The following is a 72,089-nucleotide window of genomic DNA, read 5'->3' as shown; positions in this document are numbered from 1 at the left end:
GTTGCGTGTTGCGGAGAATGGTGTGTTGCCGGTGCGTCGGTGTAGCGCATACTTCTTTTCGGGGTCGGGTGAGAGCTTTAGGTAATTAATTGATGCAATTAAACTCTCACTGGACCCCTTAGTCTTTTGGCCAATAGGGACGAGGCAAGCCATCGGGCTGCTAAATGCTTAGAACAAAGTTTTTTTTCAATCGAAAGATGTATTGATAAAAAAAAAAGTACATATACCGCGGCAACGCGCCTTGTTGAGACTATTGTTCCTCACAAAAGGTACTCCATGTCAATAGGAGACCAAAAAATTGAATTTTGTTTATAATTTAAGAATTAAAATTCAAAAATTCTTGAATTTTTTATTAAATTTAATTTTATGCTTTGTTAAAATTCTATTAATTATTTGTTTTAAAATCAAATTATGTAAACTTTCTATGTTGTGTAGAGCTCAAACTGTCACTCACACAAGGTGTTTATTTTTTAGGAATCACTTGCTACGTGCTCAGTTTACTGACACATGGAAGTGAATTAGTGATATAATTTAGAGATTGCCATTGTGTGGAGAGTGTACTCTTACATGAGGTTATCGGTTAGAAAAATATAGAATAGAGGTCAATTTTATTTAGGTCAGTTCAATTTTGACGTGTAGATACTTTCTCACCTCAAAGTGAACATACAGAGAAATTTTGTTGTCTTGTGTAGAGCGATCACACTATGCTCTCATTGGAATCAAATTTTAGGAATCCCATGTCCAAATACATTGATATTACATTATCTTTATTTGGATTATTGTTATGTCTTTCATATTGTGTGATTGTACACATGCATCAAATGTAGATAAATAAGATTTCAAATATCTACCATGGAGTGCGCGAACTTCATGTTTTCATTTTAGATAGACATGACAATCGTCAAAGATTGCAATTAATCCTCATTTCCAATGAGAACCAGTTGCAAGATTTGATCAATATTATCGATTGTCGTAGTGTGTGAAAGCTTTAAGCTTGCACTTTAGATAAATTGATATAGTGCAATGGATTAAAATTATCAAATATCGTAATGTTTGAAAGCCAAAAGCTTACACTTTAGATGAATCGATATAGTGCAATGTGATTGAAACGTTTTGTTTGAAATGGTGAAGTTATTTAGTGCATCAAAATATGATTTGATTGACATGAGTTTATTAAAGAATGAAAAGACTATTATTGTCTATTGTTAATTGATAATGTGGACAGATTTTGATCACTATATTGAGCAATAGATTGCTTGTGTAGTTTCTTGGCTTTGAAGTAATTTTGACCTTGAATTTAACAAGTGGATTTGTTGATTTGGCAGCTTAAATTTACTTGTCAGCATGGTGAAAGGACATGAGTGGAGTAACGTCCATGAGGTGTGTGCTAGAAAGAATACATCTCGATGGAAATGCAAGACATGCGGTCATGAGTTCAATGGTAATGTGACCAGAATCAAAGAGCATTTGTTTAAAGTCCCTGGTAATGTGTCCAAGTGTACGGCACCACCAAGAGATATTCATGCTAGATTGCCAAAGTACACTTGCATTGCAGAGAAAATTATTGCAGCTAAAAAGAAAGGTGTTAATGCCAAACAAGCTGCAATGGATATTGGAATGTCTTTTGTCAATCAGAGGACAGAGCATGTGTCTACAGAAGCAAATGATCACACTCCCCAATCAAGTCCTTTTCACGGACATGCTTCAATGTCAACAACAAAAAATCCTAGCTCAACTAAAGTTAGTAAAGCATCATCCAATGGCCAAACGCTATATGAAGCGATAGATAATCAATGGTTGCTTGAGTTGCACTTGAAATGGACACAAGATTTTGTGGCATGTGGTATACTATTCAATGCTATGCGCAAGCCCATATTTCAAGATTCTTTGATGAGCACGACCAAAAAAGTGTTTTTTCTTTCATATGATAATAAGATGTGCACAGAGTATTGTTGAGATGTCGAGCTCTACATCTTGAGCTGGCATCCACTACGGGTCTTGGCCGCTTACGGCATTTACTCACTGGCGCGTTAGGTGACGGACACAGAGGATCTCTGCCAGTGATTCTACAGCTGGACTACACTTATAGTGCCAGCCTAGTACGCTTCTAGCGAGTTCACACTTAGTGACCGCATGTACATACGTGCTACTTTTCAGCTTTAGCACTTAGTCATTTTGTACTCTATTTTCTTAGCGAAGAAGATGAAGAAGCTTTCCATCTCTGTGTGTTTTGTGCTTGTCTTGTGTATCTCTCTTGCATCCTTATTCTTTACATGGTATCAGAGCTTGGTACAGCCAAGAGAGGATAAGAGAGCAAGAGCATCACAATCTCTTGGTTCACAATCCACGTACCAGATGTCTAGTTTCTGAACAAGTTTAGGGGTTTCTCGTACAAGTTTCTGAACAGGTCTCCAAAGTTCAGTATACAGAGATTTATTGTACACGTATAGTGGTCGTATGTACGCTTGATTGTGGACACTCGTTGAGTGTAGAAAGTGCTATAAGTACCACGATAGAAGGTTCAACAGATTTGCAGGTTTTTGCAGATTGCAGCTATTTTGCCTTAGTGCTTCAAGATGTCTGACGGTTTCAGTCAGATTGTCACTAAGAAGCTTGAGAGAAATAACTACCCTGCATGGAAGTTCAAAATAACTAATTTCCTAAAATGAAAAGGTTATTGGGACTATATAGAAGGAGAGAATGAAAAGGAACCAGAGATTCTTGAGGCAAATGCTACGGCAGAGCAAAGAAAAGCTTTGAGGGACTGGCAACAAGGCCAGAGAAAAGTGATGTATTGGCTTTCTATAAGCATCACAAATGGCATGATGGGCTATCTACAGGATGCTGAAAGCCCCGCCATTGCATGGAAAAACTTAGGCAGAGTGTTTGAGGTGAGCACCAAGGCCAGGAAGCTTCAACTAATGTCGGAGCTAAATCAGGTTAAGAGGAACAACCTCTCCATCAATGATTATGCCTTGAAAATCAAGAGTATCATTGAGGCTCTTGGATCTATTAAAGTCTCAATGGAAGACGATGACATTGTCCGTGCATGCTTGGATGGTCTAGGAGATGAGTATATACATTTCAGGTCTTCCATGAATACAACAGATGACATCCCCGTGTTCCAAGATTTGATTTCTATGCTTATTCTTGAGGAGAAGTACCTTGGTCTTGACACATCTTCTGCCCATGGTAGAAATAAGTCTGAACAGGCCCTCTATTCTAACTCCAACAGAGGTAGAGGTCGTGGTCGAGGCCCAAGTGGTTGCAAGGGCCAATCTCGAGAAGGTCAATCAAATCAAAACAATACAGGTGGTAGGGGAAACCAGTCTCAAGGCAAGGGGAGTCAAAGAGGTCGTGCTGCAAGATCAAGCAAGCAGCAACATACTGCAGATAGCAGAGAATGTTGGACTTGTGGTGAAAAAGGTCACATGTCACGTGACTGTCCAAAGGGAAAATCAAGTGGAAAGAGAGAACAGGGCAACTATGCATCTACTAGCAGAGATGCAGATGACAGCAGAAGCAAGCACATGTTTGTTATGCAGCATGTAATGAATACAATGACTGCAGAGAACTCCACCCAAGATGATGTTTGGTATGTGGATTCAGGTACCTCTAATCACATGACGTCTTGTGGAGAGTGGTTTAGAGATATGCGCAAACCAGATGTGTCAGGCTATGTGTAGATAGGAGATGACACAGCTCACCCCATTGCTCATGTAGGGTACATACCTCTAAATACAAAGAGTGGGAAATCAAAGTACTTAGCAGATGTACTTCATGTCCCAAACATTATAAAGAATCTTGTTTCTGCTGGGAAAAATGGTTGAGCAGGGTTTGCAGGTTTGCTTCAATCCGAATGGTTGTTATGTAGAAGATTTGCAAAATGGCTGTAAGCTCACCACAGAGGAAAATGTGTGGGCAAAATGGTTACGATGAATGTAGACATGCCTGAGGTAAAAGCTGCATTATTTGCACAGGGCACAGGTGTTGTGGCTGATGTTGACATTTGGCACAAACACATTGGCCATGTCAATGAGCAGAGATTGTGCAGCATGAAATCAAAAAAGATTGTAAAAGGTTTGTCCAAATTCAAGGTGGATGGTATGCATAAAGTGTGTGCACACAGATGTTTGGGGTCCAGCCGATACTGCAAGTATACATGGTTGAAGGTATTATGTCTCTTTCATTGATGACCATACAAGGAAAGTATGGGTCTACTTCATGCGTAGCAAAAGTGAAGTGTTTTGTCACTGTCAGGACTTCAAAGTCATGATTGAGAAGGAGACAGATATGCAAATCAAGATATTGAGGTCAAATGGAGAGGGAGAGTACTTCTCCAATGATTTTTTAGATTTTTTGTGAATGCATGGTATATGCAGGCACTTTACATGCAGATATACTCCACAGAAGAATGGGGTCGCAGAAAGGAAAAACAGGCACATTGCAGAAGTTGCACGTGCATTGATGAATGAGAAGAACATGCCTCATCATTTGTGGGATGAAGCTATAAATACAGCTGTGTACATTATGAACAGGACACCTACAGCTGTGGTGCATGATGTAACACCTGTGGAAAAGTTTACAGGCACAAAGCCTGATTTGGCACACTTGAAAGTGTTTGGCTGCATAGCTTACGTGCATTTGCCAGATGAGTTGCGTAGGAAATTGGATCCTAAAGCAGAGAAATGTATTCTTGTGGGATATTTCCTTGAACAAAAGGGGTACAGGTGCTACAATCCTACTACACGAGAATTATGAGTGAGCAGAGATGTAGTCTTTGATGAGATGAGCAGCTGGTACAGTAATGCACATGACACTATTAGGGCTGATGTAAAAGATGATGTGGTTGTACAAAATGTGAGGCCACTGTCCCAGGTTTCGAGTGGACCATAAGATTCCTCTTCTTGTGGCTGTGTTGAGAAGCCATGGAATGGTAGACTACGTACGCAAGTCACTCCACCAGCAGGTACAGGGAATGTATCACGAAAAGGAAAGGAAAAGGTTGATGAACCTCCCTTTATGGTTGATGTATCATCAGGTTTTTCACATATAGACATGGATTCATATGGTTCTGAACAAAGTCTTGATGAGGAATTAGGAATTCCGGCTGTCAGGACACCTGGTGTAAGGAAAGTACAAGAAGATGCTAGAGGGCAAAGGAGTGACCCAGGACCGCACAAATCTAACAGAGTCAAAAATCCAGTTCAGAAATTGACTTATGAAGGGTATCTAGAGCATCACCAAGCTTACATGGCTACGGTGATACAGGATGTGGAGCCCACATGTTTTGAGGATGCAATTGGAAATTTGCATTGGGATGATGCAATGAATGAAGAGATGTCTACATTGGAAGCAAATGACACATGGGAGTTGGTGCCATTTCCAAATGGCAAGAAAGCTATTGGTTGTAAATGGGTGTATAAAACCAAGCATAAGGCTGATGGTAACATTGAGCGTCACAAGGAAAGGTTGGTCGCAAAGGGTTATGCACAGACGTATGGCATAGACTATGAGGAGACCTTTGCTCCAGTGGCAAAGATGACAACTGTGAGAGCTGTCATAGTAGTGGCTGCATCTAGAGGATGGATTATGCATCAAATGGATGTAATGAATGTATTCTTGAATGGTGAGTTGCAAGAGGAAGTGTATATGGATCAGCCACCTGGTTATGTCGATCCACGTTACCCAGATTATGTATGCAGGCTTCTCAAAGATTTGTATGGTTTGAAGCAGGGCTCTAGAGCATGGTATTGAAGCGGTCCGGGGCGGGCAACAAGAAGAGCAACCTCTAGACACCCTTCAAGTCTCCCGTGCTGCTCAATGGGGCTAGGGCACAACACAACACAAACCTAAACAACAAACCCCCAGCCAAATCCCAACTACACAAGGGGCACCACCTAGTTTAAGAGTGAACTAGGACGCAAAAGAGGAGAATCGTTAAAGCAACCCACAAACAAGCAAGGAATTTACACTAACCCTAACACCAATGGAACACTCTCATACACTAAAACAGGAGAGAGAGAAAGAGAGGAAGAGAGAGAGAGAGAGAGAGAGAGAGAGAGAGAGACAGAGAGAGAGATGGTGCTCGGGCTGCTTTGAAGTGTATCGTTAATGATCAAGCAAACATAAATATATATATGTAAGAAAGAGAGAGAAAGGGGGAGGGGGTGCTTGTTGCATTAATACCTTCTTACAAATCTGTCATGACAAATCAAAGTGAGATTAGTATTTGTTCAACATAGCTTGCGTAAATTTCACCACAACACATCACAAGAAAAGCCACCCCAATCACTGTCTTAAAGCCAGGGGAGTCCTCTCCACCCTGTCGCCATCTTACAGTATGTGGGATTTATGGCTAGATTGATGACAACACCAGAGACAAGCTATCAAGAACTTAACAAAAAACACCAAGACACTTACGCATCATTGTTGTCCATTACTTCACGTTGGAAAGGAGACAAAGTATCCAAGCTTAGACCAAATCCACCCTCCTTGATTCAGCAAATGTTGGGCTTACACTAGTAGGAGAAATGATAGATTTCCTACTCTCAATTGAATGATCACTCTCTCTCTTACAATGGCATAGAGTTCCCTTGCTAATCCCCTATTACAACACATACACATGCATAAGACAATGAGCTTCCACTCAAGAGCTCCTTCTAGAGAGGTTGAGCTTGGCTTCTCAAGCTATAGCATAGTGCTCTTGTTGATGGCTCACCTTTTTGTGCTAGCTACACCCTCCTTTTATAGCAATTTTGAAGGCTAGGGTTACTCCTCTAACCATGGTTGGGTTAGATTTTCAGCAATTTATCTAATTTCTTTTGCTTGGAATTATCAAGAAGTTGGTGGGGAAAGAGAGAGGAGAGAAATGGAGGTGATAGGACTTTTCATAGTGGGTTAGTGTTAGTAGAGTTAGTATTAATTTACAAATGGAATTGGATATTTACAATGGGAGTATCCATGTAGGATACAAATAAGAAAGAAAAACTCTTAAGAAGTAAGAAAAGGTGGATTTCTTACAAGGTTGATGCTCCAAGTGTCTTGAGTAGGGCCAATTTTGACGCTTGTTGACGGTCCACTAGCTTTGACGGTACATTTTTTCTCCACATCTTGACCTTTCTTGAGAGACAAGGTAATTGAAGCTGAGTAATCAACCACCATGATGCTGTCTTTTAAGAGAAGAGGCTGAATTTTGTGGTTTTTTTGATAGATATGGGTAATTTGGAGGAGGAAAAATGAAACTAGGTGGTCAATTTTAGAATGAAATTGTGTGTGGGAGGTATGAGTTCACCATGGTTTCTCTTATTCTTCAAGGTTGAGGAGAAGGTGAGTAGGGTGCAGAGAGGAGTGGTGAGAGAGGTGGGGATGATGAGTGGAGAAGTGTGTGTGAAAGAGGAAAATGATAAAGTGGAAGAGAGAGTGTGGCTGCATAGCATGGGAAAACTGGGGTCCACTAATAAAATCATAGCTCACAGCTCGTAGCTCAAAAAAATATGAAAAACTTTTAGGCAAAAGTTCAGCCCACGAGCTACAACGTTTGTTTGTATCACCTTTTCAAATTCGGAGAGCAAGTGAACTTTAAAAATTCAGCAAAACCGACCGTTTTTTTCCACTGCACAAGGTCTTTGTGGGGTTCTTCTTTGGATGATTCTTTTGAATACCTCCAAGAGTGAGCCCTCCATAGTGCATGTATGCATGCCACCTACCCTTGACCTTATTTGGTAGATCTATAATTGAAGATATTGTTGAGATCATGATATAAGTGAATAGTACAACTAAGAAAATCAAATATTGAGGGGTCTAAAAAATATGTACATGTCAAATATAAATAATATAAGTGGAAAAAATATAAAGGGGTCAAAAGAAATCTCTCTCATTATGAGGCTACCATAAAAAGATAAATATTTTTGGTGTTCCAATTTTTTAGAAAAAAACAAACAAAATGGATGTAGGAAGGGAAAAATCACAATAGTGAAAAAATATACACATAAATAAAACTAGTTTTTTTGGATTTTTGTTGGGGTGGAGTTACACCAAATATAAGAGAAGATTACATGAAAAAATTTCTATATGGAATAAAGAGTATGAAAAATGGTAAGAAAAATTATGGTAATGGTGAGACAATGTACAGAGCATAAATAACACACACCTAGGTAAAAATATTTAAATAAATACCAAAATAATTATGAAAAAATCTTTTATTTAGGCCCTATATACAAAGAAATATTTACATACGCATGGGCCATAATATACTTATATTTTTTATTTTTTTGGCTCAACTAGCCCAATGCCTAGCTAATTGAGGGTTTTTTATTTTAGTAAGGAGATATGGGAGAAGTCCCCTAACTCACACGTACCTATATACAGTGAAAGGGTGAGGGTAACCACAGTGTTTGAGTGATTTGATAGGGGGGGATAACTCACTATGGCAATCATAGAGAGCCAAAAAACGGCTATCATTAGCCCTCCCCCAGGATGATGGTATATTCATGTACCATGATAAAGAATCTTTTCCAAAGAGAGTGCTTCAGAGTCCTTGACAAGATTTTCATTGTTTGGCCCCTTGGAATTTTGGTTTGTGTTACACTCATGCTTCATGTAACAATACTTACATGAGACAGCGGCCTTTGGACAGATCTTTGGTAGATCCTTTGGTAGAAGGCGACTCAAATAGGGCTTCAAGCAATACCCGTTTACCTTCCTGGAGTGCTCTTTACCGTTCATGTCCATAAGCTGATAGTAACTAGAATTGAAAGCCTTCTTGACTATGTATGGCCCTTGCCATCTAGTTTCAAATTTGGCATCAAAACGATTATCGAGTCGATTGTCATACCTTAGAACAAGATCTCCTTCATTGATGCCTTTGTCCTTCAGTTTCTTGTCAAGCTTCTCCTTTGTCTGTGTGGCTTTCCTCTTATAGCACTCGTATGCTGCTTCTCTTTTCCACTCAAGCTCGGCTAAGGTAAGAAGTCGATCCATCCATGCTTCTTGATCATCTTGTGCTGATTTGCCATGAAGTCGCATTGTTGGAATGTTTAGCTCAATTGGCTATAAAGCCTCTTGACCATAGACCAAGTGAAATGGTATGAACTCCGTGGCTTCCCTATATGTGGTTCGATATGCCCACAAGGCACCATCCAAGAAGTCATCCCATAATTTTGTGTTGTTTTGCACCATCTTTCTAATGATTCCTGCAATGACACCATTAGCCTTCTCCACCAAACCATTTGACTGTGGGTAGTATGGTGTGCTATGACGATGTAGAATGTGAAGCTCTTCACAAACTTCTGTGAGCAAGCCCTTCCTAAACCCTGGACCATTATCAGAAACAATCTCCAAAGGTGTGCCAAATCTGCAACAAATGTGATTGTACACAAACTTGCTAACTGTCCTCTCATTCCCTCTTGCCACACTTTGAGCCTCCACCCACCTAGTCATATAGTTTACAACCACTAGAATGTAGAGTTTACCATTTTTTGTCCTAGGCAGAGGACCCATAGCATCAATGCCCCACTTTTCAAAGGGTCCATTTGCAAGCACTATTTGCCTCGGGCCATGCACCAACCTTCTATTTCCATTTATCTGACAATTGTGACAGCTTTTACACCAATGTTGAACATCCACATGCAAGCTTGGCCAAACATACCCCGCAAGCAAAATCTTCTTCACAGTTAATTCTTGGGCAAAATGACCACCACATGCCTCTTCATGCAAACCTTTTAGAATGGCTGGAATTTCCTTGATAGTTGGTACTCTTCTGCACACTTGATCCTTCCCTCTTTGATAGAGGGAGCCTTCTAGGAAGAGATATGCGCTTGCCTTCTTCATGAGTCTCCTCTTCTGAGCTTTTGTGAAGTCTGGTGGAAACTCACCCTCCAAAATGTAGCCAATGATGGGAGCCAATGACTCCAATCCCTGGTACCTCGGTTGCTTCACAGCAGCCGCCACCATGATGACCTGCAATTCTTTCTTTACACATGCAACGGCTTTTTGTGCAAGTAAATCAGCATCTTCATTTTGTTTCCTAGGAATATGATATAATTGCACCTCCTCAAATTGATTAAATAGCCTACGGATGGTATGAACTTTGGCCCTTAGTCTTTCATTTTTGCATGCCCAGATGCCTAAAATCTGCTTCACAATGAGAAGTGCATCCCCTTTTACCATGAGACGTTGTATACCATGGCCAATACATATTTTTAAACCATGAAGTAGTGTGTCATATTCTGCTTCATTGTTGCTAGTTGAACCTGGTAGATTGACCTTCTCTTTCATGACCACCTCTCCACTTGGGTTGAGCAATAGTAGCCCTCCCCCTGCTTTCCCTGTGGCTCGACGAAAAGCTCCATCAAAGAACAAGGTAAAAGCATTAGGAATACTTTTTGGTGGTGGCAATGGTAGGGTCTTTACTTGAGGCACCTTAATTTCCTTCTCATGTACCCTATAAGTGAGAATCCCTGCCAATTGTGCACGCACACTATCTTCTACCTTGAAAGAGTATTGAAACTCTTGCAACTCCATAATCCACTTTGAGATCCTAGTACTAAGATTCATTTGAGATGACACCCAAGGGAACAAATTTTCTGCAGTGAGAATTACAAAAGGTTTTGGTAGCAGGTAGGATCTAAACTTTCTCACCACAAACATGAGAGAAAGCATCATGAGTTCTGCTTCTGTGTAGTCTCTCTCCAAAGCATTCATGACCCTACTAGCAAAGTAGATGGGTCGCATCCTTTTACTGTGGGGATCTTGTTGTAGCAACACAACACCAATTGTTTCCCTTCCAACACTAGAGCTAACAAAGAATGTGTACTCCCAACAAGGAGGCATGAGTGTTGGTAGCTCTGACAAAATGACTTTAATGTTACAAAAATACTCTTCAAGCTCATCAGACCATGCAAATTCTACTTTTTGTGTCAACTTTTGCAAAGGATGAAGCAACTCCGAGGCTAAGTGAATGAAGCGTGACATATACTTCACCTTCTGAATGAAAGAGATGACCTCCTTAAGACTCTTCGGTGATGGGAGCTCAATAAGAGCCTTTGCCTTTGAAGGATCCACCTCAATGTATTTATAGGAAACCTTGTGACCGAGCAAGATCACTTCATCCTCACCTATGTGGCACTTGTCGGGGTTGAGTTGACCTCCCATGTCGTAGAGCTTCTTTAAACCTTCTTCTACCCTTTGTAGATGCAATGATTTTGAGCTATAAATACAAAAATCATCAATGAACACCCTAATTGACTTTCCAAAGAATGCTTGAAACACCATGTTCATGAAACGTTGGAATGTTGCAGGAGCATTTGTCAGACCAAATGGCATGACTCTAAAAGCATAACAACCCCAAGGAGTGATAAAGGTTGTTTTCAATTGATCCTCCAATGCAATCCCTATTTGAAAGTAACCTGAGTAACCATCGCACACAATGTACTTCTCATGACCAACTACCTCTTTAGTATCTCATCCTGGAATGGGAGGGGAAAGTGATCTCTTTTTGTTGCCTCATTGAGGGGACGGTAATCCACACACACCCTTCACTTGCCATTTTTCTTAGGAGTGACAACAATAGGAGAGACCCACTCTGAATTCTCCACTGGATAAATGAAACGTGCTACTAGAAGCTTTCTTACCTCCTTGAGTAGAGCCTATTCCTTTATAACTCCTAGCCTTCGTAGCTTCTGAGCTTTAGGTGTGGCCTCAGGCTTTAACTCAATCTTGTGTTGAACAACATCTACCCCACGCACGTCGGTGTAGTCTTTAGCAAAAAGCCTAGGAAACTTCCTTAGCACACATTTGAACTCCTCTCTTTCATCCTTTGTAAGTGTTGTTGATAGCATACCTTCCAGCATCCCTTCATCTTGAACACCTTCGTTCTTTTGAGGACCTACCTCCTCCAAGCCTTGACAAGAGGTCTCTTGGTTGCTTGGCTTCAAACTTACCCCCATGACATCGATGGAAGACTCCTCTTCAGTAATGCTACCGCTACTTTCTTCTTCTGAAGTGCTATCGGTCCAACCTTCTTCCGTCTCACTTTGAGATGATTCTTCATGGAGCTCCTCTTGGCGTTTCTCCTTCATGTCAAAGACAACCTTCTTATGATTGTCATTCCTACAAATTAATTTCCCACTCTCCCAATCCTGCAAAGCTCGCATTTTCATTAGCCATGGTCTTCCTAGGATAAATGGATAACCACTTCCCTTGGTCGACATAACATAAAAATCCACTGCCTTCTTAATGCCAAAGGCCTCTACAAAGACATTTTTACAAATGCTACACACCTAGCTGTCAACCCTCACGGCACACGGACACCCTATCGCCTACAATGGACGCGTATTATGTATTATTTAGAGTCAGGTACTGGGCTTGTCGGACCAATAGGGAAAGGTAGAGTGATCGCCGATGAGAGGCGCACTTTAACTTGGACATTCAAGGGATTAGTAGGTTAAGCATGGGCGCCCAAGTGTGAATGGGGTGAGCTCCTATAAAAGCCAACTAAACCTAATTTTTACTCATTCTCTCATTTGTGCAATAGAAGAGTGCTCTTGCTCCATCTCCATCTTCTTCTTCTTCACCTCCTTGTGTGTGTGAGTGTGAGAGAGAGAGAGAGGGAGAGTGTGTGTGCGATCGAGCATTACGAAGGCACGACAGCGGCGAAGCGGTTGAGCGCGGCACGACTGCAGCTTCTTCTTCATTGCGGCGAGGAATCCACCACGAAGGCGAGCGTAGAGTGGTGAGTGACACACCCTTTGTTCTCTTGAGCTTGCTAGTTTAGGCTTGTTGTGTGCTTGGAGCCGTTTGTGGCTCACATACGGTGTATTGGCAAGTCCCTTGCTTCGACAGTGCGGCAAGGAGCGCACATTTTTGGCGCCGCTGCCGGGGATATGCCCTACACTAATCTTGGTTAGCACTTTACGCTTCCTTGTGGTGCAATTTCTATCATAGGAAAGGCAGGGAAGGAGTGTGTGGAGATTTCTGTTTTTTGCGTTTTCTGCATTTTCTGTCAAGTTTCAATTTTTGCTGTTGTCTGCGTTTTTTCAATTTCTGCAATTTCTGCATTTTCAATTTCTGCGTTTTCAATTTCTGCAATTTTCTGCATTTCTACATTTCTGCATTTTCAATTTCTGCGTTTTCAATTTCTGTATTTTCTGCATTTAAAAAAAAAATAAAAATAATATTTATTTTTTTTGGAAAAAAAAAATCTGAAAAAAAAAAATCGGAAAATAAAAATGCGAGTGAGCGGGCGGCGATTTTTTTCGAAAATAAAAAACGTGTCTCTTAAAACGGACGGGTTGGTTTGTATAAAAGGTAGATCGGGATCGGGATCATTTCCCCAAGCCCAAGCCCAAGCCCAAGCCCAAGCCCAAGCCCAGGCCTCAGTCCTCAGTCCTATGATATATACTAGACTCACTCTTATATATATACCCTACTCCCTCAAGAGAGAATGAGAGCATGTGGGACAAGTCCTCCACTCTCCTGCTTTCTCTTCCCACTTGCACCCTTAGACTTTCTAGTTTGGGCCTAGTTCCCTACTGGAAATTGATAGTTTTAGGGATTCCGAGGGCATAGAGTGACCAAACGGAGGGCTGTAAAGCACGGCACGACCTTCTGACCGATACGCTCGTTTCGAGCTATCACACGGCCCATTCCACGACACGCTCTAAAAAATCTAGCAAAAAAACAAACAAAAAACACGCTAAAAACTAGTCACAAGGCCTCCTAGAGCAGCTTTTTGACACCTTAGGGTATCAAAAGCACATGCACTTATGCTCTGGGCGGGTGCTAGAACACGAGCATATTGAGGGAGCCTCTGTTCATACGGACACCCATTACCCATCCACGATAAGCTCTAGACCCTCAGCGGGGACACAAGGTAGCACCACCCAAGCCCCTAAAATAGCCGCTAGTGATTCCTCCTCCGACTCAGAAATCATGGAATCATACCCTACCCAAAACACTGAGAGAGAAGGCCATGCACCTCCCGAAGCTCCACAGCCTAGTACTAGTATGTTTAGCCGTTTCATGGAAACATTAGGTAGAGCTACTCGCTCGGAACCTGATGCAAATGAAGCACACGAAGGGGGTGGGGAAGTGGACTCTCCTTTCACATCGCACGTGGACCCCACACCCCCAAAGAGTGTCCATGTGGATATCCTACCAACTTCTTATCAAGAAGGCCCTGTTGAGCTGCCTCCTTCAGAGGTTCCCTCTAGAGTACCGTGGTGACAAGTAAAACCACATAGACGTGTGGCAGTTAGGGGGCTTTTTCCATATCTTCTTAAAAACCCTCAGCTAGCTAGTCACTGGGCTAGTTGAGCCAAAAAAAAAAAGTATATTATGGCCTCTTTGTGTGTAAATATTTCTTTGTATATAGGGCCTAAATAAAAGATTTTTTCATAATTATTTTGATATTTATTTAAATATTTCTACCTAGGTGTGTGTGTTATTTTTTCATAATTATTTTGGTATTTATTTAAATATTTTTACCTAGGTGTGTGTTATTTATGCTCTGTACATTGTCTCACCATTACCATAATTTTTCTTACCATTTTTCATACTCTTTATTCCATATAGAAATTTTTTCATGTAATCTTCTCTTATATTTGGTGTAACTCCACCCCAACAAAAATCCAAAAAAACTAGTTTTATTTATGTGTATATTTTTTCACTATTGTGATTTTTCCCTTCCTACATCCATTTTGTTTGTTTTTTTCTAAAAAATTGGAACACCAAAAATATTTATCTTTTTATGGTAGCCTCATAATGAGAGAGATTTCTTTTGACCCCTTTATATTTTTTCCACTTATATTATTTATATTTGACATGTACATATTTTTTAGACCCCTCAATATTTGATTTTCTTAGTTGTACTATTCACTTATATCATGATCTCAACAATATCTTCAATTATAGATCTACCAAATAAGGTCAAGGGTAGGTGGCATGCATACATGCACTATGGAGGGCTCACTCTTGGAGGTATTCAAAAGAATCATCCAAAGAAGGACCCCACAAAGACCTTGTGCAGTGGAAAAAAACGGTCGGTTTTGCTGAATTTTTAAAGTTCACTTGCTCTCCGAATTTGAAAAGGTGATACAAACAAAAGTTGTAGTTCGTGGGCTGAACTTTGGCCTCAAATGTTTTCATATTTTTTTGAGCTACGAGCTGTGAGCTATGATTTTTTTAGTGGACCCCAGTTTTCCCATGCTATGCAGCCACACTCTCTCTTCCACTTTATCCTTTTCCTCTTTCACACACACTTCTCCACTCATCATCCCCATCTCTCTCACCACTCCTCTCTGCACACTACTCACCTTCTCCTCAACCTTGAAGAATAAGAGAAACCATGGTGAACTCATACCTCCCACACACAATTCCATTCCAAAATTGACCACCTAGTCTCATTTTTCCTCCTCCAAATTACCCATATCTATAAAAAAACCACAAAATTCAGCCTCTTCTCTTAAAAGACAGCATCATGGTGGTTGATTACTCAGCTTCAATTACCTTGTCTCTCAAGGAAGGTCAAGAGTGGAGAAAAAATGTACCGTCAAAGCTAGTGGACCGTCAACAAGCGTCAAACTTGGCCCTACTCAAGACACTTGGAGCATCAACCTTGTAAGAAATCCACCTTTTCTTACCTCTTAAGAGTTTTTCTTCCTTATTTGTATCCTACATGGATACTCCCATTGTAAATATCCAATTCCATTTGTAAATTAATACTAACTCTACTAACACTAACCCACTATGAAAAGTCCTATCACCTCCATTTCTCTCCTCTCTCTTTCCCCACCAACTTCTTGATAATTCCAAGCAAAAGAAAATAGATAAATTGATGAAAATCTAACCCAACCATGGTTAGAGGAGTAACCCTAGCCTTCAAAATTGCTATAAAAGGAGGGTGTGGCTAGCACAAAAGGGGGGAGCCATAAGCAAGAGCACTATGCTATAGCTTGAGAAGCCAAGCTCAACCTATCTAGAAGGAGCTCTTGAGTGGAAGCTCATTGTCTTATGCATGTGCATGTGTTGTAATAGGGGATTAGCAAGGGAACTCTATGCCATTGTAAGAGAGAGAGTGATCATTCAATTGAGAGTAGAAAATCTATCATTTCTCCTACTAGTGTAAGCCCAACATTTGTTGAATCAAGGAGGGTGGATTTGGACTAAGCTTGGATACTTTGTCTCCCTTCCAACGTGAAGTAATGGGCAACAATGATGCGTAAGTATCTTGGTGTTTTTTGTTAAGTTCTTGATAGCTTGTCTCTGGTGTTGTCATCAATCTAGCCATAAATCCCACATACTGTAAGAGGGCGACAGGGTGGAGAGGACTCCCCTGGCCTTAAGACAGTGATTGGGGTGGCTTTTCTTGTGATGTGTTGTGGTGAAATTTACGCAAGCTATGTTGATCAAATACTAATCTCACTTTGATTTGTCATGACAGATTTGTAAGAAGGCATTAGTGCAACAAGCACCCCCTTCCCCCCTCTCTCCCTTTCTTACATATATATATTTATGTTTGCTTGATCATTAACGATACACTTCAAAGAAGCCCGAGCACCATCTCTCTCTCATCTCTCTCTCTCTCTCTCTCTCGTGTTTTAGTGTGTGAGAGTGTTCCATTGGTGTTAGGGTTAGTGTAAATTCCTTGCTTGTTCGTGGGTTGCTCTAACGATTCTCCTCTTTTGCGTCCTAGTTCGCTCTTAAACTAGGTGGTGCCCCTTGTGTAGTTGGGATTTGGCTGGGGGTTTGTTGTTTTGGGTTGTGTTGTGTTGTGCCCCAGCCCCATTGAGCAGCACGGGAGCCTTGAAGAGTGTCTAGAGGTTGCTCTTCTTGTTGCCCGCCCCGGACCGCCTCAAATTGGTGCCCTGACGGAGGAACAAGCTTGTGTATGTTTGTGTAGAATCAACCTTTAGCATAGTCAAGTAGTTTGCATGAATCACGAAAATTTGTATGATCCCTTCATTCCCATTGCAAGGCAAAAGGTACACATAATTGTTAGTACTAAGTTGCAATTTCAACGTGTCATTCGTAGAATTTTAGGTCCTCTTAGGTTGGCCGAGATAAACGCTTCAGTAAATCCTTTTATTTTGCCTCTCATTAGGTACGACCTTAGTTTGGACGTCTATATTTTTGTTTTGTTTTAAGCATTAGGTCATGCATAGACTATGGATAATGGCCCAGGAATAGAGGTTTTTCCCTTCCATTTCACTCACACATTAGAATAAGCATTGCAATTAGTAGGAAAATCCATTTTCAACAACGTATGGTGTTCATGTTTGGTGCCCAAAGAGTAGGAGAAATTCTTGCATCACCAAACCCTGTCATTCTACCTCTCATCAACTACCACACTTCTTTTGATGTACATGTGTTCATTTTATTTTAAAATGAAGTGCAGCCCGGCAGAATAGTGTGTATGTTTGTTTTTTCTTTGTCCAAGTTGTTACAAGAAACAAAAAAACGATCATTTGTTCTAACTGGGAATGTGTGTGCAGTGAAAGTTCAATCCTTAGAGATCTAGCTCTATTACCAATTGAGTTGCAGGAGCAAGTAGTAAGGCGTCTCCCTCATAACAAGAGGGTGGTGAAGTTAAGACGGAAGGTCCTACGCGTGGATTCCATTTTCCTCTTGTTGTTGGGCACTAAGGAAGACCGCGCATTCATCCAACTAGTGTGTGCCCTAAGATTGGTAAATAGAGTGAAATTTGGCGTTTGGCGAGTGCATTTCACCATTGAGGAAGACTCTTCAGGAAACTTGCGGCCAGAGTTCATGCTTCATAGACTCACATTTGGTGAATTTTTTCCTCATTTGCGTCTTATTAATAGTCTTCCTTTCGCTTTCAACAAAGGAGATAGGGAGCTATTCAGAGCTTGTCTTAATAAAGAGAGCATAGAGAAGATTGCAAATTTGTATAAATTCTCATCCTTCTCTACTTTCTATGACACTTTGTTCATAGAGACATTGTAAATCTCTTTATTCTTTTGAATGATTTAACCATAATCCTAAGGAGTTTTTGTCCAGGAATTTTGTAGCACAAGTGGAGTCTTTAAATCTTGCAAACTTGATTGGACTTGATGAGGATGTTCTTTATGAAATTGTGAGAAGGTTGCCTCACTCCGACTGTGTGGAACTCGAAGGAAAGGAGCTCCTAGTCAATTGCTACTTTCTCACGGCCTTCGACGAGCATGAAGATCTAGTTTTTATACAAACCACTTGTGCATTGGGAATTGTAGAGCAAGTGCAATTTATCACTTGGGACGTGGTTACTCTTTTGGATCCAGAAAATGAAGTTCTAGAGATTTCTGTTTATCGCCTTAGCTTTGAAGAATTTCAACCCTTCTTAGAGCTCATCAATAGTCTACCCTTTTGTTTTGATCAAACAAATCGAGACCTTATTGAAGCTTGGATAGCTGAAGAAGAAAACCTAGAGTGGTATTTTCTCACTTCTTCATTTGCAGGCAAGTGGTTCTAAATCTCTATTGTATCCCTTATTGTAACTCGTGTTGTAATCTTTCATAATAATGGAGAGCCAACGCCAAATGTCTGGATATCCTCTTTTCTTTGGAGAGCCTGGAGAGGATGCAGAATTATTTTTAGCAAATTTCAAGATGTCTTGCCGTATCAAGAGGATAGTAACCGATCAAGAACGTGTAGAAATGTTTGAGGTGGTCCTTAGGAAAGATGCTAGTACTTGGTTTGACTCTTTGCCTGAGGAAGTTAAGGGGAATTACACAGAAGTTTTGAATCGTTTTAAGAGATACTTCTTTGATCCCCAAAACACTCAAAAACTATGGCAAGACATTGTTTCTCATAAGCAAAAAGACTTAGATGACTACTACTTGTACAAGCAAGAGTTTCTACGTCTTTGGGCTCTATGGATACAAAATGCTGCTAACCCTGGTGATGGTGCAGAATTTTTAAAGAAGGAGAGGTTCATAGCCAGACTCTTTCCTGACCTTAAGGTAAAAGTTGAGGCGGGTGCACCTGCTACTTTTGATGCAGCTGAAACTAGGGCTGCTGAGAAGTATAGGAAGCTCAAGTGCTTAAGGGGAGAGGTTCCAATAGAAGGTCTTAGACCGAAAGGTAAGTCACAAGCATCAACATCGAGGGATCTTCCTGAGGTAACGGCGGAAGTAATTGAGAAGTTAAACGAATCTTTAAGCAGCCTGTCAATTCACCTTGCACAAGCTGTAGGTCCAAAGGGACAAGCAAAGAAGTCTGAAGAGCGAGATCCACGACCTAGGAGAGTCTTGCAATGTTGGAATTGCGGAGAGTCTGGACATGGGATGTATAATTGTCCTTGGCCCCGTGGGGAGCCAGGGAGACCTAACTTGAATTACCCAGTGATGAATGCAGGTGAAGGAACTGGTCAACAACCAAGGCTTCTACAAAGGCCAAATGGACCAAGACCACCTCCACAAGGGGTAGAAGGAGTTCCACCTTTGCCAGATCCAAATGTGCATGTGGTAGAGGTGACAAACTCAAATGAGGTTGACATGGAAGCAAATGGAATTAAGCGTGGCCGAGGAAAAGGTAAAGAGAAAGAGGGTGTCCCATCACAGAGTGACCATGGACAAGGCAAGAAGGCAAAGGAGACCAAGGAAGCTAAGAGGACTCGACGTCGTATCAATCTCCAAGACTTCCCTCTTGGACATGGTATGGTTCCATACAACCTGTTGGAAGACATGCGAGGTAAGGGTCCTGATATCTCATGGCCTCAGTTTCTTGCATTATGCCCACAAGTTAGGAGGGATTTAACAAAGGCAGTTAGCACTAGGAGAAAGGTAAAAGATAGTTTTCCTGTTGTAAAAATTGCACATGCTGAAATGAACGAGGATATTACACCTGTGCTAGATTGTTACATAAAAGGAAAATTGGTTAGGAAAGGTCTAGTGGATGGGGGTGCACAAATTTGCATTATGACAGAAGGGCTCATGCAAAGACTTGGCATGCACATCCATGAGACACCTGAAATCAAAGTGAAAATGGCAAACAATAGCAAGGCTAGGTGCGTAGGCATTTGTAAAAATGTTTTTGTGGAGGCCTTTGGCATTAAGAAGGCAGTGGATTTCTATGTCATGTCTACCAAGGGAAATGGTTACCCATTTATCCTAGGAAGACCATGGCTAATGAAAATGCGAGCTTTGCAGGATTGGGAGAGTGGGAAATTAATTTGCAGGAATGACAATCATAAGAAGGTTGTCTTTGACATGAAGGAGCAACGCCAAGAGGAGCTCCATGAAGAATCATCTCAAAGTGAGACGGAAGAAGGTTGGACCGATAGCACTTCAGAAGAAGAAAGTAGCGGCAGCATTACTGAAGAGGAGTCTTCCATCGAAGTCATGGGGGTAAGGTTTAAGCCAAGCAACCAAGAGACCTCTTGTCAAGGCTTGGAGGAGGTAGGTCCTCAAGAGAACCAAAAGGTGGAAGATGAAGGAATGTTAGAAGGTATGTTGTCTACAACACTTACAAAGGATGAAAGAGAGGAGTTCAAATGTGTGCTAAGGAAATTTCCGAGGCTTTTTGCTAAAGACTACACCGATGTGCGTGGAGTAGATGTTGTTCAACACAAGATTGAGTTGAAGCCAGAGGCCACACCTAAGGCTCAAAAGCTACGAAGGCTAGGAGTCATTAAGGAGCAGGCTCTACTCAAGGAGGTAAGAAAGCTACTAGCAGCAGGTTTCATTTATCCAGTGGAGAATTCAGAGTGGGTCTCTCCCGTTGTTGTCACTCCTAAGAAAAACGGCAAGTGGAGGGTGTGTGTGGATTATCGTCCACTTAATGAGGCAACAAAAAGAGATCACTTTCCCCTCCCATTTCAGGATGAGATACTAAATGAAGTAGCTGGTCATGAGAAGTACACTGTGTGTGATGGCTACTCGGGTTACTTTCAAATAGGTATCGCATTGGAGGATCAATTGAAAACAACCTTTATCACTCCTTGGGGTTGTTATGCTTTTAGAGTCATGCCATTTGGCCTGACAAATGCTCCTGCAACTTTCCAACGCTTCATGAACATGGTGTTTCAAGCATTCTTTGGAAAGTCCATTAGGGTTTTTATTGATGATTTTTGCATTTATAGCTCAAAATCATTTCATCTACAAAGGGTAGAAGAAGGTTTAAAGAAGCTCTATGACATGGGAGGTCAACTCAACCCCGACAAGTGTCACATAGCTGAGGATGAAGTGATCTTTCTTGGTCACAAGGTTTCCTATAAAGGCATTGAGGTGGATCCTTCAAAGGCAAAGGCTCTTATTGAGCTCCCCTCACCCAAGAATCTCAAAGAGGTCATATCATTCATTCAAAAAGTGAAGTATATGTCACGCTTTATTCACTTAGCTTCGGAGTTGCTTCATCCTTTGCAAAAGTTGACACAACAAGTAGAATTTGCATGGTCTGATGAGCTTGAAGAGTATTTTTGTAACATTAAAGTCATTTTGTCAGAGCTACCAACACTCATGCCTCCTTGTTGGGAGTACACATTCTTTGTTAGCTCTAGTGTTGGAAGGGAAACAATTGGTGCTGTGTTGCTACAACAAGATCCCCACAGTACAAGGATGCGACCCATCTACTTTGCTAGTAGGGTCATGAATGCTTTGGAGAGAGACTACACAGAAGCAAAACTCATGATGCTTTCTCTCATGTTTGCGGTGAGAAAGTTTAGATCCTCCCTGCTACCAAAACCTTTTGTAATTCTCACTGCAGAGAATTTGTTCCCTTGGGTGTCATCTCAAATGAATCTTAGTACTAGGATCTCAAAGTGGATTATGGAGTTGCAAGAGTTTCAATACTCCTTCAAGGTAGAAGATAGTGTGCGTGCACAATTGGCAGGGATTCTCACTTATAGGGTGCATGAAAAGGAGATTAAGGTGCCTGAAGTAAAGACCCTACCATTACCACCACCAAAAAGTATTCCTAATGCTTTTACCTTGTTCTTTGATGGAGCTTTTCGTCGAGCCACAGGAAAAGCAAGGGAAGGGCTAGTGTTGCTCAACCCAAGTGGAGAGGTGGTCATGAAAGAGAAGGTCAATCTACCAGGTTCAACTAGCAACAATGAAGCAGAATATGACACTCTACTTCATGGTTTGAAGATGTGCATTGGCCAAAGGATACAACGTCTCATGGTAAAAGGAGATGCACTTCTCATTGTTAAACAGATTTTAGGCATTTGGGCATGCAAGAATGAAAGCTTAAGGACAAAAGTTCATGCCATTCGTAGGCTATTTAATCAATTTGAGGAGGTGCAATTATATCATATTCCTAGGAAACAAAATGAGGATGCTGATTTACTTGCACAACAAGCCGTTGCATGTGTAAATAAAGAAGTGCAGGTCATAATGGTGGCGGCTGCCGTGAAGCAACCGAGGTACCAGGGATTGGAGTCATTGGCTCCCATTATTAGCTACATTTTGGAGGGCGAGTTTCCACAAGACTTCACGAAGGCTCAGAAGAGGAGACTCATGAAGAAGGCAAGCGCATATCTCTTCCTAGAAGGCTCCCTCTATCAAAGAGGGAAGGATCAAGTATGCAGAAGAGTACCAACTATTGAGGAAATTCCAGCCATTCTAAAAGGTTTGCACGAAGAAGCATGTGGTGGTCATTTTGCCCAAGAATTAACTGTGAAGAAGATTTTGCTTGCGGGGTATGTTTGGCCAAGCTTGCATGTGGATGTTCAACATTGGTGTAAAAGCTGTCACAATTGTCAAATAAATGGAAATAGAAGGTTGGTGCATGGCCCGAGGCAAATAGTGATTGCAAATGGACCCTTTGAAAAGTGGGGCATTGATGCCATGGGTCCTCTGCCTAGGACAAAAAATGGTAAACTCTACATTCTAGTGGCTGTAGACTATATGACTAGGTGGGTGGAAGCTCAAAGTGTGGCAAGAGTGAATGAGAGGACAGTTAGCAAGTTTGTGTACAATCACATTTGTTGCAGATTTGGCACACCTTTGGAGATTGTTTCTGATAATGGTCCAGGGTTTAGGAAGGGCTTGCTCACAGAAGTCTGTGAAGTACTTCACATTCTACATCGTCACAGTACACCCTACTATCCCCAATCAAATGGTTTGGTAGAAAAAGCTAATGGTGTCATTGCAGGCATCATTAGAAAGATGGTGAAAAACAAGACAAAGTTGTGGGATGACTTCTTGGATGGTGCCTTGTGGGCGTATCGAACCACATATAGAGAAGCCACGGAGTTCACACCATTTCACTTGGTCTATGGTCAAGAGGCTTTACAGCCAATTGAACTAAACATTCCAACAATGCGACTTCATGGCAAATCAACACAAGATGATCAAGAAGCATGGATGGATTGACTTCTTACCTTAGCTGAGCTTGAGTCTAAAAGAGAGGCAGCATACGAGTGCTACAAGAGGAAAGCTACGCAGGCGAAGGAGAAGCTTGACAAGAAACTAAAGGACAAAGGCATCAATGAAGGAGATCTGGTGCTAAGGTATGACAATCGACTCGATAATCGTTTTGATGCCAAGTTTGAAACTAGATGGCAAGGTCCATACATAGTCAAGAAGGCTTTCAATTCTAGTTACTATCAGCTTATGGACTTGAATGGTAAAGAGCACTCCAGGAAGGTAAACGGGTATCGCTTGAAACCCTATTTGAGTCGCCTTCTACCAAAGGATCTACCAAAGATCTGTCCAAAGGCCGCTGTCTCATGTAAGTACTGTTACATGAAGCATGAGTGTAACTCTAGCAAAAATTCTGAGGGGCCAAACAATAAAGATCTCGTCAAGGACTCTGAAGCACTCTCTTTGGAAAAAATGCTTTATGATGGTACATGAATATACCAGCATCCAGGGGGAGGGCTAATGATAGTCGTTTTTCGGCTCTTTGTAATTGCCACAGTGAGTTACCTCACCCTACCAAAATCACCCAAACGCTATGGCTATCCCTACCATTTCACTGTACATAGGCGTGTGGCAGTTAGGGGGCTTTTCCCATATCTTCTTAAAAACCCTCAGCTAGCTAGTCACTAGGCTAGTTGAGCCAAAAAATAAAATAAATAAAATAAAATAAAAAAATAAAGTATATTATGGCCTCTTTGTGTGTAAATATTTCTTTGTATATAGGGCCTAAATAAAAGATTTTTTCATAATTATTTTGGTATTTATTTAAATATTTCTACCTAGGTGTGTGTTATTTATACTCTGTACATTGCCTCACCATTACCACAAGTTTTTCTTACCATTTTTCATGCTCTTTATTCCATATAGAAATATTTTCATGTAAGCTTCTCTTATATTTGGTGTAACTCCACCCCAACAAAAATCCAAAAAAACTAGTTTTATTTATGTGTATATTTTTTCACTATTTTGATTTTTCCCTTCCTACATCTATTTTGTTTTTTTCTAAAAAATTAGAACGCCAAAAATATTTATCTTTTTATGGTAGCCTCATAATGAGAGAGATTTCTTTTGACCCCTTTATATTTTTTCCACTTATATTATTTATATGTGACATGTACATATTTTTTAGACCCCTCAATATTTGATTTTCTTAGTTGTACTATTCACTTATATCCTAATCTCAACAATATCTTCAATTATAGACCTACCAAATAAGGTCAAGGGTAGGTGGCATGCATACATGCACTATGGAGGGCTCACTCTTGGAGGTATTCAAAAGAATCATCCAAAGAAGGACCCCACAAGGACCTTTGCAGTGGAAAAAAACGGTCGGTTTTGCTGAATTTTTAAAGTTCACTTGCTCTCCGAATTTGAAAAGGTGATACAAACAAAAGTTGTAGCTCGTGGGCTGAACTTTTGCCTCAAAGTTTTTCATATTTTTTTGAGCTACGAGCTGTGAGATATGATTTTTTTAGTGGACCCCAGTTTTCCCATGCTATGCAGCCACACTCTCTCTTCCACTTTATCATTTTCCTCTTTCACACACACTTCTCCACTCATCATCCCCATCTCTCTCACCACTCCTCTCTGCACACTACTCACCTTCTCCTCAACCTTGAAGAATAAGAGAAACCATGGTGAACTCATACCTCCCACACACAATTCCATTCCAAAATTGACCACCTAGTCTCATTTTTCCTCCTCCAAATTACCCATATCTATAAAAAAACCACAAAATTCAGCCTCTTCTCTTAAAAGACAGCATCATGGTGGTTGATTACTCAGCTTCAATTACCTTGTCTCTCAAGGAAGGTCAAGAGTGGAGAAAAATGTACCGTCAAAGCTAGTGGACCGTCAACAAGCGTCAAACTTGGCCCTACTCAAGACACTTGGAGCATCAACCTTGTAAGAAATCCACCTTTTCTTACCTCTTAAGAGTTTTTCTTCCTTATTTGTATCCTACATGGATACTTCCATTGTAAATATCCAATTCCATTTGTAAATTAATACTAACTCTACTAACACTAACCCACTATGAAAAGTCCTATCACCTCCATTTCTCTCCTCTCTCTTTCCCCACCAACTTCTTGATAATTCCAAGCAAAAGAAAATAGATAAATTGATGAAAATCTAACCCAACCATGGTTAGAGGAGTAACCCTAGCCTTCAAAATTGCTATAAAAGGAGGGTGTGGCTAGCACAAAAGGGGGGAGCCATAAGCAAGAGCACTATGCTATAGCTTGAGAAGCCAAGCTCAACCTATCTAGAAGGAGCTCTTGAGTGGAAGCTCATTGTCTTATGCATGTGCATGTGTTGTAATAGGGGATTAGCAAGGGAACTCTATGCCATTGTAAGAGAGAGAGTGATCATTCAATTGAGAGTAGAAAATCTATCATTTCTCCTACTAGTGTAAGCCCAACATTTGCTGAATCAAGGAGGGTGGATTTGGACTAAGCTTGGATACTTTGTCTCCCTTCCAACGTGAAGTAATGGGCAACAATGATGCGTAAGTATCTTGGTGTTTTTTGTTAAGTTCTTGATAGCTTGTCTCTGGTGTTGTCATCAATCTAGCCATAAATCCCACATACTGTAAGAGGGCGACAGGGTGGAGAGGACTCCCCTGGCCTTAAGACAGTGATTGGGGTGGCTTTTCTTGTGATGTGTTGTGGTGAAATTTACGCAAGCTATGTTGAACAAATACTAATCTCACTTTGATTTGTCATGACAGATTTGTAAGAAGGCATTAGTGCAACAAGCACCCCCTTCCCCCCTCTCTCCCTTTCTTACATATATATATTTATGTTTGCTTGATCATTAACGATACACTTCAAAGAAGCCCGAGCACCATCTCTCTCTCATCTCTCTCTCTCTCTCTCTCTCTCTCTCTCTCTCTCTCTCTCTCTCTCTCGTGTTTTAGTGTGTGAGAGTGTTCCATTGGTGTTAGGGTTAGTGTAAATTCCTTGCTTGTTCGTGGGTTGCTCTAACGATTCTCCTCTTTTGCGTCCTAGTTCGCTCTTAAACTAGGTGGTGCCCCTTGTGTAGTTGGGATTTGGCTGGGGGTTTGTTGTTTTGGGTTGTGTTGTGTTGTGCCCCAGCCCCATTGAGCAGCACGGGAGCCTTGAAGGGTGTCTAGAGGTTGCTCTTCTTGTTGCCCGCCCCGGACCGCCTCACCACGAGCATCGAAGATCAACAGAAAATGATCTGTAATGTTATCCATGGCATTATTCAATCAGAAAGGCAAAACCGAGGGGTAAATATACTCTCAACTGGCCCCATGAGATTTCTGGATACGAGCAAGGCTCAACAGCCTACTCTATCACAAATGGAGACTCCTCTAATGAGCCCCATGGACCCATCTTACGTCATTTCACCTGGGGTCTCTATGCAATCTGAGCCTCCGAGCGACAAATTTAGCTTCCCTAACTTGGCTCAACCCTTTATCAAGGAAAACACAGTGCTCACTCCAGGGATAAGCCTGACAGAGAATGTACCGATGAAATCTACGGTTAGCGCAGTGCCACTACCTAGTGTCGTAGTACCTAATATGGGGCCTCGACCATATGTGCCTCTAGCCTCTTATGCACACATGGCCCCCACACCTCCAATTGTACCACTTGCTTATGCTCCTCGAGTGCCGCTCCCTAGCCCTTATCCGAGTGGACCTATGCCCGGTTATGTTCCATATCCTGCATCATCCACACATATGCCAAGACCGGTACCCGTTCCTCTCCCACATATGATTCCAAGAGTACCTCCACCGGCCCTGCCTCCTCACATAGGTGACTTGGCAGCGTTTGCTCAAACCATAGGTCGATCTATCGCGGAAAATATGCGTCATGCATCTGATAGAGAGCCTAGAAGTAAGGCAGTACAAATTGCCAAACTCACGCAAAAATTCAATGGGGACGAAGATGCTAGAAAACATATTGAAGTGTTTGAACAAGTATGTGATTCCTTAGGGGAACGCAACGAACTACATAAGTGCAATGCCTTAAGCTTGACATTAAGTGGGAAGGCTGGAGATTGGTATAGGACCCTAAGGGTGGACGAGAAAACAATCTACCCTACCCTTCTAAGGTTGTTTCTAAAGGAGTACATACGAGAAGGTGTGCTTTGGGGTGTAGCATCTCAGCTACAGAAGGCCGAACGTAAGGAAGGAGAGTCAGTAAGGGACTTCATTAGTCGTCTAAAGCACTTAAACTCTCGCTGCCCTGTAAATGAGCGCTTCAACAATAACCAACTGCTTGATCGATTCATTCGAGGGTTGAGGAATGAAGGAATCTATAATGGACTAGTGATTAGAGGTATCACAACCTGGGAAGATGTCACTGCCAATGCAATCCAATTAGAGGACAGCTTGATGATAGCAGGCATGAGGGTGTCTACTGACACGAGATCCACTAGGTCACAAGCCATTGAGTATGAACCCATGACTGCAAAGCCCATTGCCAATGAGCCAAAGGTATTTGAGACATTCTTGACAGACCTCACCAAGGCAATCCAAGAGTCTCTTAAGGATAATCGACCCCCTCAAAATAGTCACATGTATCCAAGAAGGGAGCAACAATGGTGTTCCATTTGCTTAGGTCCACATAGCACTAGTGAGTGCCCTACGTTTAGAGTAAAATTTAATGGAACTTGCAATGCATGTGGTAGGTATGGTCACCAAGCTAAGTATTGTTTAATGATCAAACGTATGATTAAACAATACTTAGACAAATAGACAATACGTATGATGACAAATAGACCACCTGTAGCCTAGACGGATGCACCTCGAGCTCCTGTATTGATGCCTGCTCCACCTGTTGAGCAACTACCGCAACACATGGTCCCTAGATCTCAAAATGTTGTACAAGCTACACCGCTACCACCTCCTGTGCTAGGACCGCAGCCGCCGCATCCAAGAGTCTCCCCTATGAACCAAGTGGGTTGCGAGCCATCAAATGATTATCCAGATGGCTGTGAGGAGGAAATAGACACTGGTATTGCCTACGGTCTTGATACATTGGAAGAGTGTCCTATATACTACATGGAAGATTGTTGGGGACAAGTCAAGCCGGTTTATCAAGCTACTGCTCTCGCATCCAGAGGTCAAAATATCAACACCCAGGCTAGGAGGCCACCTCTTCAATGCTACGAGTGTGGTGGACCACATCGAGCAGCGGAGTGCCCTATTAGGCTGCAAAAGAATGCTGCACAGATGCAAATGAATCAAGGGAGCAAGTCTGCAATGCCAATACTCACATGTAATCGTTGTGGCATAGATCACTTGATTGCCCAATGCCCCTATAACCCAAATGCGCCTAAAATCACACCCCTGAATTTGGTCAAAATTGCTAGTGTGACATCGCCAATGCCACCCGTCGCACCCGCTTATGCGATTACACGGTCCATGCTTCAAGGGCCAGGCCATATCCTCGAAGAGAGAGATACCGCGTCAGTTATCCAAGCAAAGAAAAAGAAGACACGAAGGAAGAAGTCGCAGAATACGGAAAATTCAAAGCCAAGTTCCAAAACAAACATAGGAACAGGAGATGACCCCGTGTATATGAATGACCTCAAGGGTGATTCAGATTCAGTCGAGACAATGGAGACTAGAACCAATACCACAAAGAGAAAGACCGACAAAGAAAACCGTAACATGGAACCAAATGAAAACCGAATAAGAGAAAATCATAAAGAGCCTCTGAAAACACCACAAGTGTTTCCAAATCCAATCCAAGACCCCCAAGATAAACCGCAGGGGCAAAAAGGGAAGAATCATAAAAAGAAGATTGGGACGTACCCAAACCCAGTAGACGAGATTGAGCAGGTGAAACATCTAAGAGGTTTAGTGGAGGAGACTCAAAGGAAACTAGAACCAGAACCCATGCATGTCAAAATTCATGACACAGTGTTTCCCACGCAAGTTCATCCACCCCACATGAACCATAGACCGTTAGCCATATCTAGTATCATCCAAGAAGGGAGTGAGGACGGGACATCAGAAAGTGAGCATACACCCTTCTTGTTGGAAAGGATGTTTAACGAAGGAATACCTGATCCCATTGAGGAATATGAGATTCCATCCTCACCAGTTCCTAGTCAAGGACCTACACCCTGCAAAACGCCAATGAATGTTGCCAAACTAGTGGACTTCATGTCTTCTGAGGTCCGAACCACGATCATAGAAAAGCTGTATGGAGATCCTGAGTTATTCCTTGCACTTCGAGCATTCCTTAATGGAGAGCTACGAACGGGATTACCGCAGTTTGCGCAACCAAATAGGCCTGACTCGATTATGATTGATGAGGAAAATCATGTGCAATCACTTGACTTAGATGGACACGAGTCTGTGATTGAGGTACCCATTAACGAATTAGGGCAGTATTTTGAAGGCGACGAGTCTAATGCGACCCTACCCATCACTACCAAGGGATTAACTATAAAGGGAATTCTTGATGGTGGTGCAGGAGTTAGCATCGTTACAAAAGATTGTTGGGAATCCATGGGAAAACCCCGCCTCAGTGTTACTAACATTGTGGTAAAGATGGCAAATGGTACCATAGCCAAACCTATGGGGATGCTCAAGGATCTTAAGATCAAAGTTCTAGGACACAAGGTACGACATACGTTCATTGTAATGGATTTCTCTAAACACCTTATGTCATATGAAATGATTTTAGGACGACCATTCATGAGGGAAGCACAAATGGTTCATGATTGGTCTAAAAATCATGTCTATTTGCAATTCCAAAACTTTGTCCTTAGAGTGGATTTGGTGACTGGTAAGGTACACCCCTTAGGGAGTAAAACCATTATTGATCATCGCTCTGACACCACAGTTCACTTGGCCCCACTACAATATTGTTACACTTGTAAGAAGGATACAGACATTGGCCAAGATTCTCCTTACATGGATGTGTTACCGGGTATGACGGAATCAGACAATGTGGATTGGGTCCACCTAGCATCAACCATAGACACTTGGGGAAATAGGGGGACGACCTGGGTAACACCTGAGGAGGTTGAAATGCCTATACCCTTAAATATGCTACAAGCAATGCATATCGATTCCGACAAGACTCATCCTAATGTAACGAAGAAAACATACAAGTGGGTCCCTAAAGCTTATTTAGTGACCATAGCTAATGCTAAAAAACAGAAGCCTTGTAAGAAACGTACCACTCGCTCCAAGAAAAGTAAGAAAATGTTGTGATGGATCCCTAAACGACTATTGGAAGCCCAAGGCTACTATCAAGGAAATGATCAAATCTGGGTGCCAAAACGTATATTGTGCTCTTACCTAACACCTGACCCAAGTGAGCCCAATCTCGTAGCTCCAAAACGAATCAATGATCGTGGAAAGAAAAAAATCACAGAATGCTACACACCCGCTCCCGAGCTAGTTTGGGTACCAAAGAAAGAACGATTTGTTCCACCTAGATCAGGAAGGGGGGAGTCCCATGAAGCTTCTAGCTCCTCATGTAATACATCCATAGAGGTAAAACCTTCTACACAGCCTCCATCTATAGTAGTGGACCTCCATGAAGCTACAAAAGAATCCACACCTCCCAGTGTTCAAGAATCACCTGATGAACCACTTCAAGTTCGATCCTGGGAGAGTACCTTACCACCGTTGCAACTTGACGAGGCACCTAGGGTAATAGAAAACTATTGGCAAAAATCCTCACCTATTACCAACTGGAACAATTGGTTTCAAAGGGTGACAAGCTCATTTCAAACAGTATGATCTACCCAAGGAAGGGGGGAGTGTTTGCTGACAGTCATTATTCACTTGCTTCCCTCTCAACCTTTTTCCCTGACCTCTTAATCACCAATCTTAGGGAATGTACATATAAAGCTTTATACTCACAAAAAAAAAAAAAAAAAGAGCAAGAGCAATTAGCAAACGAGTATGCACATTAAAGTCAAAACATTGACTCAGACCTACACATTCACATCTGGTACAGTGAAACAGAAACCTATGCCATAAAACACCTTTGATCCTCATCACTTGAGTGATGGAGGGTAGGTAAGATTAGTACGATAGGAGTGTTTCTGTTTTAGAGTTGAGAGATTAGCGAATTTCTCTTTTCCCACTAATGTGCCTCTTGGAGGTATTCCTTTTGTTTCCTAGTGTGTACAGGAGCGTGTTGCTATTGATAGGATTTGGACCTTCATGGAACCTTTCTCTCGTTCACACTTCAAATCAAGCGCGACCATCGACACAAACAGGTGTTTCTTGTCCATTAGCATTGCCCCTTATCTTTTTGCATCCATGTTTTGTCTGCTTTGATTGTGATTGGTAGCATAATATTCAGCGCATTTGCTTACTATCAAACATTTAATTCAATGTAATGTTTTGTCATAATCACTTGTTTAGGTGTAAAAATCAAGCAGTCCGACTAAGCTAGTTTGACCAAGCTAGGTATTAGAAATCTTCTCTTAATACCATGGGGAATGCCTTCCTAATAAGCAATGGTTACTTAGGTTCTTAATCCGATTTAGGCAGCATTGTGTGAAATGTACTAGGGCTTTCTAGTGGGCTTAACCCTATTGACCTTTAGCTTAAGTATTATAAAGGGATTTTACTAATGTGATGAGCCTGGGGAGGGTAACAGTGTTATATGACCCCCCAAAGTTACAAAATTTAAATGCTGAAAATGAACAAGCAAAAAATCAAAGTGCCACAATGTAAAATTTTAAGCTAGAAGAGAAATCTCGGCTTGATTTGGTACTTCACTCACATGTATCGCCTATGGTACTAGAGCCCTAGAGGTTCCCAGTGTGGGCGCTTTTCCTTGAAAAGCAAAAAACCCAAGGCATACAAAATAAGCACACACATCATAATTGAATCAATGTGAAAAGACTTTGGGGGGTCAAAGAAAAAGTAATCAGTCAGGCGATGATTTCATGAGAAATTCCTTTTATGGTAGCTTAACTACAAGGTCTTCTAGATATAGCCTCTAGTCAGCCCTCGAACATGAATACTTGGCTCTCGCGATTAAACAACTTAATTGACCACAGAAAATTAAGAAGCTTACCCATGGTATTAATATTCGATCTCTAGTGCCTTTCGACCGTCAAATTAGCGACCCCAGACTTGTTTAATTTTTTACCTTTACATCTGTTTATGCATTTGATTACATTGCAATTTAATGTTCATTGCTGACAAATTGTTTGAAATTCTTTTACCAATCAATGTGTCTACCCAAAACTACATATGCTTTTTAAGAGAATGCAATTACTTTGCCAATGTTGTTTGATTTTGCAGTGATTGAAGAAGGCTACGCACATCCATGTCGACTGCTCTCCTATCTCGACGAATGAGCTTCAACTCAATAGCTTCCGAGGACGGAATCTACATCAGGAAGGGGGGCATGTTAACCCTCACGGCACACGGACACCCTATCGCCTACGATGGACGCGTATTATGTATTATTTAGAGTCAGGTACCGGGCTTGTCGGACCAATAGGGAAAGGTAGAGTGATCGCCGATGAGAGGCGCACTTTAACTTGGACATTCAAGGGATTAGTAGGTTAAGCATGGGCGCCTAAGTGTGAATGGGGTGAGCTCCTATAAAAGCCAACTAAACCTAATTTTTACTCATTCTCTCATTTGTGCAATAGAAGAGTGCTCTTGCTCCATCTCCATCTTCTTCTTCTTCACCTCCTTGTGTGTGTGTGTGTGAGAGAGAGAGAGAGAGAGAGGGAGAGTGTGTGTGCGATCGAGCATTACGAAGGCACGACGGCGGCAAAGCGGTTGAGCGCGGCACGACTGCAGCTTCTTCTTCATCGCGGCGAGGAATCCACCACGAAGGCGAGCGTAGAGCGGTGAGTGACACACCCTTTGTTCTCTTGAGCTTGCTAGTTTAGGCTTGTTGTTCTTCACCTCCTTGTGTGTGTGTGTGTGTGAGAGAGAGAGAGGGAGAGTGTGTGTGCGAGAGAGAGAGAGAGGGAGAGTATAAAGCTTTATATGTACATTCCCTAAGATTGGGAGATATAGAGGTCGGGGAGAAAGGTTGAGAGTGAAACAAATGAATGATGACTGTCAGCAAACACTCCCCCCTTCCTTGGGTAGATCATACCGTTTGAAATGAGCTTGTCACCCTTTGAAACCAATTGTTCCAGTTGGTAATAGGTGAGGATTTTAACCAATAGTTTTCGACCGCCCTATGGGTTTCATCTAGTTGCAAGGGTGGTAAGGTACTCTCCCATGATTTTATTTGCAACGTTGTTGTAGGTGGTGAACTTACCCCGGGAGGTGCAAACTCTTTTGTGCTTGTATGGATATGTACAGTGGTAGGTGGAGGTTGTGTCGAAGCTTCTATTTGCGTATAGGAACTACATGAAGAGCAAGAAGCTTCATTTGATTTCCCTGTTCTTGAGCTAGGTGGAACAAATCGTTCTTTCTTTGGTACCCAAACTAGCTCTAGAACGGGTGTGTAACATTCCATGATTTTTTCCTTTCCGCGATTTTCAATTTGTTTTGGAGCCACAGGATTGGGTTTACATGGGCCAGGTGACAGGTAAGAGTACACTTTACGTTTGGGCACCCAGATTTGATCATTTCCTTCATAGTATCCTTGGGCTTCCAATAGTCGTTTAGGAATCCAGCACAGCGTTTCTTTACATTTCTTGGAGTGAGTGGTACGGTTCTTACTAGGTTTCCGTTTTTTTGCATCAACCATGCTCACTACAGAGGTTTTAGGGACCCACTTGTATGTTTTCTCTGTTATATTAGGATGGTTCTTGTGTGTCTCAAGCTTTCTTTCAACTACATCAGTTGAAGCTCTAGAGAGTTGGGCTATGGGGACGTATGGTTCAACCTCCTGGACATGCAATGTCTTGGGTTCTATTTCCTTGGGCAATATCTCAGGGACTATGGCTTGAGTGGTAGGGCTAAGAGTTGGTTTTTGCGTTGTAACACCCCCAGTCCCCCAATCAATAGTGCATTTGGTGGCTATCATCCACGTGCGGCCTAGGTTTATATTACCCTCCATAGTTCCAATAGGCATGACCAAAAAGTCTTGAGCTACAACCCCATTGTCATAACTGACAGAAGTGTGCCAGATTCCAAAAACCGTAGTTTTTTTCTTGTTGACACCCTTGACTTGGATAATACTCTCAGATAGAGGTGGCTTCCCTAACTGACACCACACCCCATAGGATAGCAGATTATATTTAGCACCCGTGTCCAATAAGGCGTTATATAGCACTTTTCCATAGGCACTATTTAACTCAATGGGGTATCGTAGAGGTGTGTCAGAGTCCAACCCATCCTCTTCGATTTCCACGTGGAATGCATTTGTGACCCCAAGGTTAGCCTCTCGTTTTTGTCTTATACGTTGTTGTCGCTCCTTAGCCTCAGCTTGAGCTTGTATCTTGTTTAACTCGGTTTGTGCCTTGGCGGCCTTCTTTTGATGAATGGCCCGTAGTTCTTCTTGGCTTAAAGGATCATAATATCTTTTGAATTTACTCCCATTGAGGAATCCAATGGTTTCAACTCCATCAAGAGTTTCCACAAGAGGGGTACCTTGTGGGGTAATTTCACATACTCTATATGGTCCTTTACCAGCATATTTCAACTTTTTCTTCTCTTTACGTACTCAATACATAAGGACTTTATCACCAACTTTGATGTCCTTGTCCTTCACATGGCGATCAAACCACTTCTTTCTCCTATCCTTTTCCACAAGAGCATTTTGCACAGCCAACTGTCTCTCTTCGTCTAGTTTTTCTAAGATAAACAAACGCTCGGTTAAGGGGTTACCATTCCATCCTTCTTGCGAAGCTACCCTAAGACTAGGAATGACAAACTCCCAAGGCATAACCGCTTCTTGGCCGTATACCATTTTGAATGGCATACAATTAATAGCCACTTCATAAGCAGTACAATAAGCCCATAGAGCAGATGTCAACTTCAAATCCCAATCAGTGCGATGAGCTTCTACCGTCTTGGTTAAAATAGAGATTAGAGTCTTGTTGGTGCTCTCGGCTTGTCCATTAGCTTGCGGGTAATAAGGTGTAGACTTATGGTGGGATATCATAAAGGTCGTGGTAAGCTCTCTTATTACCTCATTTATAAAATGGGTACCATTATCACTAAAAATTTCAAAAGGGCAACCAAATCTTGTGATAATGTTCTCAAAAATAAACTTAGCTATTGTCCTCGCGTCAGCTTTTTGTGAAGCCTTAGCTTCAGCCCACTTTGTTACATAGTCCGTAGCAACTAGAATATATCGAGATTGAGTGTTGCGAGCTGCGGGACTAATTGGACCTACAAAGTCTAAGCCCCATTTTTCAAATGGTTGGGTTACTTTAATAGGATGTAAGGGCATTCTGTCCTTGCGCTCTGTGGTCTTGTAATGTTGGCACTCATCACACCCTTTTGTAAAAAGTGATGCATCCTTAAATAAAGTTGGCCACCAATAGCCTGATTGCAGCACCTTTCTAGCAGTCAGGTCCCCTGAAAAATGTCCTCCTGCTATGCCCATATGTGCTTCTTGCAAGATATACAAATATTCATCCTCGCGGGCACAACGCCTAAGAATATCGTCCTTGCCTAATCTATACAGAGTTGCGGCAATCAAACAATAGGGTTCACATTCTTTTACTAGCCTTCGAGCGATATCCTTACGAAGTTCCTTGGGTGGAAAAACATTAACTAAAAAGTTAACAATGTTCTCACTCCATTCAGGCATAGTCTCAACTATGAATAGGGAAGTATCGGGTAATTCATCATCAACTCTTGTAGGGGATTCACCATTGGGTATGCGAGACAAATGATCAGCCATGACGTGCCTTTTACCGGGTCTCACTACAATCGTGAAATCAAACTCCAGAAGAATTAACAACCATCGTGTGATTCTTCCTGTGGAGCATGGCTTGTTTACCAGATACAGCAACGCTTGATGATCCACATAAAATACAAACTTGTTTGCCAGAAGGTAGTAGCAAAATTTCTTTACTGCATAAACCATTGCCAAACCTTCTCGCTCTGTAGTGGTGTAGTTCCTTTCAGCATCGTTCAATTGACGGCTTGCAAAGCTAATGGGATAGTCCAATTTATGTTCTCCTGGTTGAGTGAGAACACACCCAATAGCAAAGTTTGATGCATCAATATGCACATGGAAAATGACATCCCAGTTAGGTGTCCTTAAAATCGGAGCACTTGCTAGTGTTTTCTTCAATTGTTCATAGGCTTGGTCACACTCTTCAGTCCATTTAAATTCAATGAGAAGCTTGTACAAAGGACGTGCTATCTCAGCGAAAAATAAAATAAACCGTCGATAATAACCCACGTGTCCCATGAACCTTTGAACTCCCTTGTAATTGGTTGGTGGTGGTAACTCTAGAATCACTTTAATTTTGCTCTCATCAGTTGAGATACCATTCTTGGATACTATATGCCCTAAAATAACTCCATGCTTGACCCAAAATTGGCATTTGAACGGGTTCAATGAGATACGATATAACCTACATTTTTCAAACACCTTCTGCAAACATGATAGATGTTCTTTCCAAGAAGAGTAAACACAAAGGTCGTCTAAGAAAGCTTCACAAAACTCTCTCAAATATTCTTTAAAAGCAGTGTTTATTAATTGTTGGAATGTAGCAGGGGCATTTGTTAAGCCAAAAGCCATCACACGAAATGCAAACACGCCAAATTCTGTGATGAAGGCAGTTTTAGCTTGGTCCTCTAGCGCTATCGTGATTTGGTTGTAGCCTGAGTAGCCATCTAGAAAGCTATAAGCTTCCTTGCCTGCAACTCTTTCGAGTACATGTTCGGAATATGGTAGGGGGTAATGGTCTCTTCTAGTAGCTGCATTAACTTTTTTGAGGTCCACGCACACCCTGAGTTTCCCATTCTTTTTTGGCACGATAACTATTGGCGACACCCATTCAGAGTGTTCAATAGGATATATGAACCCACATTTGATAAGCTTTTCTAGTTCTTCTTGAATGACCTTTGCGTACTTAGGATTCATCGGGTAGGGTCTTTGTTGTACGGGCTTCGCAGTGCTAATCATAGGGATTGTATGTTGGACCACAGAAGGAGGAACACCTTTCATATCATGGTATGTCCAAGCGAATACGTCCTTGAATTCCTTGAGAAGCTCTTTGAGGACCGCCTCTTCAACTTCTGTGAGGTCTTGGGCAATAAAAACAGGTTTTGATTCTTCACCGGGGTCAGCTAATTCTATTTCTTTAACTATTGCCGGACCATCATAGATTCCATTATTCCCATCGATAGGTATTCTTTGGGCTTTTGTGTACACAACCTTTGCTTCCCCTGTGGTGTAAGATTTGAAATGTTCTGGTGTAGGATGCAAGTCTGTGGATTCTGGTTGTGCGTTGGTTTGCGCTTCCATTTCTGCTTTCTTGTGTTGTCGAGCTAACTCTTGGTTTTGACGCCTCCTTGCAGTGCGGCTCAACTTTGGCTTGTCTATGATCTCTAATTGGGCTATGTCATGGGGTCGTGGTCTACACCATATAACATTTTGGAGATATTCACCCCAATTGTCTACCAATTCTCGATGAGCATCACATGCTCCTATATAACTGAGCCATTCTACTGAGGATCTCTTCTTGTTTATCCTAGCACGTACATTGGCTCGATATCGACGCCTCTTAAGGTTTTTCTTTTTCTTATTTGAGACCTGCTTTTGATTTGCATTTAGATCTGGCTCACTAAAGGAGTCCTCGTTGGTGTCCTCTTCACTCTCGGAGGAGCTATCATCGGTTGATGTGCTCGGTCCTTCCGAATGTTTTGACTCTGAACTTGCTCCACTCTCTAATTCATGAGATTCAGAATCCGTTTCACTCTGGGAGTCAGTGTCCAAGTCGTGTTGGTCAAATTCTTCTATTGAGCTATCGGTGTCACTGTCAGATTGGTCCACAATTGCCTTGCCCTTAGAAGATGCATGTATGGCACTTATCATGTTCAGAGGTGCAATTTGTGGTACCTCTTCCCCCTCTGGTGTGACCCAAGTGGTTCCTCTATTTCCCCAGGTATCTATGGTTGCAGCTAGGTGTACCCAGTCTACGTTGTCTGATTCCGTCATACCCGGTAACACATCCATGTAAGGAGAATCTTGGCCAATGTCTGTATCCTTCTTACAAGTGTAACAATATTGTAGTGGGGCCGAGTGAACTGTGGTGTCAGAGCGATGATCAATAATGGTTTTACTCCCTAAGGGGTGTACCTTACCAGTCACCAAATCCACTCTAAGGACAGAGTCTTGGAATTGCAAATAGACATGCTTTTAGACCAATCATGAACCATTTGTGCTTCCCTCATGAATGGTCGTCCTAAAATCATTTCATATGACATAAGGTGTTTAGAGAAATCCATTACAATGAACGTATGTCGTACCTTGTGTCCTAGAACTTTGATCTTAAGATCCTTGAGCATCCCCATAGGTTTGGCTATGGTACCATTTGCCATCTTTACCACAATGTTAGTAACACTGAGGTGGGGTTTTCCCATGGATTCCCAACAATCTTTTGTAACGATGCTAACTCCTGCACCACCATCAAGAATTCCCTTTATAGTTAATCCCTTGGTAGTGATGGGTAGGGTCGCATTAGACTCGTCGCCTTCAAAATACTGCCCTAATTCGTTAATGGGTACCTCAATCATAGACTCGTGTCCATCTAAGTCAAGTGATTGCACATGATTTTCCTCATCAATCATAATCGAGTCAGGCCTATTTGGTTGCGCAAACTGCGGTAATCCCGTTCGTAGCTCTCCATTAAGGAATGCTCGAAGTGCAAGGAATAACTCACGATCTCCATACAGCTTTGCTATGATCGTGGTTCGGACCTCAGAAGACATGAAGTCCACTAGTTTGGCAACATTCATTGGCGTTTTGCAGGGTGTAGGTCCTTGACTAGGAACTGGTGAGGATGGAATCTCATATTCCTCAATGGGATCAGGTATTCCTTCGTTAAACATCCTTTCCAACAAGAAGGGTGTATGCTCACTTTCTGATGTCCCGTCCTCACTCCCTTCTTGGATGATACTAGATATGGCTAACGGTCTATGGTTCATGTGGGGTGGATGAACTTGTGTGGGAAACACTGTGTCATGAATTTTGACCTGCATGGGTTTTGGTTCTAGTTTCCTTTGAGTCTCCTCCACTAAACCTCTTAGATGTTTCACCTGCTCAATCTCGTCTACTGGGTTTGGGTACGTCCCAATCTTCTTTTTACGATTCTTCCCTTTTTGCCCCTGCGGTTTATCTTGGGGGTCTTGGATTGGATTTGGAAACACTTGTGGTGTTTTCAGAGGCTCTTTATGATTTTCTCTTATTCGGTTTTCATTTGGTTCCATGTTATGGTTTTCTTTGTCGGTCTTTCTCTTTGTGGTATTGGTTCTAGTCTCCATTGTCTCGACTGAATCTGAATCATCCTCGAGGTCATTCATATACACGGGGTCATCTCCTGTTCCTATGTTTGTTTTGGAACTTGGCTTTGAATTTTCCGTATTCTGTGAATTCTTCCTTCGTGTCTTCTTTTTCTTTGCTTGGATAACTGACGCGGTATTTCTCTCTTCAAGGATATGGCCTGGCCCTTGAAGCATGGACCGTGTAATCGCATAAGCGGGTGCGACGGGTGGTATTGGCGATGTCACACTAGCAATTTCGACCAAATTTAGGGGTGTGATTTTAGGCGCATTTGGGTTATAGGGACATTGGGAAATCAAGTGATCTATGCCACAATGATTACATGTGAGTATTGGCATTGTAGACGTGCTCCCTTGATTCATTTGCATCTGTGCAACATTCTTTTGCAGCCTAATAGGGCACTCCGCTGCTCGATGTGGTCCACCACACTCGTAGCATTGAAGAGGTGGCCTCCTAGCCTGGGTGTTGATATTTTGACCTCTGGATGCGAGAGCAGCAGCTTGATAAACCGGCTTGACTTGCCCCCAACAATCTTCCATGTAGTATATAGGACACTCTTCCAATGTATCAAGTCCGTAGGCAATACTAGTGTCTATTTCCTCCTCACAGCCATCTTCATAAGCATTTGATGGCTCGCAACCCACTTGGTTCATAGGGGCGACTCTTGGATGCGAGGGCTGCGGTCCTAGCACAGGAGGTGGTAGCGGTGTAGCTTGTACAACATTTTGAGGGACCATGTGTTGCGGTAGTTTCTCAACAGGTGGAGCAGGCATCAATACAGGAGCTCGAGGTGCATCCGTCCAGGCTACAGGTGGTCTATTTGCCATCATACGTTTGATCATTAAACAATCCTTAGCTTGGTGACCATACCTACCACATGCGTTGCAAGTTCCATTAAATTTTACTCTAAACGTAGGGCACTCACTAGTGCTATGTGGACCTAAGCAAATGGAACACCATTGTTGCTCCCTTCTTGGATACATGTGACTATTTTGAGGGGGTCGATTATCCTTAAGAGACTCTTGGATTGCCTTGGTGAGGTCTGTCAAGAATGTCTCAAATACCTTTGGCTCATTGGCAATGGGCTTCGCAGTCATGGGTTCATACTCAATGGCTTGTGAGCTAGTGGATCTCATGTCAGTAGACACCCTCATGCCTGCTATCATCAAGTTGTCCTCTAATTGGATTGCATTGGCAGTGACATCTTCCCAGGTTGTGATACCTCTAATCACTAGTCCATTATAGATTCCTTCATTCCTCAACCCTCGAATGAATTGATCAAGCAGTTGGTTATTGTTGAAGCGCTCATTTACAGGGCAGCGAGAGTTTAAGTGCTTTAGACGACTAATGAAGTCCCTTACTGACTCTCCTTCCTTACGTTCGGCCTTCTGTAGCTGAGATGCTACACCCCAAAGCACACCTTCTCGTATGTACTCCTTTAGAAACAACCTTCGAAGGGTAGGGTAGATTGTTTTCTCGTCCACCCTTAGGGTTCTATACCAATCTCCAGCCTTCCCACTTAATGTCAAGCTTAAGGCATTGTACTTATGTAGTTCGTTGCGTTCCCCTAAGGAATCACATACTTGTTCAAACACTTCAATGTGTTTTCTAGCATCTTCGTCCCCATTGAATTTTTGCGTGAGTTTGGCAATTTGTACTGCCTTACTTCTAGGCTCTCTATCAGATGCGTGACGCATATTTTCCGCTATAGATCGACCTATGGTTTGAGCAAACGCTGCCAAGTCACCTATGTGAGGAGGCAGGGCCTGTGGAGGTACTCTTGGAATCATATGTGGGAGAGGGACGGGTGCCGGTCTTGGCATATGTGTGGATGATGCAGGATATGGAACATAACCGGGCATAGGTCCACTCGGATAAGGGCTAGGGAGCGGTGCTCGAGGAGCATAAGCAAGTGGTACAATTGGAGGTGTGGGGGCCATGTGTGCATAAGGGGCTAGAGGCACATATGGTCGAGGCCCCATATTAGGTACTACGACACTAGGTAGTGGCACTGCGCTAACCGTAGATGTCATCGGTACATTCTCTGTCAGGCTTATCCCTGGAGTGAGCACTGTGTTTTCCTTGATAGAGGGTTGAGCCAAGTTAGGGAAGCTAAAGTTTTCGCTCGGAGGCTCAGATTGCATAGAGACCCCAGGTGAAATGACGTAAGATGGGTCCATGGGGCTCATTAGAGGAGTCTCCATTTGTGATAGAGTAGGCTGTTGAGCCTTGCTTGTATCCAGAAATCTCATGGGGCTAGTTGAGAGTATATTTACCCCTCGGTTTTGCCTTTCTGATTGAATAATGCCATGGATAACATTACAGATCATTTTCTGTTGATCTTCGATGCTCGTGGCACTAGAGGTGGATTGTACAATCTCTATCCATCCTACATGGTAGGCGTGGCCAGAGTGTAGATCCGTCAACACCTCAGTGTGGAGGTCGTATGTCCAATGATCATTAATGAACAATCCTTCTAGAGTCGACGTGCTAACAGTTTCTTGTGAGGTAGAAGCAATATTGCTCCCCGTGGTTTTACTTGTCACCAACGGTACTCTAGAGGGAACTTCTGAAGGAGGCAGCTCAATAGGGCCTTCTTGGTAAGAAGTTGGTAGGATATCCACATGGACACTCTTTGGGGGTGTGGGGTCCACGTGCGATGTGAAAGGAGATTCCACTTCCCCACCCCCTTCGTGTGCTTCATTTGCATCAGGTTCCGAGCGAGTAGCTCTACCTAATGTTTCCATGAAACGGCTAAACATACTAGTACTAGGATGTGGAGCTTCGGGAGGTGCATGGCCTTCTCTCTCAGTGTTTTGGGTAGGGTATGCTTCCATGATTTCTGAGTCGGAGGAGGAATCACTAGCGGCTATTTTAGGGTCTTGGGTGGTGCTACCTTGTGTCCCTGCTGAGGGTCTAGAGCTTATCGTGGATGGGTAATGGGTGTCCGTATGAACAGAGGCACCCTCAATATGCTCGTGTTCTAGCACCCGTCCAGAGCGTAAGTGCATGTGCTTTTGATACCCTAAGGTGTCAAAAAGCTGCTCTAGGAGGCCTTATGACTAGTTTTTAGCGTGTTTTTTGTTTGTTTTTTTGCTAGAATTTTTAGAGCGTGTCGTGGAATGGGCCGTGTGATAGCTCGAAACGAGCGTATTGGTCAGAGGGTCGTGCTGTGCTTTACAGCCCTCCGTTTGGTCACTCTATGCCCTCGGAATCCCTAAAACTGTCAATTTCCAGTAGGGAACTAGGCCCAAACTAGAAAGTCTAAGGGTGCAAGTGGGAAGAGAAAGGAGGAGAGTGGAGGAATTGTCCCACATGCTCTCATTCACTCTTGAGGGAGTAGGGTATATATAAGAGTGAGTCTAGTATATATCATAAGACTGAGGACTGAGGCCTGGGCCTGGGCTTGGGCTTGGGCTTGGGCTTGGGCTTGGGCTTGGGGAAATGATCCCGATCCCGATCTACCTTTTATACAAGCCAACCCGTCCACACACTCCTTCCCTGCCTTTCCTATGATAGAAATTGCACCACAAGGAAGCGTAAAGTGCTAACCGAGCTTAGTGTAGGGCATATCCCCGGCAGCGGCGCCAAAAATGTGCGCTCCTTGCCGCACTGTCGAAGCAAGGGACTTGCCAATACATCGTGTGCGAGCCACAAACGGCTCCAAGCACACAACAAGCCTAAACTAGCAAGCTCAAGAAAACAAAGGGTGTGTCACTCACCGCTCTACGCTCGCCTTCGTGGTGGATTCCTCGCCGCGATGAAGAAGAAGCTGCAGTCGTGCCGCGCTCAACCGCTTCGCCGCCGTCGTGCCTTCGTAATGCTCGATCGCACACACACTCTCCCTCTCTCTCTCTCTCTCTCACACACACATACACACAAGGAGGTGAAGAAGAAGAAGATGGAGATGGAGATGGAGCAAGAGCACTCTTCAATTGCACAAATGAGAGAATGAGTAAAAATTAGGTTTAGTTGGCTTTTATAGGAGCTCACCCCATTCACACTTGGGCGCCCATGCTTAACCAACTAATCCCTTGAATGTCCAAGTTAAAGTGCGCCTCTCATCGGCGATCACTCTACCTTTCCCTATTGGTCCGACAAGCCCGGTACCTGACTCTAAATAATACATAATACGCGTCCATCGTAGGCGATAGGGTGTTCGTGTGCCGTTAGGGTTAACACTAGCCTTGCTATTGTTTGCCATCTTGACTTTGATTTCAGGTGTCTCATGGATGTGCATGCCTAGTCTTTGCATGAGTCCCTCTGTCATGATGCAAATTTGTGCACCCCCATCCACTAGACCTTTCCTAACCAATCTTCCTTTGATGTGACAGTCTAGCACCGGTGTAATGTCCTCATTCATTTCAACTTGTGCAATTTTTACAACAGGCACACTCTCTTTTACCTTTCTCCTAGTGCTAACTGCCCTTGTTAAATCCCTCCTAACTTGTGGACATAATGCAAAGAAATTGAGGCCATGAAATATCAGGACCCTTACCTCGCATGTCTTCCAACAGGTTGTATGGAGCCATACCATGTCCAAGAGGGAAGTTTTGGAGATTGATACGACGTCGAGTCCTCTTAGCTTCCTTGGTCTCCTTTGCCTTATTGCCTTGTCCATGGTCACTCTGTGATGTGACTCCTTCTTTCTCTTTACCTTTTCCTTGGCCACGCTTAATGCCATTGGCTTCCATATCAACCTCATTTGAATTTGTCACCTCTACCACATGCACATTTGGATCTGGCAAAGGTGGAACTCCTTCTACCCCTTGTGGAGGTGGTCTTGGTACATTTGGCCTTTGTAGAAGCCTTGGTTGTTGACCAGCTCCTTCTCCTGCATTCATCACTGGGTAATTCAAGTTAGGTCTCCCTAGCTCTCCACGGGGCCAAGGACAATTATACATCCCATGTCCAGACTCTCCGCAATTCCAACATTGCAAGACTCTCCTAGTTCGTGGTGGATCTCGCTCTTCTCACTTCTTTGCTTGTCCCTTTGGACCTACAACTTGTGCAAGGTGAATTGACAGGCTGCTTCAAGATTCATTTAACTTCTCAATCACTTCAGCCGTTACCTCAGGAAGCTCCCTAGATGTTGATGCTTGTGACTTACCTTTGGGTCTAAGACCTTCTATTGGAACCTCTCCCCTTAAGCACTTGAGTTTCCTATACTTCTCAGCAGCCCTTGTTTCCGCTGCATCAAAAGTAGCAGGTGCACCCGCCTCAACTTTTACCTTAAGGTCAGGAAAGAGTCCGGCTATGAACCTCTCCTTCTTTAAAAATTCTGCACCATCACCAGGGTTAGCAACATTTCGTATCCATAGAGCCCAAAGACGTAGAAACTCTTGCTTGTACAAGTAGTAGTCATCTAAGTCTTTTTGCTTATGAGAAACAATGTCTTGCCATAGTTTTTGAGTGTTTTGGGGATCAAAGAAGTATCTCTTAAAACGATTCAAAACTTCTGTGTAATTCCCCTTAACTTCCTCAGGCAAAGAGTCAAACCAAGTACTAGCATCTTTCCTAAGGACCACTTCAAACATTTCTACACGTTCTTGATCGGTTACTATCCTCTTGATACAGCAAGACATCTTGAAATTTGCTAAAAATAATTCTGCATCCTCTCCAGGCTCTCCAAAGAAAAGAGGATATCCAGACATTTGGCGTTGGCTCTCCATTATTATGAAAGATTACAACACGAGTTACAATAAGGGATACAATAGATATTTAGAACCACTCGCCTGCAAATGAAGAAGTAAGAAAATACCACTCTAGGTTTTCTTCTTCAGCTATCCAAGCTTCAATGAGGTCTCGATTTGTTTGATCAAAACAAAAAGGTAGACTATTGATGAGCTCTAAGAAGGGTTGAAATTCTTCAAAGCTAAGGCGATAAACAGAAATCTCTAGAACTTCATTTTCTGGATCCAAAAGAGCAACCACGTCCCAAGTGATAAATTGCACTTGCTCTACAATTCCCAATGCACAAGCGGTTTGTATAAAAACTAGATCTTCATGCTCGTCGAAGGCCGTGAGAAAGTAGCAATTGACTAAGAGCTCCTTTCCTTCGAGTTCCACACAGTCGAAGTGAGGCAACCTTCTCACAATTTCATAAAGAACATCCTCATCAAGTCCAATCAAGTTTGCAAGATTTAAAGACTCCACTTGTGCTACAAAATTCCTAGACAAAAACTCCTTAGGATTATGGTTAAATCATTCAAAAGCATAAAAAGATTTACAATGTCTCTATGAACAAAGTGTCATAGAAAGTAGAGAAGGATGAGAATTTATACAAATTTGCAATCTTCTTTATGCTCTCTTTATTAAGACAAGCTCTGAATAGCTCCCTATCTCCTTTGTTGAAAGAGAAAGGAAGACTATTAATAAGACGCAAATGAGGGAAAAATTCACCAAATGTGAGTCTATGAAGCATGAACTCTGGCCGCAAGTTTCCTGAAGAGTCTTCCTCAATGGTGAAATGCACTCGCCAAACGCCAAATTTCACTCTATTTACCAATCTTAGGGCACACACTAGTTGGATGAATGCGCGGTCTTCCTTAGTGCCCAACAACAAGAGGAAAATGGAATCCACAGGTAGGACTTTTCGTCTTAACTTCACCACCCTCTTGTTATGAGGGAGACGCCTTACTACTTGCTCCTGCAACTCAATTGGTAATAGAGCTAGATCTCTAAGGATTGAACTTTCACTGCACACACATTCCCTGTTAGAACAAATGATCTTTTTTTGTTTCTTGTAACAACTTGGACAAAGAAAAAACAAACATACACACTATTTTTCCGGGCTGCACTTCATTTTAAAATAAAATGAACACATGTACATCAAAAGAAGTGTGGTAGTTGATGAGAGGTAGAATGATAGGGTTTGGGGATTCCAAAATTTCTCCTACTCTTTGGGCACCAAACATGAACACCATTCGTTGTTGAAAATGGATCTTTCTACTAATTGCAACGTTTATTCTAATGTGTGGAGTAAAATGAAAGGAAAAAACCTCTATTCCTGGGCCATTATCCATGGCCTATGCATGTCCTAATGCTTAAAATAACACAAAAATATAGACGTCCAAGCTAATATCGTACCTAATGAGAGGCAAAATAAAAGGATTTACCGAAGTGTTTATCTCGGCTAACCAAAGAGGACCTTAAATCCTACGAATTACCCGTTGAAATTGCAACTTAGTACTAACAATTATGTGTATCTTTTGCCTTGCAATGGGAATGAAAGGATCATACAAACTCTCGTGATTCATGCAAACTACTTGACTATTGTAAAAGTTGTTCCTACACAAAAACATACACGAGTTGTTTTCCTCAGTGGGGCACCAATTTGAAGCGGTCCGGGGCGGGCAACAAGAAGAGCAACCTCTAGACACCCTTCAAGGCTCCCGTGCTGCTCAATGGGGCTGGGGCACAACACAACACAAACCAAAACAACAAACCCCCAGCCAAATCCCAACTACACAAGGGGCACCACCTAGTTTAAGAGCAAACTAGGACGCAAAAGAGGAGAATCGTTAGAGCAACCCACAAACAAGCAAGGAATTTACACTAACCCTAACACCAATGGAACACTCTCATACACTAAAACACGAGAGAGAGAAAGAGAGAGAGAGAGAGAGAGAGAGAGAGAGAGAGAGAGAGAGAGAGAGAGAGAGAGAGAGAGAGAGAGATGGTGCTCGGGCTGCTTTGAAGTGTATCGTTAATGATCAAGCAAACATAAATATATATATGTAAGAAAGAGAGAGAAAGGGGGAGGGGGTGCTTGTTGCATTAATACCTTCTTACAAATCTGTCATGACAAATCAAAGTGAGATTAGTATTTGTTCAACATAGCTTGCGTAAATTTCACCACAACACATCACAAGAAAAGCCATCCCAATCACTGTCTTAAAGCCAGGGGAGTCCTCTCCACCCTGTCGCCCTCTTACAGTATGTGGGATTTATGGCTAGATTGATGACAACACCAGAGACAAGCTATCAAGAACTTAACAAAAAACACCAAGATACTTACGCATCATTGTTGCCCATTACTTCACGTTGGAAGGGAGACAAAGTATCCAAGCTTAGTCCAAATCCACCCTCCTTGATTCAGCAAATGTTGGGCTTACACTAGTAGGAGAAATGATAGATTTCCTACTCTCAATTGAATGATCACTCTCTCTCTTACAATGGCATAGAGTTCCCTTGCTAATCCCCTATTACAACACATGCACATGCATAAGACAATGAGCTTCCACTCAAGAGCTCCTTCTAGAGAGGTTGAGCTTGGCTTCTCAAGCTATAGCATACTGCTCTTGCTTATGGATCACCTTTTTGTGCTAGCTACACCCTCCTTTTATAGCAATTTTGAAGGCTAGGGTTACTCCTCTAACCATGGTTGGGTTAGATTTTCAGCAATTTATCTAATTTCTTTTGCTTGGAATTATCAAGAAGTTGGTGGGGAAAGAGAGAGGAGAGAAATGGAGGTGATAGGACTTTTCATAGTGGGTTAGTGCTAGTAGAGTTAGTATTAATTTACAAATGGAATTGGATATTTACAATGGGAGTATCCATGTAGGATACAAATAAGAAAGAAAAACTCTTAAGAAGTAAGAAAAGGTGGATTTCTTACAAGGTTGATTTCTTACAAGGTTGATGCTCCAAGTGTCTTGAGTAGGGCCAATTTTGACGCTTGTTGACGGTCCACTAGCTTTGACGGTACATTTTTTCTCCACATCTTGACCTTCCTTGAGAGAAAAGGTAATTGAAGCTGAGTAATCAACCACCATGATGCTGTCTTTTAAGAGAAGAGGCTGAATTTTGTGGTTTTTTTGATAGATATGGGTAATTTGGAGGAGGAAAAATGAGACTAGGTGGTCAATTTTGGAATGAAATTGTGTGTGGGAGGTATGAGTTCACCATGGTTTCTCTTATTCTTCAAGGTTGAGGAGAAGGTGAGTAGGGTGCACAGAGGAGTGGTGAGAGAGGTGGGGATGATGAGTGGAGAAGTGTGTGTGAAAGAGGAAAATGATAAAGTGGAAGAGAGAGTGTGGCTGCATAGCATGGGAAAACTGGGGTCCACTAATAAAATCATAGCTCACAGCTCGTAGCTCAAAAAAATATGAAAAACTTTTAGGCAAAAGTTCAGCCCACGAGCTACAACGTTTGTTTGTATCACCTTTTCAAATTCGGAGAGCAAGTGAACTTTAAAAATTCAGCAAAACCGACCGTTTTTTTCCACTGCACAAGGTCTTTGTGGGGTCCTTCTTTGGATGATTCTTTTGAATACCTCCAAGAGTGAGCCCTCCATAGTGCATGTATGCATGCCACCTACCCTTGACCTTATTTGGTAGATCTATAATTGAAGATATTGTTGAGATCATGATATAAGTGAATAGTACAACTAAGAAAATCAAATATTGAGGGGTCTAAAAAATATGTACATGTCAAATATAAATAATATAAGTGGAAAAAATATAAAGGGGTCAAAAGAAATCTCTCTCGTTATGAGGCTACCATAAAAAGATAAATAATTTTGGAGTTCCAATTGTTTAGAAAAAAAAAAACAAAATAGATGTAGGAAGGGAAAAATCACAATAGTGAAAAAATATACACATAAATAAAACTAGTTTTTTTGGATTTTTGTTGGGGTGGAGTTACACCAAATATAAGAGAAGCTTACATGAAAAAATTTCTACATGGAATAAAGAGTATGAAAAATGGTAAGAAAAATTGCGGTAATGGTGAGACAATGTACAGAGCATAAATAACATACACCTAGGTAAAAATATTTAAATAAATACCAAAATAATTATGAAAAAATCTTTTATTTAGGCCCTATATACAAAGAAATATTTACATATGCATGGGCCATAATATACTTATATTTTTTATATTTTTTATTTTTTTGGCTCAACTAGCCCAATGCCTAGCTAATTGAGGGTTTTTTATTTCAGTAAGGAGATATGGGAGAAGTCCCCTAACTCACACGTACCTATATACAGTGAAAGGGTGAGGGTAACCACAGTGTTTGAGTGATTTGATAGGGGGGGATAACTCACTATGGCAATCACAGAGAGCCGAAAAACGGCTATCAGTATGACAGGATTGCCAAGTATCTTGTCAGTATTGGTTTTAGGAGAGCTCATGCTGATCATTCACTCTATGTACATGAGAGTGATATGGGGATTGTGGTCATTACCATATATGTAGATGACCTTATTATTATGGGTGACAATGCTATGGAGATTGACCCTGTGAAGGGTCTTCTCAAACAAGAGTTTGAAATGAAATATTTGGGCGAGTTGCGCTACTTTCTTCGCATTGAGGTGATCAAGACTCTAGAGGGTGTATGGATGTCATAGAGAGAGTATGCTTTGGACATGCTATCAAAGTATGGTATGGTTGATTGTAAGCCAGTTTCTATTCCCTTGGATGTGAATGCAAAGCTGAGTGCAGAGAAGGGTGATGTTGTTGAGGATGTCAAGATGTACAGGAAGATTGTGGGTAGTCTAATCTACTTAACTATCACGAGGCTAGACTTTAGCTACATAGTAGGCCTGGAGAGTCAGTTCATGCAACTTCCGAGAAAGTCACATTTGGATGGAGTACGACGCACACTTTGGTATGTGCAAGGGACTCTTGACTACGCATTGTTCTATGCAGTAGATGGGCCATTAGCATTGTATGGGTATAAAGATGTAGATTGGGCAGGTAGCATTGTTGATAGGAGATCTACGAGTGGATTCATGTTCTCTTTTGGGAGTGCTACTGTTACTTGGAGCAGCAAAAAGCTCCCTACGGTTGCTCTATCAAGCACAGAGGCCGAGTATAGAGGTGCAGTAGTTGCGGTAGCTTGGCTACGCACATTACTTGAGGACTTGGGAGTGCAGGTGGACCAGCAGATTGTCATCCATTGTGAAAACCTCAGCAGCATGCAATTGGCTAGGAACCCAGTGTTCCATGCCAGGACCAAGCACATAGAGGTCCATTACCACTACGTTCGAGAGCGAGTGTTGGCGGGCGACATCGACTTGGTCTACGTCAGCACAGAGGAGCAAATAGCGGATATCTTTACCAAGGCCCTCGGAGCTGAGAAGCTTTGATGTTTCCGGACTATGCTTGGATTCTGCGGCATGCAGAGCTTGAGGGGGAGTGTTGATATGTCGAGCTCTACATCTTGAGGTGGCATCCACTACGGGTCTTGGCCGCTTACGGCATTTAATCACTAGCGCGTTAGGTGATGGACACGGAGGATCTCTGCTAGTGATTCTACAGTTGGACTACACTTATAGTGCTAGCCTAGTACGCTTCTAGCGAGTTCACACTTAGTGACCGCATGTACATATGTGCTACTTTTCAGCTTTAGCACTTAGTCATTTTGTACTCTCTTTTCTTAGCGAAGAAGAAGGATAAGCTTTCCATCTCTGTGTGTTTTGTGCTTGTCTTGTGTAGCTCTCTTGCATCCTCATTCTTTACAAGTATCTAGATAAATTGAAAGACAGTACTGAAGCCATCCTCAAGCGCACGGTGGTGGACTTTGTTCCTACATATGGTTGCACCATAGCGTTGGATGGATGGACCAAATCTCAGAAGAAGGTGCTCATCAATGTGATGCTTATAAATCCTAGAGGGTCTATGTCCGTAGAAGCCATTCACACATCTTTAAAAGAGAAGACCAGGGATTATCTAGCAAGGATATATGAGCATGCCATAGAAAAGGCACGTGGACCAAAGAATGTGACTGTAATTGTCCCAAATAATGTATCCAATTGCAAGGCTGCATTAAGGGCTACCCAAGTTAAGTACTCAGAAATTACTTAGGTGCCATGTGTTGTGCATACTCTTAATTGTCTACTAAAATACGTTGGAAAAATGGATGTCATAAAACAAAAGCTGCTGGATGCTAATCATGTGGTGAAATTTATTAGAGAGCATCAAATTTTGTATGCTCTTTTTTTATTAAAATCACCCAGCAAAACTTTGTAGATATTTTGTGTGACAAGGTTTTCAACTGCATATTATGTTCTTGCCACCTTGCAAGAAGTGAATCCTGCATTGATTGGAATAGTAGCTAATAGACACTTCGATGCATGGCCTAGCAAGTATCCTAGATACCAAGAGGCAACTACAAGGTGTGTACAACTTGTGAACTCGCAAGTTTTTTGGCGCAATGTAGAGAGAATTGTCACCCTGGCCAAATCATTTGTAGATCTTTTGCGAATAGTCGACAGAGACTCTTTTTTCTTTGGCCGAGTCTATTCGTATCTGTCAAGTCTCTCTCTCTCTCTCTCTCTCTCTCTCTCTCTCTCAAGTTACTTTTGCAATAAGAGTCATAATTATAGTTAGATACAATACAATACAATCTGTTTGATCAAGAATACAAAATGGCTAGCTGAGGGGATAAATGATGAACTGTGATTACAAAAATTGTAGCCCTTTGCCAAAATAGACAGGGATAAAGTGAGAAAAGTGCTCAACCTAAAGATTGAGTCAGTTCAGTGAGTAGTTCTTCTATGTCAAACTGAGCACTTTCAGGCGTAGGAGATGGGCCTGGAGGTCCTTACTACGAAGGACTAGCCTTCTGATCTGGAATGGTCCGTAGAGTGTTTCATATTGTTGCAGCTTGGCTTGGGTCACGGGTCGCGGATAGCTCTATTCAAGCTTAAGGATTCTGATGTGCAAAATATCAGGTGTCTCTCCTTGGCTTTCCAATGCAACGAGTGTCTCGGATTCTTCGGGAAGCAAAACTATGGGCCCTTTGTGTGAAGGCATTGGATTATTGGTGTGACTTGTAGCCACTTTTTTTGCAATCCGACCATGCCCAACGCCAAAGTTTTTAGGGTAGTCTGAACAATCCACATGTCTCCCAATGATGTCGTCAACATAGCATTGTTGTATAAAGTAGAGTGCCATTTGGTTGTTGTTTGGCATAACTCTCTCTCGATGTATGAATCTTTGTAGCAACACTCGTGCAAGTCCTTTGTGCTACAAATTTGATAACTTTACAGGAGCCGATTCCTTGGCAATGTGGCATTGCCACTGATTCAAAATAAATGATGGCACACAAAGTGGCTTGGACATAGCTTCTTGCACTCCTTAAGGCTGAGAGGTTTTTCTTGCAACCCACACTTTTCCTTTTCGATCCGTGCAATAGCTTCGAGATCTTCTCATGGCCATAAGGCTCTCTCTCTTCTTTGTAGATGGCCTCTGCTTAAGCGAGGTTAAGTTATTCTTCCATATCGATCAATCAAGCGAACATGTCATCATTGTTTTAAAGTTAATAGGTTATCACTTTCAAATCTTCAAGGAAATAAATATGATAACTTAATCTTGTAGTAATAAAGAGACATAATATTTATCACCATGTCACTAAAAAGAGACAAGATAACTTGATCAATTATATAATTTACAAGCACAACTAAAGAGGATAATAAATAATTCATTACTGCAATCGTAAACCAAAAACTATTACAATGTCATAGCCCACTTTATGGGCACTGTTTAGACATAGGTAAAGATCAAAACCGTTAGGTCAGGCTAAGGGATTGTTTCACTTGCCACTGTCAAGGTGGTTAAGTACATTACCTAAAAAAACCCTTTTGGTTTGCTCTTGTGGCACTTCCATGCACTTCAAGAGTTGTTTACAAGTATGACGCATGGAGTAGATATCCATGGCTTTACTCCAAGGATTAGTAGATATGCATTCTGGGGTATCCCTTTCTAGTTTCTATTTGCAAGTTACAAAGAGGAGGAAATCATGCCCTTGTTCTGGTCGTTGTACATGACCCCCAATCCACAATGCTTGCATAGACCCCCTTCTGTCCAAAGTGAAGCATCATGTTTCAAGAGTGAAGATCCTTGTGGAGATAGTTGTGCGCATGTAGATACTTCACGGTCTAAAGAAGAACATTTATTATCTGCAAAATATTATTTTGGAATAACTCTATTGTTCCTTCTATGGTTACATAATCACAAATGGCAGGTTGACTGACATCTACAGTGCACTCTCTTATCCATTGCTCTACATGGCTGCCATTCCAAAAACGTGAAATGAGCATTGGATGCTCTATGTGGCAGACCATGGCAAGTAGATAAATAATGCGGCAATGAGCGATGTCCAAAGTTGTAGCTTTTTCCTTGACCTGCTGATCCACAATGGGTCCATGCAAGTGGACTTTGAAGATTTTTGCCACATATAGTGGCTCTTTAAATGTAGGGTGTGTGACACCTACATGCTTTACGTGTGTCCATTTGCCTTCTCCTAGCTGCGGAGCCTGTATGTTGAAGATTCCAATTTCTGGCAAAAGATGTAATACAAGGGGGAGCTGAGACTAATCAAGAGCAAGAGTGGCACTAGCAGTAGACTCTATTTTAACCGTAGTTTTTGGCTCTACAGTAGCATCAAAAGAGTTTTCTTCCACTATCGTGCGCTTTGCTGCTCTTTCCAGCTTTTCCTTGCTCTTGAACTCAGTATACAATTGTTGCACAAGTTGTATGAAAGTAGCTATGCTTGGCAAAGTAACAATTTTAGGATTTTTTAGATCCTAAAAAATCTTTGAATCTATCCAATAGACTGCTTGACCATGTTCAATAATGAACCTGATGTCATTAGAGATATGTCAAAAGCAACGGGCGTAAGTGGGTGCTAAAGCTTCTCAAAGACAAACTTCGTTAAGGCCTCTGTGAACTGGTAATACTGTTCCGGAGTAGAGGGGTTTAGGCAACAACGAAGCTTAGGCTCTCACATGTGATGAAAGTGACATCATCCATGATGAAGTGTGTGAAACTCACAACACAAACATCAACAGAAAACTTAACAATCTTAAACACAAGCCAAATATCGTATGTATCTACATCCAAAAGTCATCTAGTGATGAACAATGGCGTGTCTTTAGAGTTTGAAACACAAGAGTAACCAGTGCGTCACACAAAGATGAAGAGGGCATAAACTATGCGTCTCTCCACTTTTTATTTGACGAACAAAAATCTTGTGTGTCTACGTGAAACAAACGATAATTTGAGCTCATCTAAAATTGAGCAACGTATAGGTCACTCTCGAGTGAGAGGTGTAGCATCATGCCTACTGCACTCCACGAGCCGATCACTAAACCCTAAACTCATCCCTGTGGTGAGAGATAGACAATTGTACCACACGAGTGAGACTCTAAGTCTGTCCTAAAACCCTTCTTTGCAGTGAGCCAAGTGGCTGCACAACACGAGAAAAGTGACTATTTTATACACACTTTTGGAGTGAGGTGGATGGCTACACACCACGAAGTGGCCTATAACTTGCAAGCCAACTCTGTTTGGTGAGAGTAAAACAACTACACCACAGGAGTCTGGCACAACACACAAAAACAAGTCAGAAAAGAAGAGGACAGGTTGAAAAGTTTACCTCAAGCTTTGCCTGTCCCAAAACATTAGGAGAAATATGAACCTTGCATGGGCCTTGTAAGGAATCCTAATTTTTAGGGATTAAGGCTAATGTTGTGTAGGGTTAAGGGGACAAGGGCATTCAAGAAGCTAGTTTTGAGTAGACTTTTCTAGCCTTTTTTTAGACACATGTAGGATGTGGACCTAAGAGGTCACTTTCTCTCTTTAGCTTTTGGAAAGTGAAGGGAGTAAAGGGGTGTGGCCACATCAGCAAAAACGTGGGTCACTAAGAGCCAAAATTTGACTTTTTTTCAAAAAAGTTATTTTTACTTATTTTTGACTTAAAATTCCCTCCCAACATATATACACATCAAAAACTCATTTTTTGACATTTTTTTAAACCTATAAACACTAAAAGTCCACTTTTTCAAAAAAAAATTCCCCCCAAAAAAAAAAACCTTTGTTCTCTCCTCCTCCTTCCTCCTCTCTCCCTCTCCTCTCCCTCCCTAACCCCTTCTCTCCTCCTCCTCCCCTCTCTCTCCCTCTCCCCCCTCTGCCCCCTTCTCTCCTCCCATGTTCCTCTCCTCTCCCTCCCTACCCCCTTCTCTCCTCCTCCTCCCCTCTCTCTCCCTCTCCCCCTCTGCCCCTTCTCTCCTCCCATGTTCCTCCATCTCCCTCCCCCCTCTTTCTTTTCATTCTTTGCTTCCTCACGCAACAACTGCCATGGTGCTCACGGACATCACAAATCGTATCCCTCCACCACCATGTACTCCGCACAACAAAAGTGTACATATTGCTTGTCCGCGGTGTTTGCACCGAAGGCCGCACGTGAGGGTGAGCAGAGGTCATCCCAAGATCGTTATACTGTCGATGAGACGAATGTGTATGGTTCTTCAATATCTTGGGAGGGGAGAAGTAGGCTTGTTAGGCTATTGCAATTGGTTGTGTATGGGTGCAGGTGCTTCTTTGCATTCGTGGATGCACGAATGTCAAGCTCTTCAGCTCAAAACAGTGGCATTACAAGAAACAGTGGGTGCATGTTAGAGAGGTCAAGTGTCACCACTTTTCCTCTAAAACAGCCTTCTTTGTTACATCTTGCAGGTAGGTGCTTCAAATCCATCCTTATTAGAGGTGGGTAATCTCATCCTAATGCAAGAATGGCTCAAGGAACTAGCATAACATGAAGCTTTTACGGTGGCACAAAGCTCTCCTCAAGCAATGTGGGTCCCACTACACCAAAAATCACTATGCTAACATGGAGAGATCCCTAGTAGGACAATACAACAACTTTTCATCAGCAGCACACCCTTTCCTAACATGAGGGCACCCCCACCAGAGATATTTTTATATGATAGGTCACCCCTTGAGCATACCATGTCATGGAATGGATGTAAGAACTATGACTGCACTACCCCTTGGAAGTTGTTCACAAATGTATGTTTATCAAAGTTAATGAGAAGAAGTTTGGACTTTTTTGTTTGTTGATGTGTAAGAGCACTCTTGGTCTACCATATTTTAGATTGTTTGATAAGTTAAATAAGATTTGCAGTCATTTAAAGTATCTTTTTTTTTTGTAAGATTGTACATGAGAAGACATGATAAAGTACAAGAGATCTTGATGGAATAAACCTCGATGAGATTCCCACCATGCACTTGTGACACCATACCTCTCCTTGAACCCTTTGACTTCTATCGTTGTGGGGAGTCCAATGGGGGGCTATTTTCAAATTTTTAGCATAACTTTTTTTTGAAGGAAATTTTGGTTATTCTAAAGTTTATACACAGTCTAGGAGTTCATTCTGATTGTTTTTCTTCAGTTTCAAATTTTGACCGAGTACACTCCTTGGAAGCCACTTTTGAACGTGTTAGGGCGAGATTTTGGGAAAGTTTTGTATGTAGGAAATACAGTCCTTAACACAATAAAAAACAATGGTTCTTTGAGTATTTTTAGATTCCATGGTTTTAATGCTCGTTGGAGCCTGTAGATTAAGAAAAAGGTAAAAAATGTATGTTTTCCATCATTTTTAAATAAATTGTCAACTTGCACATTGATTTTTGGAGAATGCGAGCAAGATATGATTTTTTCTCATCACATGATGGTCGAAGAACGCGATGAGATGAACAAATTCATGTGAGACAAGCCCAGACAGATTCGAAGCCGATTGAAATCTAGAAGCTGTTGAAAACAACCAAACACTTGAATCATGGCCATGCATCAAAAATATGCTCACACGGTGAAAGAGGTGCTTCAAAGATATGGAAATCAATATAAAATGCAAGCAATAGCATTGGAGGCTATTCAAGAAGTTGTAGAGGCTCACATCATTTCAGATGACTTTGCAATGACAAAATGATTAAGAGTTGTGTCTACTGTCTCCATAGTGATTTGGCTTTTCGGTTTATCCATGTGTTTTAAGTTAAGTGGTTTTGGCCATGAAGAGTTAAATTTAAATAAAATATTAACATTTTTGCCATCCTAAGGGGCAAACAAAGCTAGAAAATGCAAAAAAAAGGGTGGCCACAAGGGCGCGCAGATGGCCCATCCAGCAGTTTTGGATGGCTCATCTGCGCGCTCTTGTGGCCACCCTTTTTTTTTGCATTTTCTAGCTTTGTTTGCCCCTTAGGATAGCAAAAATGTTAATAGCTGATGAAACCAGATGTTTATGTAGCATGAGACTAGATTTTTATATTAACCAATGTGATTTGGACTTTTGGTGCAGGGAACTAGTAAGTTGAGTTGAAGGAAGGCATAATGTGCTTGAAAAGTTAAATTTTACATTCATCTCACCTTTTCCAAGGTCCTCGAGTGCAACAATAGCCTAATTATGCAAAAAAAAGGGTGGCCACAAGGGCGTGCAGATGGCCCATCCAATAGTTTTGGATGGCTCACCTCTGCGCCCTTGTGGCCACCCTTTTTTTTGCATAATTAGGCCTTGTCTGCCCCTTATAATAGCAAGAATGTTAATATTTGATGAAACCAGATGTTTATGCAGCATGAGACTAGATTTTTATACTGTCCAATGTGATTTTCCCTTTTGGTGCAGGGAACTAGTAAGTTGAGTTGAAGGAAGGCATAATGTGCTTGAAAAGTTCAATTTTAGGTTCATCTCATCTTTTCCAGGGTTCTGGAGTGCAGCAATAGCCTAATTATACAAAAAAAGGGTGGCCACAAGGGCCCACATATGGCCCATCCAGCAGTTTTGGATGGCTCAGTACGCACGCTTGTGGCCACCCCTTTTTTTGCATTATATGGCCTTGTCTGCACCCCAGGATACCAAATTTTTTTTAGATTAAGTGAAAGCAAATCTTTATGCAACATGACAGTACAAATTCCACTTCTTTTCACTCAGATGTAATTAGAGCTCCCCCCCCCCCCCCCTTTCTTTGTGTTCAAAGGTCCGGAGCATTCACAATGTAAAATTTTCCTATATCATGTGCGTTCACTAGAATGGATGAAAAGTACCCCCTATAGGCCTTATCTACACATGTTTCTGCAACTTTACAAGAATATAAAATCCCTTCTGTTGAACACATGTGCTATGTTACATATACTTTAGTGAACTCCCCATGTCAATGGCCTCACAAATCCTGTGCACTAAACATTAAACACTAGAAATTGACCAAACAAGGAGCCAATTTTTACTTCCTTGTGTCCACCTAGTGTTCTTGTCAAAGAATAGGTTTGGAAAGACTTTGGAGGGTGAAAATAATGTTTTGATTTGTTTTTTTTTAAAATCAATTTTTTGGATTTTTTAGTGCACGTTTTTAACTTTAAAGGTCAAAAATACTTTTTTGACCATAAAATAGGTTTGGGGACCTTTTAAGGAGGGAAAACTTGAAATTTGAAATTTTTTGAAAATTTGAAATTTTCAGTGTATTTTTAAATCCGGGCCAAAAAGTGGGGGGAAAGAGGTCAAAGTGGTCCCCCCCCCCCCCCCCTCTCTTTCCCCTAGCCACCTCCCTTACCTTCTCACTAGGTAAGAGACAATTAATAGGTGTAAGGCTACCTTGTCCCCCTACTTTTTTGAGGGTATAGAGTGTGTCCACCACCCTCTTCCTATTGGCTGACCTCTAATTAACCTTAATCCCAAAGGGCCCCTAGAGGGTTCATATTTTTCCTAATGATCTTCCTCAAGCTCCGGCACTGCTTTTGATTAAAATCGGCGACGGTTCTTATATAAAATATTTTTTGATCAAAAGCCTTTTCAATCGAAATATCTTTTGATCAAAAAGGCTTTTGATAAAAAAGAATTAAAACTGCTATACGATAATTATACGGGATTTCGGTGTATATGTTAAGTATGGAGCCTGATTTACCCTTGTAATTTTCTGTGGTAAAAGCGCATATTTGTAAGGCCCCCATTATGAGGAGAAGCCATCGTGTGTGAAGGAAAATCACTCACCGGAAACCAAAATTTTCACGGACAAGAATCAGGGGCAACTTTAAAGGCCTCGGGGACGGAGGTCCCCAAGATTTCTTTTTCGCCGGAATATTATGGCCGGACGGCGGCCGGAAAGTGGTCGGAAAACAACCGGTCGGTTGGCCGGTGGCCGGTAGTCAATGGCCGATGGCCGGTGGTCGGAAGTCAATGGCCAGTGGCCGGTGGACGGAAGTCAATGGCCGGTGGCCGGTGGCCGAACTCAATGGCCGGTAGCCGAATTCAAAAGCGGACTTGTCTTCTCAAGGGCGGCCACACATGGGCGGATTGGAGGGTCCGATTTGGACTTATTCGCACAAGGGCGGCTACACATGGCTGTCTCTCATAAGAGAGGGCAGCCCTTTTGGCCTATAAAAGGAGGCCATTTCTACACACATTTCATAGTGTGAAGTTGATGCAACAAGGTGAGTGTGAAGCAAGACGGGAGCTCCATTAAGGGTATAATCCCTTTGTAAACTACTTCTTGTTTTGAAGTACTAAAGCCATTGAGTGGATGCTTTCCCGTGGACGTAGCCCACATTGGGTGAACCACGTATATCGTGTGTACTCTCTCTCTCTCTCTCTCTACTCTATAATCTCGTGTATATAAATCTGTCTTTCTCCATTAAGTAATCTACTCTATTATCTATTTAGGTACGTCTTATTTCCTAACAGTATAATGGTGTTTTATACGTATAATTTTGTTGGTACTGGCATATAAATGCAACGCAATGCGGGATTACATGAAGAAATGGCCAAGTATGTCAACTCTCAACGATCTTGTCCTATCATTGAAGTAATCCACTACACTATGGTTACTTCGAACATCAATTTTCAACAAGGGTCTAAAAGGAATGCCAAGCCCATGGAAAGCAAAGACAAAATGATGCAAATGGAAAAAACAATGCCCAAAAATCTTCCCAAGGAAATTCCAACAACAACAACAATCGGTCCAAGGAGAAGGGAGTTTACAAAGGTAAAAATAAACTCTCTCCTGAAGAGATAGAAGCTTTTTGTAAGGACCACAAATGTTCTAAGTGTGGGGATCAAGGACATGGCTATCGTTCTTGTCTAAAGAAAAATGCTCGCAATGAGACTCCTAGAGTTTCCATAGCTGAAGCTCCAAAAGAGGATTCTCATTACAAAGGATCACCTCTCTTCTATTCTTGGGAAAAGTTAAGGGAGCATGATGCCTTGTATCAACAGAGTTGGCCACTAAGTTGGGCATTCAAGATTTTGAGATGGGAGATATTGTAATTGCCGATGGAGCTTTCAAGGGATAGCAAGCCTCCATTACTCCCTTGATTGGGAAGTTGAGGCTTCATGTTCAAAGCTATGCAGATAAAGAAGAATTTTTCATCTCTCCTCTTTAACATGAGGATGTTATCCTAGGGGCACCAATATGGTTCAATTGCATGGTTGCCAACATTAAGTTCCCTAGAAGGAGAATCTACTTCACTTTAGGGAAAAGAGCATGGATATAGATGCTAATGAGTCCGGTCATACTATACCACTTATAAATTCACCTGCTTCTGATAAGTCAATGAAAAGCTCAATTTCTACGTACATGATGTTTGTCAAAGAGTATCTAAATAATGCTAATGTTTTAACAAAGCAAAGCGTTAGGAATCATCAGGAAGAATTAGACTTGTCTAATTCTCTAAATGGATTCCAATATATTTTTGTTGATGATATCCCTTTGGACTTACCTCCAAAACGAAGGGATGATGACCATTGAATTGAGATCCTACTATAATCAGGAAAGAAATGGACTCATTTTTGGGCCTTTTAACTCTAGTGAGAGAATGCTCATTAGCCAATAGGAAGAAGGCTAATGTTACGTAGAAAGAGCTTGTTTTTCTCATTTTGAAAATGTCTATGAGAACCATTTTGGTGCAATTGTCACTATCATCTGAATAGTAAGACACTTGATAGTGACATTTTGCACAAGTGTCGAACGCCTTTTTATGACTTGATATTGCTATCTTTAAAGTGAAGTACTTGTACATGTGCATCTCGCACAAGCATCAATCACCTTTTTATGAATTACTCACAATTCAAATTCAAACGAATCGTACTTGATAGCAATTGATATGTACTATTTAAGACTATGAAGGAGTCAGAACCAAGCAAATAGAGGTGCTTGAGGGGTCTCTGGGACATCTATTTGCTTGGTTCTAACCTCATGAGGCCCTAGGCTTAAAAATGTTATATCTTGAGCTAGAAACGTCAGATTTCAACGTTTTAACATGCTCTCCTAAGGTTTTTGGACGTTTTGGATGCATCCGTAGTATACTTTTTGTATTTTGAAACATCTCTTATGTGTTTTCTTTCATCGCACATCACATCAATCATTAAGATTCACACACATGATTTTTGTGTACACTTCAGTTGGGCTCTCGAAAAGCATTTTGTACGAGCATGTATTTAAGTGATCGAGCAAACTTTTATGTATATACTATGAGGAATAGAATTCCAAAAAACTACTTTTGTATTTTTCAAGATTACCTCTCTATATGCTGAGTTTGTGTTTCTTCCAGGGCCCAAAATTGAGTCTAAGTTTCTCCTAATTGAAGCTCACCCCCTAACAAGCCTCCTTATCAAGTTTCCCCAGCTCAACAAGAGGATATCATGAGGCAAGTACAAGAATTGGTAGACAAAGGGATGGTGAGGGCTACATCCTTTCCCTTCTGTTCTCCAATCCTTTTAGTGCAAAAGAAAGATGGTACATACCACATGTGTGTGGACTATCAAGCATTAAACCATATCACTATCAAAAACAGATTTCCCGTACCACAGGCAGAAGATCTGCTAGATAAGCTACAAGGTTTGACCTACTTCAGTAGGATTGACCTTAAAAGTGGCTATCATCAAATAAGGATAGTCATAATGAAGATATTGTAAAGACCGCGTTTTGTACAACGTTTGGTATTTATGAATATCTAGTCATGCCTTTTGGCTTGACTAATGCACCAGCCACATTGACTCATTTCATGGAGAAAATATTTAGACCCTACTGAAATTCACTAGAGTGTTTTTGATGAAATCAGTATCTACTCCAAGTCCGTGAAGGAGCACAAGCAACATCTCTAGGTGATTTTTCAAGCTTTGAGGGAGAACAAGCTTTTTAACAATCAAAAGAAGAGTGATTTTTTCCTTCAAGAGATTCAATACTTAGGTCATATTATCTCTCATGATGGTATCCGTATGGATCCATCTAAGTTAGAGGTATTAAAGACATGGCTTAATCCAAGGAATCTACATGAGCTAAGGAGCTTTATTGGTATGTGTGCATACTATAGATGCTTCATAGCAAAATTATCTCAAATAGCAGGACCATTACATGAATTAACAAATAAGAACGTTAAGTATTCATGGACTGCTAAAGAGAAAAATGATTTTGAGAAGCTCAAAGAGAAGCTTACCTCCCAAACAGTCCTTATGCTTCCAGATCTCTCAAACCCATTTGAGGTCCAATGTGATGCTTGTGGTGATTGCCTTGGAGCAGTTTTGCTTCAAGAAGGGCATTCCATAGCATATGAGAGCCAAAGTCTCAATGCGGAGGAGCGAGTATTGTGCATATACGAAGAAGAGCTTTTAGTTATTTCTACATGCCCTGGACACATGGAAGCACTATCTACTGGACACTCCATTTATCACGGACCACCAAAGTCTCAAGCACTTCATGACACAAACCAAGCTTTTTGACAAACAAATGAGATGGGAAAATTTTCTTTCGCAATTTAATTTTCATACTACTCACATTGCTGGTAAGCATAATCAAGTGGATGATGCACTTTCACGACGACCAAGAGTTATTGTGGTGTCTATAGCAACTCACAATGATCTATCTTTTATGATATATGAGTACGCTACTGACCCCAACTTTAGAGAAATAATATCATCCCTTACATTGGGTAAGAAAGAAGAACCATTCACGTTGCAGTATGGTTATCTTCTCCATGGCAATAGGCTATGTGTTACCCACTCCCTTTGTGAGAAAGTCATGTATGAATCCCATGCTCCTCCCTATGCGGGACATAGAGGCATTCAACCTACTCTTCAAGGAGTAGAGATGTACTTATATTGGCCTACCATGAAAGTAGACATACAAGAGTATGTTTCAAAGTATGTGGTATGCCATAAGACCAAGTATGAAAGAGGGAAGCAACCTGGAATACTCCAGCAATTATCAATCCCTAATTCACCATGGGAGAGTATATCCATGGAATTCATCTTTGGATTACCCAATTATATCCATGGGAACACAATAATATGAATAATAGTCGATAGGTTTAGCAATCAACCACACTTCATTCTATCAAAAATACTATTAAGGCACTCCAAATGGCAACCCTCTTCTTTTCTCAGATTTTCAAACACCATGGATTTCCAGCATCCATCCTGTCAGAGATCCTAGAATGACTAGTAATTTTTGGAAAGGTCTCTTTGAAAATCTAGGTACAAGATTGAATTTCTCTTTGGCCTATCACCCACAAATGGATGGCCAAAGTGAGATAGCCAATCTTACGATTCTCAATCTACTTAAGACTTATGTTACCAAAGTAGATCAACGCTCACAATGGGAGAAGTAGTTACCCCTTCTAGAGTACGCGTACAATAATATTGTCCATACTACTACAAGAAAGCTGGTACCTTTTGAGATCATGGAGGGAGCAGCTAAAAGTTCCTTGCTACTTAAAGTACATGGAAAGATCTTTGTTGTTGCTGATGAGTATAGCCGTGACCTACAAGAATATTTCCAATAGATTAAGGGGGCTATATCCATCTCTCAACAAAGGAAAAAAGTTGTTGTTGATAAGCACAGAAGGGCCTTACCATTCAAAGAAACTGATTGTGTCTTACTCCAGTTTTCCAAGGCTCGATTAAGGAAAACGACAGGCAAAATCCTACAGGCCATAAAAAGTATTATGCTAAACTAGTAAAAGGATACTTTGGTCCTTTTCAAATTTTGAAGCCAATCAAAGGGATGGATTATCAACTCAAGTTTCCCAACCATTGGATCATACACAATTCTTTTCATCTGAGCCTACTTAAGCCCTACAAAGAAGATCCACCAAGTGAACCAATTATTGAAGATCCCCTAGAAATCAAAGACCAAGAAGAGGTACTACAACCCGAAGCTATCCTTCAGCATGAGGACAAGGTACTATGACATGGTAAGATTATCCAATGGTATCTTATTAAGTTCAAAAATTATCCTTTTGAATATGCTAGATGGATGCAATACAACTTAAGGATAGTATGAACCTTGTCAATGCTTACAATGCTGCATTAGAGTAACCAAATGTACGTGTTTCTTTTAAATGACCAATGTTTTTGTCTTATAAGACTAATTCTATTTTTCTTGTGCACAAATTAAGTAGCTTACATACTTAGAATCATGGTGATGTTGATGAAATCTCTCAAACACCAAATAGAAATTGTCATTCTACTTTGGAACTATGATATGGACTAAAGAGCAGACATGCTTGGGGCAGCTAAGTCTCCCAAGCACCAAATGGATTTTCATCCATCTTGGAATGATTTTGTGACTCGTAGGGTAAAAAGGAGTCCTCTACCTGCTAGAAACATCAACTAATGACTAAGGCTTTATCTCTTCTACATCATAGTCAAGGACGACTATGATCTCAAGAGAGAGGTAATGTCATAAAATCTAATATCTAACCAACCCAAATGGTTTTATTATGTTAAAGTGATCATTTAATGTGGGAGAATAAACGAGAAAAAGGGTTAGAATATAGACATGTGCTTATGGATCTATCTCAACACGGGGCAAAGGTTAAAGAGGTCCAAATGAGAGATGGTATGTCAAAGAGCAAGGCTAGATAATGGAGCTTAAAGACCTTAGGGTTAGCTTCATTAAAGAACTCCAAAGGTTAGTGTTAAAAGTCCTTTGACCTTAGGCAAGCTAGGGATGTTCTTAAGGTGGGAACCTGGCCCAAGATTGAGGTGCTTGTCATGCTTGCTGACTAAGGTGCTTGAGGTGCTTAATGACTAACGTGTTAATGTGATCCATGACTAAGGTTCTTGAGGGGCTAAGGTGTTCCAAAAGTCAACAATCATCACTAATCATGAGGGGGCAATCCCTTATTGTAGGGGCATGAGAGAGTTCACACACACACCCTCACACAAGTCAAGCCTTCTCTAAAAAAGCAACAAGGACACATGTCAAGTTCCTCTCCATGTTGTCGTCATGGTGTGCCTAAAGCCTATTGGTTGTCCTCTCAAGGGGTCCAATGATAATTTAGCTGATTTAATCAATTGTTTATGCATTTATCAAGTCCTCTCTCTCAAAGGGGAAAGGGGGGAACTTGTCCAAAGGCTAGCATGGTTTCTTGATATGCACTATGCATGTGATTGGCTAGGCTTTTAGGGGTCCAATCAACTTCCATCATGAGCTACAAGGGGGGGTCAACCAAGGAAGCTAGGGGCTACCTTGCATGGTATAATCCCCCCCCCCCCCCCACACACACACACACTCTCTCTCTCTCTCTCTCATTGTGTAAAGTGAAAAGTGGAAGAGCTCCATCTCCTTCTCCAAGATTTTTGAGAAGTTGAGAGCCTACACCAACACTCTTGGCTATGGAATGCAAATGCAACCAAGGGACATGCTTCCAATGCTTAAGCTTGCCATCTTATCCATCTTCATTACTATGCTATTATGCTATGATAAAGCAAGAAGAGTGATGATAAGTGAGGATCTATTTCTTTATAACATGAATGTTTCTTCTTCCTCTTCCCTACCCTCATTTCCCGCTAGCTCTCTCCACCTTCTACTCCAATTCGAGACCTTGGGACTGAGGTTGGGGATGGTTAATTCTTTACAAGATTATGTCATGCTTGTGATGCATGAAGCTTTCCATATTCATTGCATCACCTAGGTCACAAGGAACACAAAGATTGTATTGTTCCAAGTGTCTATTGATGAGAGAATCTATAATACAAAAGCCTATTGGAAGGGGGACCGGCTCCACATAAATCTGGTCCTCAACTATTGTCATGTTCTCTAATTCTCTCCCTTGCAAAAGTATTGTTCATACCAAGTTAATTAAGTATAATGGCTATGTTTCTATTGCTAAATAAGTTCACCCTCTGTGTTCTCGAAGTAGTCTCATGAAAATGCTCACTCTAATCCTCTTAATTCCGCTATTCTCAAAGTTCATAGGTTATTTCCATTACAACAAGACTCGCAAACCATAATCATCATCTTAATAGCAAACCATAACCATAACCAAATTCTAAAACCATAACCATGATCAAATTATCAAACCATAATAGATTGACGATCAATGCTAATGCTAATACATTTATTCATCATTTAAGTGATTGTTAGAGATCGAGTTGACCATACCTTGTATATTTTATTCTAGTTTTAATGGTATCATGCTTATTTTGGGTCCCTATTGGCATTTATCTAGCTGCTTCTGCTCTTCTTCTTTCTAGCATCTCCCACAACCAGAGACCATGCGCCTTCCCGCCGCACCTCGCAAACACTTATCCCTTGATATCTTTGGTAAACCTGATGCAAAATGAGCCGGGTGGGAAACTTTTAGCAGAGAAAGCTGACAATACTAGACGAGGTATTGATGCAACAAGTGATACAAAAATTTGCTACTTTTATGCAACAGCAACATGCTAATCATCATCCACACACAAATCAATTACAGTTAATGAAACAATATTTTGACACAGGTTTGAAAAGCAGCAAGTCTAGTACGAAGCAGTCTACAACAAATAAAATGAGTGGATCAAGATGTATTAAATTTTTTCAATTATCAGAGTTTGCAATGGAAAAAAGGGAGTTTGATGAGCTAGAAATCTAGAAGCAAGAGATGTTGCAACAATTGGCTCTTGAAAGTGCCAAACACTCAAGTTTTTATAACCAAAGTATTTCTTATGGCTATGATCTAGTAGGATATTTGAAGTGTATGAAGAGGAGCTAGAGTTAACGGTGTAGCTAAGGAGAAATTCATTCTAAAATTTGATAGGTTTGTGATTCAAGACTTTATTGAGCGAGTTCAGGAGCTTCAATAACAAAATATTCATAATTGGAGCAAGTTTAAAGTTTCTAATTCATGAATGTTGGGATCCATGTATCTGGGCCTGAACGATAGAAACTTTATCATTGGACTTTACTAATGTGCCTACCTATATAGAGGTTTGCAAGAAAATTTGAGCTTAGATTGAAGCTGTTGTGGATAAGTGCTTGCTTGAGAAGTTATTACGTGTTGAAGATGATGAAGAAGTTGTAAAGGATGTTTATGCCAATCTTGGAATTGTGGATTCTATGTACTTAGCTATGCCAAGGAACAAAGCTGAGAATTTACTGCGTGTGGAACTACATGAGGAATTAGAGGGCTTGGATGTACAAAAGTATATATCCGATGAAGCTCAAGATTTATAGGGGTTGAGCATGCATGCGGATTTGCAGAGCTTGGATATATAAGATCATATGTCTAATGAAGCTTAGTATTTGTAGGATTTGGACATACATAAGGATGAACAATTCAATGTCCAAGAACACATGTCTGATGAAGTTGAGGATCTATATAGCTTGGATGTGCAAGGACATATGTTCAATGAAGCTGAGGATTTACAAATCTTGGATGTCCAAAAGTAGGTTTCTAATGCAATTATGCAAGGTAATATTTAGACAAGGTAGATGATGCATATTCAAAGGGGGTGCATGATGAACTACATTTTCTTGGTGTTACAAATAAGTGGATTTACTATGGTGATGATATGGATAGGAAATTAGATGCTATTTTTGATATGCATGCTGAATTTTGTGCTACATAAGTTCATAGATATTTTGATCAGGGCGAGAAATCTAAAGAAATGTATACAACAGCTGTGGCTAGTATGCATGTTATATGTGGGAAGCCTAGCTTGCAGCTTGAGTTATGTAGGGTAGAATATTCTTCTAACGTGGTGGACCTAGAGCTTATGAGTTTATTAGAGGAAGATTTGGAATGGTTCTCTATTACAGATGCTAAGTGTTGGGGTAAGTTGTTTTGCTTACACTCGATATGTGACCAATCCCTAAAGCCAAGCATACCAACAATGCACACCCTTCTGTATATGTATACATCCCACTACATAGATTTCTTTAAAGAAATTCTTCTTTATAGTCACATGTTGTTTGGTATAGTCACATGTTGATTGACCTTTCTCCCACATGTGATGAAAATCACTCTCTAGCATTAAATTCCACCTTTCCATTTTGAGCCTATATAAGGCCACAATGCTTAGTTTGTAATTTGCTTTATCATCATAATCAATCAAGAACTTATATTTTCATTGAGTACATCCTCTCAAGTTTAGTACAATCATTATGTTCATTCCAATATGAATGCTTCTTTTGTCTATCCACCATGGCATTACAATTGGTATCAGAGCTTGCAATGTAATTAGCATGTCCTAATCACTATATTCAAACGTAATCTACTCAATCCTCTCCCTATGCTATATTGAACATTATCATATGCTTAATTGCTAATCATAATTTTATTTTATATTATGTAGCAATAAGCACCGTTAAAATGAATTTCGATTATCCATGCTCGGGCATGTTCTTGTATTTGCTCCTTGAGTCACTACCCTTCATGTTAATTAGCGTATATGTATAGGTTGCATTTGCATTTAGGGCGCATTGCCTTTGAAATACAACCATCTTTGAAAAGTCTTTGTTTGACTTTGGAAAAGAGCATAACTTACAAAGATATACAACCATCTCAAATAGCACCAAGTACTCACCCAACTAAGGAAACTCTTCCATGTGGTTTTTTAAGTATTTCTCCAAGTTCAACAATTGCTCTCAAAGCTTTTTCCCACAAACCTCGAGCTTCAAGATCTTCAACCACTATGAAGAGTGATATCACACTTTGTCAAAAATTTTGTAAAAGCCCTTTTGAACAATTGTTCTCAAGGCTTTTTTCCATGAACCTCGAGCTTCAAGATCTTCAATCACTGTGAAGAGATGCTTCAAAAAAGTGAAGAGTGACTTCACACTTTGTCAACTTTTTTGTAAAAGCCCTTGAGAATTCATGTGCACAAAGCTCGACTTGATATGTACGAGCTATCTAATCCCCAGATCATCAAAGGTCCTTGTAGCACCAAGCCATACATTATGAGCCAAATCCGGCATGGTTAGACACAAAGGAGTAGGTAGGGATCATGCAAGAGGCGTAAGAGAGTCTTGACAGGTTTCAGTACTAATGAGATACAGAAACAGTATGTATAGGATCATCTTATCTTGGGAGTGTAGGCTATGAGACTCTTCGACATGAGTTTGTAAGTGTCATACACAATTTAAATAGCATATATACATATGTTTTCTAATTTTATCTTATGGTTAAGTTTTTATATTATAAGAACTTACCATAAAGCTTCCTATGACACGACGAGAAGAAAAATATGGATTCAAGCATGGATTGTCAGCTCTTCTCTATTAGCTTTAGGATAAGAGAGAGGCTGTCTCAACTAGGAGGTATTACCTTGATGCGTATGGTTTATGTTGTTAGCAGCAAGCTAACGTGGAGACCATTTTTCGGAGTTCTCCTTGTAAAAACAAATATTATTTTGATAAATCGGGAATATTGTAACTCCTGTTTTCTTGATAAACCTTATAATTAATGAGCCGGGGCTACAAGCTTCCAAATTGTATCATCCATTCAATTCCCAGCTTTGGTAGAACTCCAGATTATTACTTTTGACCACCCAAAAACCTTCGCTAAGGTATAAAAGCCAAATTTTTTTTGTTTTTGGATAAGAAATACACAGCGTGAGCTAACGGCGCTTACTTCTCTCCTTCTCGCGCTTCCTACTCCCTCTCCAGTTGTCACATTGCGAATGCGTTTGTTGCATTACAACCGCAGGTAAGAACTCTACAGATTGACGTAAGCCATTCACAGTATTTCGTAGCTTTTGGCGTCACCGACCCACGGCCTAATTTCATCATAACTAGGAATTTACATGTTCAAATAAAAAACTAAGCATAGGCGGGGTATTGGGGCATCATTTCTAAGCATTTAGACGCATTCTGGGTCGAAAATGACTAGGTCAAAAATCCACTGTTCTTAATAATCATGATTTTGAAACTTGACCTAGAATGGGGTTTGACGCCATAGGCTTGTGTGCTTAGGTCTTATAAACTTGTCTTAGAAGTTTCATTACGTTTGGATGTCATTTGATGTTGTAACGGATGTGATTTGCTTGCCGATGAGCGATTGGCTTTTGGTGATTTCAGTAACTTGAGTGTAACTTGAGTTAGATGCGAGTTGTTAGTTGTTTTCCAAGAGATTGACAACCTCTTGTAGCCTCTATGCACTAGTCGAGTCAGCTTCGTCCCATGGTTTGACAAATTAATCGTGGTTCTCGCTAATACTGCAATAAGATAGGATGGTGAGGTTAGACATCCGTCCCACATTTGGCGCCTCTACCGGGGATCGAAAAGACCTAAACTAGGGAAAAACACGAGCGTCTTGTGTAATTGTCCTTTAACTTTCTCTAGGTTCGCTTAGAGTTCAAAACTCTCTTTTAGAAACCGCATAGCTTAAGATTGTCGTCTTTTGCTGTGTAGAGGTAGCTTGGAAGTAATCGTACTTGCTGAGTACCTTTAGGATTGTAGGATTGTAGATTTAGATTAGGGTTTGGAGAATGATTGGTAGACAAAACAAATCTTAAGATCCAGACTCTGAAAAACATTAAAAACACAAGAAAACGAGTGTTTGTGGAAACTTTCCACAACCCCATTGCATGAGAAACTAGGAGTAGGGTAAGTAAGATCCGAGGTGGATTTCATAGCATTGCTCTCTCTGAAAGAATCAAGTGTGAGTTGTTATGTAAGGTTGCAGAATTTCAGGTCTACGGCTAGAAATAGCACGAAAAAACTCGAATTCACTCAATCCAACTGGGGAGTAAGCCTAAGAGTTGTCTGAACCAGTGGGTAAACTCAAGGACACTTCGAGGTAAAAATTTCAAGAAGTTGATCAAAACTCAGATTATTTACTTTTTCTTGACTTTTTAGGCCAAACTAAATTTTGACTTGATTCATAGGCTTAAAACACATTATAAAAGGACTGTCCTTGAGAAAATTTCAAAAAAGTGCTCATTTCAAGCCTCAAGTTAATAATCGCGATTATTAACTTTTTGCTCTAATTTGGCCAAGGCTCATACCATTGACTCATTGCTACAAACAACTTTTGTAAAGGCCCAAGAGATTTGGATCACTAAACTAGCAAAAAACTGGGTGAAAACTAAAGTTTGTACTGACTTCTTGAATCTTGAGTGTGAATAGAGGAAACATTTATCCAAACTTGGTGAAAATTTATTCATAGTTTTATATGGAGGTGATAAACATGTGTATATGCTCAGTTGACCAAAAACTTGCAAAAATTTGACAAAAGTAAATAATCGCGATTATTTACATCTGCCCTGTTTTTGAACTTTTTTGACCAATTTGGCATACCACTAGCTTTACCATGTTGTAATAAGCCCACAAACCAAATTTGGTAAGATTTGGATCA

Source organism: Adiantum capillus-veneris, chromosome 20 (genome assembly GCF_014529385.1).
Source record: "Adiantum capillus-veneris isolate H3 chromosome 20, ASM1452938v2, whole genome shotgun sequence".
Classification (NCBI taxonomy): Eukaryota; Viridiplantae; Streptophyta; class Polypodiopsida; order Polypodiales; family Pteridaceae; genus Adiantum; species Adiantum capillus-veneris.
Note: the sequence above shows the minus strand (reverse complement) of the source record.